Source organism: Giraffa tippelskirchi, chromosome X (assembly GCF_054371585.1).
Source record: "Giraffa tippelskirchi isolate mGirTip1 chromosome X, T2T-mGirTip1v1.2.pri, whole genome shotgun sequence".
Lineage (NCBI taxonomy): Eukaryota > Metazoa > Chordata > Mammalia > Artiodactyla > Giraffidae > Giraffa > Giraffa tippelskirchi.
The window spans coordinates 18,549,316-18,620,816 of NC_137289.1; the positions used below are offsets into that span (position 1 = coordinate 18,549,316).

Here is a 71,501-nt window from a genome sequence, read left to right on the forward strand (position 1 = left end):
TTATAGTGTTGTGTTAGTTTCAGGTATACAGCAAGGTGAATCAGTTATGCATATACATGTATACACTCTATTTTAGATTCTTTTCCCATACAAGCATTACAGAGTATTAAGTAGAGTTCTCTGTGCTATACATTAAGTCCTTATTAGTTATCTATTTTATATATAGTAGTGTGTATATGTCAACCCCAAACTTCCAACTTATCCCTTCCCTCTGCTGGGATAATTCTTAAGGCTAACAATTACACTCTCCCCTAAATTTTTGTCTGCCAGTTTTATTTAATAAGACTATAACTGAAAAGTGAAAAAACTGGCTTAAAACTCAACATTCAAAAAACTAAGATCATGGCATCTGGTCCCATTACTTCATGGTAAAGAGAAGGGGAAAAAGTGAAAGCACTGACAGGTTTTCTCTTCTTGGGCTCCAAAATCACTGTGGATGGTGACTACAGCCATGAAATTAGAAGATGGTTGCTTCTTGGACAGAAGGCTATGACAAACCTAGACAGTATAATAAAAAGCAAAGACATCACTTTCCCAACAAAGGTCCATCTAGTCAAAGCTATGGTCTTTCCAGTAGTCATGTACGGATGTGAGAGCTGGACCATAAAGAAGGCTGAGTGTCAAAGAATTGATGCTTTCTAACTGTGGTGATGGAGAAGACTCTTGAGAGTTCCTTGGACAGCAAGGAGATCAAACCAGTCGATCCTAAGAGAAATCAACCCTGAATACTCATTGGAAGGACTGATGCTGAAGCTGAAGCTGAAGCTCCAGTACTTTGGCCACCTGATGCAAAGAGATGACTCATTTGAAAAGACCCAGATGCTGGGAAGGATTGAAGGCAAAAGAAGTGAGCAGCAGAGGATGATGGTTGGATAGCATCACCAAATCAATGGACATGAACTTGAGCAATCTCCAGGAGATAGTGAGGGTCAGGGAGGCCTGGTGTGCAATATAACAAGACAATGTTTAAATGATCAGTAAGCAGCTCTGTCTAAACTGCACTATATTTACACCAGTTACATCCCTAAAGCAATAACTCTTCATGACCATTCTTCTTCTTCCAGGTTTGCATTAATACAAGTTTATTAAACCAGTGTGCTTGTGCTCAGTCACTTTAGCCATGTCCATCTCTTTGTGACCCCATGGACTGTAACCCACCGGCTTCTCTGTTCATGGGATTCTCCAGGCAAGAATACTGGAGTGGATTGCCATGCCCTCCTCCAGGGGATCTAGATGGTTGATCAAGTCTGTAAAGGGCCAGACAGTAAATATTTTGGGCTTTGTGATCCATACAATCTTTGCTGCAATTACTCAACTCTGCCACTGTAGTTGGAAAGTGGCCCAAAAATAATAAGTAAACAAAGGGGTGTGGCTATGTTACAGTAAAACTTTATTTGCAAAACCAGTTTGGCCCCCAGGCAATAGCTTGTCTTTCAAACAGAATTGAGGCACTAACAGTTTAAATGCAGGGTCAGACTAGAGGCAAAGAGGGAAGGCACTGGCAGAAATCCAAGAACTTAATCTCTAATTCTAATAAGGGCCTAATAAGGGCCAGAGAAGTAGAAGAAAAAAATACCTTTAAATAAAATCACTGACAGCAGTAGTGAAGTCAGCCCCCTCGAGGGGCTAAAGACAAAATCAAGAGGTTCAAAACTTTTGACATTGATATTTTTATTAATACAAGATGAATACAAAACTGCACAGGAACTTAAGAAATAGTGATGTTTGTATTTATTAAAGAGTTGACATTTACACAACAAATTCTGCAAATGCTGGTGCAAGGGAGACTGAGAGTCTTTACACATAGGAAACATCAAGCAAAATTGGAAAACTGCTTGAAAGAAGTGCAACAATATTTAGCGAGCTGTGAAACAGACAAGGCAATGAGTATGAGAGGCCAACTAAAAGAAAGTGCAGACAGTGAGCAGTGGACATACTCCACTGAAAAGAATCTGCAAGAAAATGAATGCAACTAAGGCTCAGTGTAATTCTGCTCTAAATTTTTCTTGTTGATTACATGCTAAGCTTGTCACTCCCTGGTGGCTCAGACGGTAAAGTGTCTGCCTGCAATGCAGGAGACGTGGGTTCAATCCCTGGGTTGGGAAGATCTCCTGGAGAAGGAAATGGCAACTCACTCCAGTATTCTTGCCTGGAAAATTCCACGGACAGAGAAGCCTGGTAGGCTACAGTCCATGGGGTTGCAAAGAGTTGGACACGACTGAGCGACTTCACTTTCTTTCTAAGCTTGTCACAATAGCACAAAATATGCCCTCAGATCACTTGGACAAGTTCCTTGACCTGAGGCATGTCATCCATCATTCCTATGGTACTTCTTTTTGATAGACAAGAGTCCCTGGACTTGGTCTATCTTTTGGGTTAATTCCTATTAGAGAAATATGCAACTGCCCCTCACCTTTCTGTACAAAAATTCATGTCCCGCATCAGGATCTTAAGCTACGGAATTCTACACTGTAACCATGCTCTAATATAATAAAAATTTCCAATCTCTTGCATAACAAAGCAAAGTATGAAGGGATAACTGTGATCACTCTCTTTGTTTCCAGGACTTTGAGGATTGGGAAAAGGGACCTAGTCAGCTGCCCCCCACCCCCCGCCCCAGCATTTAATATATTAAATAGGATCCACATGTTCTTGCAAATATATATCCTCCATCATCTACATATTTGTGACTTGTTTCTTCATTTTATAGAGCTTTTCAATAAAATGAACATTCTCAAGTATTTTCTTCTACTAGCAGAGTACACCCATAACAATTAATTCATTTATTCACACAACAGGATTTAGAGTAGAATCCTGAATTCATAGCATGTTCTTGCTCTCAGTACAACATGCAGAGCTGTCCCCACCCCTTATTTTTCTATCTGCCTATTTTAAAAGGTAATGTATTATTTTCAGGTCACTCTTAGTTTGCTTTTCATTTTGTTAGAATATATTCTCCCTTAACTCAAAAGACTAGAAAGCTGCATTTATTTAATTAATCAGCTTAGATATTGATTAGTAGTGGACAAAGCACTAGCTTAGGAGTCTGGAGCCACAGCTTCCTAGTACTGATCGATTACTGACTATGACATCTTGGAGACTGATGGGCCTGTTAGCCCATACATTAAACATGGAGGGTAGATCTGGTCTCTTTGAGTTCTCATCTAACAGTTGTGATTACAACTATCAAGTAGGATGATGCCAGCAAAAGGTGAGGTGCAAACTTAATAAAATGTATGCAGTGAATGCATTTTTCAGACAGTTTTACAATATTGAGAAAAGCTTATGAAATACTCTACATATCTATGTGCCATATGTATATCTGTGTTTTATGCATATGAGAAAAAAACTTTCACCCGCCAAGAACTGCTAAGTCGCTTCAGTCGTGTCCGACTCTGAGCGACCCCATAGACGGCAGCCCACCAGGCTCCCCCGTCCATGGGATTCTCCAGGCAAGAATACTGGAGTGGGTTGCCATTTCCTTCTCCAATGCAGGAAAGTGAAAAGTGAAAGTGAAGTCGCCCAGTCATGTCCGACTGTGCTGAGAACTAAGTAGGTCATTGCTGCTGCTGCTGCTGCTAAGTCGCTTCAGTCGTGTCCGACTCTGTGCGACCCCATAGACGGCAGCCCACCAGGCTCCCCCGTCCCTGGGATTCTCCAGGCAAGAATACTGGAGTGGGTTGCCATTTCCTTCTCCAATGCAGGAAAGTGAAAAGTGAAAGTGAAGTCGCCCAGTCATGTCCGACTGTGCTAAGAACTAAGTAGGTCATTGCTGCTGCTGCTGCTAAGTCGCTTCAGTCGTGTCCGACTCTGTGCGACCCCATAGACGGCAGCCCACCAGGCTCCGCCGTCCCTGGGATTCTCCAGGCAAGAATACTGGAGTGGGTTGCCATTTCCTTCTCCAGTGCATGAAAGGGAAAAGTGAAAGTGAAGTCGCTCAGTCGTGTCCGACTCTTAGCCACCCCATGGACTGTAGCCTACCAAGCTGCTCCGTCCATGGGATTCTCCAGGCAAGAGTACTGCAGTGGGGTGCCATTGCCTTCTCCGATATAGGTCATTGAGAATACAAAATTAGGAGATCAATTTTCTGTGATAGCTAAACTTTTTGTTCAAATAAAAACTAGGTGTAAAAAAGGCCCAAGCTTATTTACTTGACAACCATTCCCACTCTGAGTGTGCTAAGGTGAAGGTCAGAGGTGACAAAGCAGACGAGAGAATGACAAAAATTAGAGTCATTACAGATCTGGAGGCGAGGGTGGGGAGTACACAATGTCTTCGATGGTGTGGGTAAGACATGGGGTGAAGTCAGAGAAGGTCGTGCTCCACACCAAGTATTTGCTGCTTTCAGGTCCTGAATCTTGATGAACTGTCAGAAGAGAACGTCCAGTTTCATTTGCGCCCTTGCCCTCTAGTCAGCCTGTCCCCCTTACCCCGCCCCCAGGCTGAGAGTGGGATCTTCCGGTCACCAGGAGCAAGGGGGATACCTGCAGAACCTCGATGAGTCAAGGAGTGGGAATGCTATTGTTAGTCACTTTCTGGCAACTCTTGCCACCCTTCCCCGCCCCCGCAGGCCTCCTCCCGTATCTCAATCCTGCTCACCCAAGGCCACTGATCAAAGGGGCGCTGCTGGGTCGTCTCAAAGTGTTATCTTCTGTAGTGGTTGAACTCGGCAGCACCTCCAAGCGTACTTCCATTTTCTCCCGTGCTCTGTCCATGCCGAAGCTTAGTTTGGAGCTCGCCGGTTTTTCTGGCTCCAGTTCACAGAAGAACAAGTCAGCTAAGTGAGGAGATGACGTAGGGAGAGAGGAAAAAGAAGAGAGGAGTAAGTTCTTACACAAGTGAGTGCTCACTTTTGCAGCCCTACCATCCCTAACACCAGTGGGCACAAAGTGGCACAGGACTGGCTCCGACCCTCCTAACTCCAAGCTCCGGACACCTAACACTGAGATCTTCCGCCTCCAAGCCTGTAATGAACATGAGGAATTTACCTTAATCCGTGAATCCTACTTTATTTCCCTCAGCCAAGGAAACCCGGGTAAGCCTTTCCGGTCAAAACAAAACCCACAACCGACAGCCTCGCAGAATCATTTCGGCACTGCGCCCCTGCGCATGGGTCCTGGGTCCGGCCCGCTGACGCACATTACGTATACGTAAGCAATGAACATTATTACAGGCGCCTGTGTCCGCCGCGATGGGGGCGCATGCGCAGTGAAGAAGCCTTTTTTCGCAAGCCAGGTACACTCTTCTCTCTCCCTAGTGCAGATTCACCTTGGTTGTTCCTCCTTTCCTCCCGTGTTAAGCCTGTCATGGTTTCCTTAAGCATTATTTAGGAAAGAAAGGATGGAAATAAGGTGTATGGGAGCGCCATCCTTTCTGCCCTAAGTCTAATACTCAGTTTTGGTAAGCTCATTGTCTGTGACTGAGGCTGACAAGCTTGTTACCTCCCATGAAGAATTTTTCCATCCTGTTACAAAAGACATCCTACAACTTTGCAATGTAAAAAACACTAAAGCTTGGGGGTGGGGGCGAGGACCACCCACTCTCAGGGTCATGTTAAAGTCCTAACACAATTGAACCAATTGCGCTAATAAATCATCCCGTGTGTGTGTGTGTGTGTGTGTGTGTGTGTGTGTGTTTTACCATAATCATGCAGTGTATATTTTTTACATTGAATAAAATCTAGCTAAGAAAAAGTTAGGGTTAAAGCAAGGAGGTTTATTTCTTTAAAATCTCAGAATTTAGTATCCATCCAAATCAGTGTTGCCATTTAACAATGTTGTCATGGATTGAAACAGTCTAAGAACTGCTCTTTTAGAATTTTTTTTTACCACCAGCCACGTTTAGTACTGAAATCTTAACCCCATGCCAATAATTTTGAAAAACCACCCATCTTAGGAACCATATAGAGAAATGGCAGAGAAGGCAAGTGAAACGATTGAAATGGGAGTTATTAATTGAAAGAGTCATAACACGGTATAGCACTTTACAGTTTAAAAAAATGTTTTCACATATTTATCTCAATTGGTCCAATCATTAACCCTGCTTGGCTAATCGGTGGTGAATTTAAATGGGATTATCTTGAAACAGTTCATGACAAGTTTATGTCATAAACATGAAAGATCATAATCATTCTTCATTCTGAGAATAGAATAAGAAAAGTGTAATTACATTAGGCAGAATTAGGTTACTTAAATCCCTGACATGAGGACGATTTGGAGTCTCCATCCCTGATATAAGACAGGTTAACAATAGCTACCATTTGGGGGGCATTTATTATGTGCCAGGTACTGTCCTAAGCACTTGAAATATGAGATCACATTTAATGCTTACAGTAACTCTGTGAGGTAGGCACCATCACAATGCCCATTTTTCAAAGGAGGAAACTGAAGCTCAGAGGGATTACTCAAATTACAACTACTAAGTGGCAAAGCCAAGATTCCTCTGCCATTCTATTTAAGTGAAAAGACAGACCAGGTGCCTCTGGATATTTCTCTGGACACTATTTCTGAACAAGTAAGCACTCAATAAATAGTTATTAAATTATCTTATAAATAAATGCAGGTTTAAGTAACTTGCCCTAAACAGCTATCTTGTAAATTAGGTAGATATTTTCTATTTAACAGTTGATAAAATTCCAGAGAGATTAATGGCACATAACTACGTAGCAATAGAATCTGGGCTGGTACCAAAATTCCTGAAAGCCACTGTGGAATTTCCCAGGGTAAGCTAGAGAGTTTATGAAAGATGGCAGCTAAAACTGACAGAACAGAGGGTCAAAACGAAACCATCTGAATAAGATAAAAATATGGAGTACATCAGAGAACAAAGAGCTCTTACTTCCAATCTACTGCTTATTTTACTTTTCAAAGAGTTTGTTAATATTCTTGGCAGACAATAAGGTTTAATGGATATACTATGAATGAATAGACAAATCAAATCTCATCATGTCTAAACATTACTGATACCTAGTTTGTTTATTTTTTTTTTTTTGATACCTAGTTTTTTTTAAATGGTCGCAAAAGAGTTGGACACGACTTAATGACCAAACAACAACAAAGTACATAACACTAAGAAAACAGGCATAATAAAATAACAAGGAGAGAGCAACTAAGAGAGAGTTTTGAGAAAGGGGGTTAAGAATATGAAATGACTAAACACATGAGATAGCAGTAAGTTTCTAGCTACTACCAAAAAGGAGGGATTCTCTTTAACTTAAGTTCAGCTGTATGACAGGAACCTAAACCTGTAAAAATAGAAACAGGACCCACTCAAGTTGGAACAGAGAAGGCAATGGCACCCCACTCCAGTACTCTTGCCTGGAGAATCCCATGGACGGAGCAGCTTGGTAGGCTGCAGTCCATGGGGTCGCTAAGGGTCGGACACGACTGAGCGACTTCACTTTCACTTTTCACTTTCATGCATTGGAGAAGGAAACGCCAACCCACTCCATTGTTCTTGCCTGGAGAATCCCATGGACGGGGAAGCCTGGTGGGCTGCCGTCTATGGGGTCACACAGAGTCGGACACGACTGAAGCGACTTAGCAGCAGCAGCAGCAGCAAGTTGGAAAGTCAAAAGAAACAAGTACTACAAAAACAAAGAATTCTATATACTAGAGTGGCAAACACTATATTTAAAGAAATTATTGTTACTTCCCATTTTTACCCACACATTATTATACCAACCTGGCTGTGTTTCCTGATCAACATTTGCTGTTCCGTAGTCATATGCCATGATCTTGGGTTGTTGTTTTGCTTAGATGTATACCTTGACCCTTGTGGTACTCTTCTTTGTGTGTCCCAGTCTGCTTCCATCTGCCCCTTGCCTCTTTCCTATAAATGGTGTCCCACAAACACGTCATAATCAGCTCTTTATTTCGTCCGTTATCACGGCAACTTTAAAGCAACATGTTAGCCTTTAGTTATCACAAGAGCAAGACAAATACAAGTTGATCCCAAGCCCACAAACCACAAACACCCCAAACCTCCCAAAAGATTTACATAAAGAGTAAAAGAAACTAGATAGGCAAAAATCATATGAACAATGAATAAAACCTGAAAATGTTGGTCAAGATAGCATCTGTCTTCTCACATATCCTTGAATTTCTCCTAATTGTTCAGCCCCAGAAAGTTAAGGATTCTTTTGAATTGTTTGGCTCTTCAGAGTTAGGGACTGCGCAATTGGTCAACAAATGATTATTTGGTAGCTATTGTGAACAATAGAATGTACTATAATTTTTTTTGAGCAGATTGGTGGGGAGTGGGGGTGTGGCTGAAACCTTGAGATAAAAAGAGAACATAATTTGATAAAAAAAAAAAATAACAAGCCAGAGCTTGCGTTTCTAATCCAGCTGGCAGGAAAATATAGGCAATTTAAAGGAAACTATCTTGTGCTTGCTTCAGCAGCACAAATATTGCAAATTGGAATGATAAAGAGAATATTAGCATGGCCTGTGTGCAAGGATGACATGCAAAACTTTGTGAAGTGTCTGATATTTTTTCACCTCACACTGGTCAGAATAGCCATCATCAAAAAACAATCTACAAACAATAAATGCTTAAGAGGGTGTGGAGAAAAGGGAACCCTCCTACTCTGTTGGTGGGAATGTAAATTGATACAGCCACTATGGCGAACAGTGTGGAGCTCACTTAAAAAACTAAAAATAGAACTACCCTATGTTCCAACAATCCCACTACTGGGCATATACCCTGAGAAAACCATAATTCAAAAAGATACATGCATCCCAATGTTCACTGTAGCACTATTTACAATAGCCAGGACATTGAAGCTACCTAAATGTCCATCAACAGATGAATGGATAAAGATGTGGTGCATATGTACAATGGAATATTACTCAGCCATAAAAGGGAATGAAATTAGGTCATTTGTAGTGATGTGGATGGACCTAGAGTCTATCATACAGGTGAAGTCAGAAAGAGAAAAACAAATATCATATATTAATGCATATATATGGAATCTAGGGGGCCTCCCAGGTGGTGCTAGTGGTAAAGAAGCTACCTGCCAATGCAGGAGACATAAGAGACCCGGTTCTATACCTGGGATGGGAAAATCCCCTGGAGGAGGACATGACAACCCACTTTAGTATTCTTGCCTGGAAAATCCCATGGATGGAGGAAGCCTGGCAGGCTACAGTCCATAGGGTCACAAAGAGTTGGACATGACTGAAGTGACTTAACACACATGGAATCTAGAAAAATAATACAGATTAACCTATTTGCAGGGCAGTAATAGAGATGCAGATGTACCGGACATGTGGACATGGTGGGGTGGGGAAGGGGTGGGTGGGATGAATTGGAAGAGTAGCATTGACATATGTACACTGTTGTTGTTCAGTCGCCCAGTCCTGTCCAACTCTTTGCGACCCCACGGACTGCAGCACGCCAGGTCTCCCAGTCCCTCACCATCTCCTAAAGTTTGACCAAGTTCATGTCCATTGCATCGGTGATACATCCAGCCATTGCATCCTCTGACACCCTCTTCTCCTTCTGCCCTCAATCTTTCCCAGCATCTGGGACTTTTCCAGTGAGTTAGCTGTTTGCATCAGATGACCAAAATACTGGAGCTTCAGCTTCAGTATCAGTCCTTCTGACGTGTATTCAGGGTTGATTTCCCTTAAGATTGATTGGTTTGATCTCCTTGCTGTCCAAGGGACTTTCAGGAGTCTTCTCCAGCACCAAAGTTTGAAAGCATCAATTCTTTGGCATTCTGTCTTCTTTATTGTCCAGCTCTCACAACTGTACATGACCACTGGGAAGACCATTGTTGTTCAGTTACTCAGTAGTATCCAACTATTTGAGACCCCATGGACTGCAGCACACCAGGCCTCCCTGTCCTTCACAAACTCCTGGAGCTTGCTCAAACGCATGTCCATCGAGTTGGTGATGCCACTCAACCATCTCATCCTCTGTGGTCCCCTTCTCCTCCTACCTTCAATCTTTCCCAGCATCAGGGTCTTTTCCAATAAGTCAGGTTTTCACATCAGGTGGCCAAAGTTTTGGAGCTTCAGCTTGAGCATCAGTCCTTCCAATGAATATTCGCCTTGAGCTTTGTCAGCTGAGTAATGTCTCTGCTTTTAAACACACTGTCTAGGTTTGTCATAGCTTTCCTGCTATGAAGCAATCATCTTCTGATTTCATGGCTGCAGTCACTGTCTGCAGTGGTTTCAGAGCCCAAGAAGAGGAAATCCACCTTTCCCCCTTATATTTGCTGTGAAGTAATGGGGGTGGATGCCATGATCTTAGTTTTTTTAATATTTAGTTTTAAGCCAGTTCTTTCACTCTCCTCCTTCACCCTCATCAAGAGGCTCTTTAGTTCCTCTGTGCTTTCTGCCATTGGAGTGGTATCATCCACATACCTGCCTGCAATTTAGGAAACCAGGGTTCTATTCCTGGGTCGAGAAGATCCCCTGGAGAGGGAATGACAACCCAAACCAATATTCTTGCCTGGAGAATTCCATGGACAGAGGAGCCTGGCAGGCTACAGTCTATCAGGTTGCAAAGAATCGGACATGACTGAGTGACTAACACACGCACCCCCCCCCCCCCTATATCTGAGGTTGTCGATGTTTCTCCTGCCTATCTTGATTCCAGATTGTAACTCATCCAGCCCAGCATTTCTCATGATGTGCTCAGTGTACAGGTTAAACCAACAGGGTGACAGCAGACAGTCCTATCATCCTCCTTTTTCAATCTTGAGCCAATCAGTTGTTCCATACAGGGTTCTAACTGTTGCTTCTTGACCCACATACAGGTTTCTCAGGAGGCAGGTAAGATAGCCTGGTATTCCCATCTCTTTAAGAGATTTCCATAGTTTGTTATGAGCCACACAGTCAAAGGCTTTAGTGTAGTCAATGAAACAAAGGTATATGTTTTTCTGGAATTACATGGCTTTCTCTATGATCCAGCAAATGTTGGCAATCTGATCTCTGGTTCCTCTGCCTTTCCTAAACCCAGCTTGGACATCTGGAAGTTCTTGGTTCATATAATGCTGAAGTTCAGTATGCAAGGTTTAAGCGTGACCTTACTAGCATTGGAGATGAGTGCAATTGTTCAATGGTTAGCACATTCTTTAGTACTACCCTTCTTGGGAATTGGGATGAGGATTGACCTTTTCCAGTCCTGTGGCCACTGCTGGGTCTTCCAGATTTGCTGACATATTGAATGCAACACCTTGAAGGCATCATCCTTTAGGGTTTTGAATAGCTCTACAGGAATTCCATCGCATCCACTAGCTTTATTTCCTAAGGCCCACTTTACTCCAGAATGTCTGGCTCTGAGTGACTGCATTGTAGTAATCCAGTACATTAAAAGCTTTTTTGTACAGCTCTTCTGTGTATTCTTTCCATCTCTTCTTGATCTCTTCGGCATCTATTAGGTCTCTACCGTTTCTGCCCTTTATTGTGCCCATCTTTGGGTGAAATGTTCCCTTGATATTCCAAGTTTTCCTGAAGAGATCTCTAGTCTTTCCCCTTCTGTTGTTTTATTCTAGTTTTATGCATTGTTCATGGAAGAAAGCCTTCTCCGTGCTGTTCTTTGGAACTCTGCGTTTAGTTGGATGTACCTTTCCCTTTCGCCCTTGCTTTTCACTTCTCTTCTTTCTTCACCTATTTGTAAAGCCTCCTCAGATAACCACTTTGCCCTCTTGCTTTTCTTTTTCTTTGGGATGGTTTTGTTCGCTGTCTCCTGTACAATATTATGGACCTCCGTTCATAGTTCTTCAGACACACTGTTAACTAGATTTAATCCCTTGAATCATTAGCTCCACTGCATATTCATAGGGGATATGATTTAAGTCGTACCTGGCTGGCTTCATGGTTTTCCCTGCTTTAGTTTAAGCCTGAATTTTGCTATGAGAAGGTGATGATCTGAGCCATAGTCAGTTTTTGCTGACTGTATACAGCTTCTCCATTTTCGGCTACAAAGAATGTAATCAATTTGATTTTGGTATTGACCATTTGGTGATGTCTATGTGTAAAGTCGTCTCTTGTGTTGTTGAAAAAGGATATTTGCTATGACCAGTGCATTCTCTTGGCAGAATTCAGTTAGCCTTTGCCCTGATTCATTTTGTTCTTCAAGGCCAAACTTGCCCGTTACTACAGCTATCTCTTGACTTCCTACTTTTGCATTCCAATCCCCAATGATGAATAGAACATCTTTTTCTTTTTCTGGTGTTAGTTCTAGGCAGCCTTCTAGGTCTTCATAGAACTGATCAATTTCAGCTTCTGGTGGTTGGGGCATAGACTTGAACTACTGTGATGTTGAATGGCTTGCCTTGGAAACAAATTGAAATCATTCTGTCATTTTTGAGGTTGCACCCAAGTACTGCATTTTGGACTCTTTTGTTGATTATGAGGACTACTCCATTTCTTCTATGGGATTCTTGCCCACAGTACTAGATATAATGGTCATCTGAATTAAATTTGCCCATTCCCATCCATTTTCGCTCACTAATTCCTACTAAGAAGTTGATGTTTATTCTTACCATCTCCTGCTTGACCACATCCAATTTACCTTGATTCATGGACCTAACATTCCAGGTTCCTATGCAATGCTGTTCTTTGCAGCATTGGATTTTACTTTTATCACCAGACGCATCCACAACTGAGTGTTGTTGCCACTTTGGCTCAGCCGCTTCATTCTTTCTGGAGCTATTAGTAGTTCTCCTCCACTCTTCCGCAGTAGCATATTGGACACTACCATGTGTAAAACAGCTAGTGGGAAGCTGCTGTATAGCATAGGGAGCTCAGGTTGGTGCTCTATGATGACCTAGAGGGGCACTCAAGAGGAAGGAAATCTTTTTCTTATTACTTATTTATATTTATTAATTTATTTTTGGTTGTGCTGGGACTTTGTTGCTTCATGGGGGCTTTCTATGGTTGTGGTGAGCAGGGGCTGCTCTCTAGTTGTGCACGGAATTCTCATTGCAGTGGCTTCTCCTGTGGTGGAGCATGGGCTCAGTAGTTGTGGTGCATGGATTTACTTGCCCTGTGGCATGTGGGATCTTCCCGGACCAAGGATCAAACCCACGTCCCTTGCATTGGCAGGCATATTCCTATCCACTGTGCCACCAGGGAAGTCCTAAGAGGGAGGGAATATATGTATAACTATAGCTGATTCACTTTGTTGTACAGCAGAAACTAACACATTGTAAAGCAATTGTACTAATAATAAAGTTTTAGAAATAAAGGAAACTAACTAAAAGTGGTTTAAAAACTCCCATTTTATAAGCAGAATAACATTGAGGAATAAAATGACAATTGGCCTGGCAAGTTTAATATGGTACAACTAAGTTGAAGAAGTTGGTAAAATCATTTCTGCAAAAGATAATTTTTCTTTTTTTAAATTTCCTTTTTAAGTTTCCTGTACCTTCTAGGTATGTATGATTAACACGGTACGGTGGCCATCTCTCTCCCAGGGTCATTCAAGTGGTGAGGATTAAATGAGTTAATATTTCTAAAGCTCTTAGAATATTGCCTAGTACGCAGTAACTGCTATGTAGGTGTTTAATAAAATAAGTTTAATTCCAGGTCTCACATAAGCTGAATCATGACTGTTCAGTCTCTATAAAGCCTAGAAAGAAAAAAATTCTGGTTCTGTTACGGTTCTTCAGGAGTTTCCCTGATATCACTGAAACTAACGGTGCTTGCATAATGGAGGCGAGTGCTTCTCATTAACTATAGGAACTCTCATTGGAGTCTCTTTATTTTTACCCCATTGCTTTTGTCCATTCACTTCCTTTGGTCTAGTGCACCCAAATGGATGATCTAACAAATTTGCTCCAGACAAATAACAACAAGGTCGAGGGATTTAAGAAATGAGCGGGGATCACAGAAGTCAGGGCATACAAATTGGGAACGAAAAAACATGGAAATCACGTGTTTCTTTTTTCTCTTGACTGGCCCAAACTCCTGCAGAAAGATGATGCTCCAGTGTCTCCAAAGGATTGGTTCTTTTCAAAATCCGGCGCCGGGTTCCCGGGACCAATGCAGAGGAGAAAAGCGCCCCGCCCCCTGGAAACGCTCCTCCCCTTTGAAGGAAGTTTGCGGGGTGGGGCTCCCACGCATGCTCCGTGCCTGTGGGCCCATTGGCGCCGCTTGTGGGCGCGTGCGCAGGACCCAATGGGTTCCCGGACGCGGAAGACCTGGCTTTGCGGAGGTTCCCGCTTCGGAAGCGTGGGAGGAATGAAAGGCTGCAGGTTGTAGATATTGGTCTTGGCCCCAAGGGGTTCCCCCGGGCCATTAGAACCCAAGAAAGGAAAAGCAGGCACCGCGGCGGCGGCTGGCCAAACCCCCGACCTGTCTTCCAGGCAGGGAGGGGGGGCGAGGAGGGGGAGCAGCTCCGATAGCAGGGCTGAGGAGCCTCCGGAACCGGGTCACGGAGCATGAAGGGCTGGACCGGCTCCCCAGGCATGGGGAGCTGGAGCCGCCGAGGCCGCCCGGCCGGGCCCTGCCCGACTGTTAGCTCCTCGGTGCTAGTGCTGCCCGGGCAGCTCGGGTATCTGTAGCACGGCCCCGCTTGAGGTCGTTGGCCGAAAGAGCAGCATGAGTTCCGCCGCTGCCTAGTTTCCATACCCCTCCCTTGACTTCTCCCTCCGTCCTGTCTCCTCTTTCCCAAACCCCGTCCTTCTTTCCCTCGCTCCCGAGCTCCTCTTTTCCCTCCACCCTGCCCTCCTCCTTTCCCTCTATCTTCTTCCTCTCCCCTTTCTGTCCCCCTCCTTTACCCTCATTGTCTTCCTGCTTTTCCGTCTATCCTTTTCCCCTCCCTCTTGCTCTTTTCCCTCTTCCTCCCATTTCTCTTTCCTCCTCTCTCTTCCTTTACTCTGTTACCCACCACCACAACCTCTCCATCCCCCTCCCCTCCCTCACTCTCAGCCTCCCTTCATCATCCTCATCCTCTTTCCCTCCTCCTCCTTTCCGGCTTTTCTCCGCCCCCGCCCCCGCCCCCAAGCCTCCACCCCCAGCTGCCAGTCCCCAGCAGCTCAGTCCTGCAGTGAGAGTCTTGGGAGTCCACAGCTAAGCACCAGGAGCAGAGCACTGTCCGCGTGCTGCATGCAAGTCTCCGACATGGCTCAGGAGAAAATGGAGCTGGACTTTGAGCCTGACACATCTGATGGAGGCACCCTGAGGAGATCCAACAGCGCTCCCCTGATCCATGGGCTCAGGTGAGGAGGATTGGGGAGGATGGAGTGCAGAGTTCAGGAGCTCCTCGACCCGCTGCAAGCAGTCTTCCTTTCCTCCAGTGAGAGTTGGAGCTCATATGAGTTCTCCACGCTGAGGGGGTCGGGACTTGTCTGCTTGACAGTGACTTGGGTCCCAAGGTGGAGTGAAAGTTTGACCCTAAACTCTGGGCAGTGTGGGGAAAATGGGGCTCTCTCTACCTGGGGCTCTGTTGGCCCCTCTCAAAGGAACTACAACAGGCTTCTGGGTATTCTAACAGGTTGCTTGCCGTGCCTAATCTACACCACTGAATGTCGGACTGAAGCCCCTAGAACTAGGATTGCAACTTGATACCTGTCTCTAAGAGCTGCTATTTCTAAGCTTAGTTTAGGAACCCTGGTGTTAACAGAGGTTTACTTCTATAAATCACAGTTTATCTAATAACTTGTAATTAAATGCCACATTCATGTCCTATTAAGTGATTCAGATTTGTCATAATGTTTTCAGATCCTAAAGATGCCTGAAACACATTCCAGTCAATAAAAAAAGAAGGGTTGCCTGTAGCTTAGGTCAGTGAAAGTGCAGGTTTTCAAAAACAATAGAAAGAATTGACCCTTGAATTTTAGTGGTAGGGTCTTGTGTTTTCCTGCCAGTAAGTCTCCAGAGGGTCTATTTTAAGGCAGACTCTTGTGATAGTGAAGGTTAGGTTGGCAGACCTCTTGAGCCTATTACATTTCACTTTTGTAATTAGACAATTCATTTTAAAGCCAATTTGTGAGACCCTGTAGAAATGGAATGACTCCAAAAGAGGGGGATGGGAGTAGAATTAGCCAAAACACTAATCAAGCACAGTGAAGGCAAAGAGAAAGGTAATCCTTGTCTATCAAACTGATTATGATATCCTTATTTTCGGGAAAAAACAGACTTACTTTTTGTCTTTTATTATATTTCAACATTGAGGGAATGGTGAAGTGACTCTTTGCTTTCCCACTTGTGTCCTTGGCTCTACATTTATTTTTGATACTATAGAAATAAATTGGTATTTTTTTGGTTATGTTTTTGAATCTTGTAAGCCAGCAGTTGCTGGGGACTGGGGTGATCCTGTTGACCTGCATGTAGACTGTTGTAGAAATAACAGGCTGTTTTTTTGCTTCATGATTTAAGTAATTATTTGAAAGGTAGCATGATGTGACAGGAGAAAGAGTGAGGTGACCAGGCCTAGTCCCAATTTTCTCCCTAACTGGCTATAATCAGGAATGACTCACTTAGCCTTTCTGAGTCTCTGTTTTCTAATTTAAAATTTCAGAGAGCTGGATTAGATGATCTCCACCATCCCTGGAAGCCCAGTCCATTTCAGCCTTGAAAATCCTTCTTGGCTTCTTGTCCTGGGCATGGCACTCTGCTCAGGACTGCTCAGGGTGACCAAAACACCTCTCCCAAGGGGTTTAAAACACATGCACACTTGCCTTTAATAAAAGGTGAAGTTGGTGTCTCAAGAAGCATCTGGTTTCCCATTGTACTCTTTGGGTGCAAAGAGGGGAATGATAGCATTAGGTTTGTGGAATGAAGAGAGGCTTGTGGGGGGTCTGGCATCTGAAATGGCTATTGAAGCATAGGAAGGGTTTTGACAGAGACTGGTGGGAGGGAGGGCATTTGAGGCAGAAGGGGGCAACATGAGCAGATCTCCAGGTCTGTTGATGTAGTTGAACAACAGGGTTCCAGAGTAGCACAGGTGTTTAGGGCAACAGGGGGAGATGTGCTGATAGGGTTCCTACTGGGCATCAGGGCTCCCCACCCCTACTCACGTGACAGCGCACGTAGGCAGTAACGTTCACAGGTAGGTCCTCTGGGGTAAACAGATGAGGTTACTGGTGTCTGGTGGTAACTGGTTTGGGGGCGTGAATTCTGACCAGAAGGAACTGGAGGCAACCAGTTTAGAGCTCCGCCCCATACCTCTTCTAGCTGTCCCCCAGCCTGGAGGAGACCAGTATCTCAGCCAGCCTCTCTTCCACAGCACACTACTGGGGACGTTCTGCAGAGGACGGTGAGGAGTTGAGGGGCCATCGAAGATTTCAGTGTTAACCAGAGAACTGGCATTGATACAGCAGAAGGATATCTTATATGAGAAAACAAATCATTTTCTTTTTTACTTTTCAGTGACCTTTCACAGGTTTTTCAACCTTACACGTTTAGAGCTCGGAGGAATAGTACAACTGTCATGAGCCGTCACAACTTGGTAAGTATAGGAGTAAGTATCCTTAGTGGTTGGGATTGGAGGAGACACTTTCAAATGTTGTTCTTTCTTGAGATGACGTGCTAGGCACCACTGCTTATGAAAGAAACAAATGATTTTACCTGTCTTGTTTACTGCTTATGCTGTGGCCATTTTCAATTTTTGGTACAAAAAGGAAATCTGGTTAAAATTTTTTCTTGACTGTGGGACTTGGTATTTTTAAACACTGTTCATTGTTTTTTGTCACTACTTGCATCATGGTTGTGAGGTTAAGAAAGTGTTAGTCACTCAGTTGGGTCCAACTCTTAGTGACCCCATGGACTGTAGCCCACCAGGCTCCTCTGTCCATGGAATTTTCCAGGCAAGAATACTGGAGTGGGTTGCCATTTCTTTCTCTAGGCAATCTTCCCAACTCCGGGATCGAACCCTGGTCCCCTGCATTGCAGGCAGATTCTTTACCATCTGAGCCACCAGGGAAGCTCAGAGGTAAGTCAGGATTAATTTCTAATTATATCTGAGAACAGGTCTTTATTTGTCCTAGGATGCAAAAATCATGTATATGGTAGCAGAGTATTTATTTTTGTTGGACAGAGCTATCTATTTAAAGTAAAGTCTACTTGAAAATGCTTGTATTTGCATTTCCAGTAGAGATGCTGATGGTGACTGCCTATATAGCCAGAGCCATCATGGATCACCTTTTTAGTTGGTTGTGATGGGAGAAATTATGAAGAGGTTTTTATATAGTAGCCCTTCACATGTGGAGTCCACTTATCCAGTAATTGCAGTGCCCCAGAAGGTATGAGGTGTAAGCAGATAGGCCTCTAAATGGCTGAACCAGATTTCCATAGTCTGTGCACAAAGGTTCATCATTTTATTTATAGGAGAGGCTCTCTGACCTCTGAATCATCTAAAATTTATGCACAATTATAATAAGCTTTGAACTCAGTAGTGTGTGAGAACAGCAAATCAGAAGAAGTACATTTGGGTTAAAGGTGTATTAGCAGCTGCTAGCAAGGGAGGAGAGGGGAAGACTGAAAAGCAGATAGAGGTTTTTACAAAATTAGTCTGTGGCTTAGTATTAGAGCTGACAGCCTGTTAATAGACCCTGAGGGTGTCACTGGCATTGAATTGATGTTCCTACAATACCTGGGTCATTAACCTTTCCTTAAATTGTAGTAATACTTACACTTATATGGTATTTTACATGTTACAGAGTACTTTCACACATTTAATTCTCATAGCAACCCCTATGAAGTAGGCAGGGCAAAAGATGTTTCTCCCAGTTAAAGGAGGCAGCAGCTAAGACTCAGCCGACCAAAGTGACTTGTTACGAATCACACAGTTTAGTAAGTGGCAGAGCTGGGGTTAGACTAGACATCTTCCAGTGCTATTCTGTTTGGTAAAATCTGTTTAAGAAAGGGAAGGGGGGGATAGAACACTTTTAAGATTTCCAGCCAAAGTGGCTACAGATACTTCAAGGGGGAAATGATAGCTCTCTGGAGGTTTGGTTTCCTGCACCTTCTTCCCTGAGGATACTAGAAAATAGAACTACTCGTTATTGCTGTATATGTGAAAAATCTTTCTACATGTTCTACAGCTGTGTTCCTGATATCAATAGCATAGTAAAGAAGGGAAAATGATTTTGCCCCTCTGCACTTCACTTGGCTGTTTTCTAAGATGTGAAGATTCTTAGCATCTAAGATTCTTAGACGATTCGGGGCTCATCTCACTAATAGCCTTCCTTCTGGCTGCACTAAAATGCATGAGTTTGCTGAAGGGATGTGTGTATGCACTCTTCTTTACTGATCCCTATGTTCTCCTCACTCTTTCCCCTTCTCCTCTCTGGTTTTCTGGTTTAGGACACCTTCCCCAGCACCCTTTGGCTACTTTTTTCATATTGATTACACCATATGTATTATGTCACCACAAGCTCTACAGATCTTAATATACTTAATATACTATGTCCAATCTTAACCTGCACAAAGTAAGGTGTTGCAGACTGAAATGGAAAGAGGTGCAGTTGGGGGGCTAATGAAAGAGACATGCAGAAGTGGGATCTTCATGATTTGCTGATTAGATAGAAAGGAAGGTGTACTCAGAGTGACTGATAGTTTATTTCTTGGTGACCAGGGGAAAAGTGTTGCCTTTATTCCAGATAGGGAATTGAGAGGAACTAGACATTTGAAGGGCAAGCAGTACATTCTTTCCTGGAGTGTTGGGTTCAAGGAACCAGTGGCCCCATGTTGCTCTCCAAAGCAATATTGAAAATCTTCTCAAAAATGGCAGTCCTCCTGTCTCACCCCCTTGCCCTTTCAGCAGACGACCTGAGCCTTTTCACTTCTCAGGGATGGCAGACACCTCTCTTAGATAACCAGTGACTTTCTTCCCCTGGAAGTCTTTCCCTTCACACGGGGAACTTCTGCCAGTGGTTGGGAAGTTGCCGGACTCCCCTGGACCTTTGCTCAGTCTGTTGTTTCTGCTCTATCTTGTGTCTTCTGTCCCTTCCTTGCTGGCTCTTTCCCTCCTGCCTTCTCCAAACTCACACATCGCATATCTGGAAAACAAACCTCTTTCTTCATAGGTCTGTCTTTGCCTTTTTCCCTTCCTCTCTCCGAGTTTTTTCAAAGCTTAATCCACACTCAACTGCCTCTAATTCCTTGCCAACAATCCATCCAATTTATAATCTCATGACACCTACCACAACTCCATTCAAAAACCACCCTGTAAAACTCCCCAGCACCCACTTGACCACCAGTGTCAGGGGCCTCTTTTCTGGTCCCACTTGAGCTCTTTGCTCTATTTCACACCATTAACCGGCACTTCCTTGAGGTTCTTGGCTTTTTCCTCAGCCCATCCATTGCTCTCATTGCCGGTACCAGACACAGCTCTGCTAGTCTCTGTCCCTCTTGTGGGTCGACTTTCCAGTCATGTCTCAAATTGACTAGTTGCGGTGGATATAGACCTACCATCGAAACTGGTGACTGTCTCTGCAGTCAGCTTCTGGCGGTCCTTTGGCTTTTCCTGATTATTTTGCTGCCTTTGGGGTCTCTTTTGTTCCCCAGCGGACCCGTTCATGCTCTCTGCCCTGCTGTCCTGATGGAGTCTTGGCTGCCTTATTTACTGGCCCAGTAGCTTAGCATTTTTTTCAAATGACCTTATCAAGAGTTCACCAACAAACGTGTATTACTTTCATAATGGAAAAGAAATACTTTTGAAAAGAATTTTACTGGTAAGATTTTTCTCTTTTCAAAGCCTAGGAGAGGAAGAAGTGAAAGAAAGGGGTGGGAAATGAAGGGATCTCTTTTGAGGTAAAATCTCATTACGGTGGATAACTAAAAAATTTTACCTGAATTAGCTTCTGCCTAAAAAACTTCGTTTTTTAGTTTATCGCTACTTTATACTACTTGCCACAGGATTATTGTTTAAAGTTTGGATGGGATAGGGCCTCTTGTAGCAGGATAATTGGAGTATTTGGCTTTATATTATTACAGATTCATTTGCCTTTCATCATCCCCCTGCCGTAAGATGTTAATATGAATTTTACCTTACATTTCATGATCAGATCATGGTGATTTTTGAAGGAACATATTTTGGTACCCAAATCATTTCATCTTTGTGTTATTAAAAAATGATCTAAAGGAAAGCAACAATTATCTTTAAAAGGCACCTTGCCTCTACATTGATTTTTTTTTTTCTGAACTAGTAAGCTTTGTGGTGATAGCATTAATGATCAAATTTTAGAATTGACTTAGATCATGCAAGTAAAATCGCCTTATTGCAGTTTTTTAAAGTGTTACAATAAACATTAACTATAGATAAAATATTATTGTTGTTGTTCAGTTGTTGTGTCCAACTGTTTGCAACCCCATGGACAGTAGCACACCAGGCTCCTCTGTCCTCCACTATCTCTCAGAGTTTGTTCGAATTAGACAAAATATTTTATTGGGCTTATTTGCTCGTCTTCCTCCGTTGGTGCATTGGTAATAAAAATGAATAGAATCAGAGTTTTTGCTTTCCCCCATACAGAGTTCCTTATTTTAGTTAAGTGGGGTAATGGCTATTTCTAAGACCTGGAGTCTTTTTTTACATAAATGTACACAGCTCTGCATTCATTTGGGAAAAATGTTAAAGTCAGTGCCTGTCTAGCGACAGATGGTGCTTTGAGGTTGGACACCTGGTGTACTTTCTGAAGACTGAATGTACTGCCTCTCTAGTGCATTAATGTTCAGTGATTTAAAGAGCTCGATTTCTCAGAAGAATATGAAAAATTATCTAGGAAGAGGTTGTACACTGGCACTGACAGCAGACCACAGCTTTGTGATTCAAAAAATAGTAAATGTTGACTTTTTCTTTCCAGTTGCTGTCAACCTCACCTAATCGGATTCCTAGCAGCAGACTGTATCAAATCAAAAGGGTAAATTTTACTTGCTGGCTCAGATCTGTAATTTTCTGCATTTTGCATTTTGATTTTATTTTCATTTTGCAGAATTAAGTATTAAAAATGAGTCAGGCTGCCACTCTGGTTAGTTATAGACAGGTGAAAATTCTTCTGAGTGGGCAGGTAAAATACAGATGTGGCACAGGTGACAATCTTAGAATGTCAGTCCCGCTGTACTCTGACGATGTCAGATGAAGTAGAAAGGTCCTTTTCGTTTGTGTGGATAAATATTCTGTTTTCAGCACATGTTTGTCTTTGTAGGAGGAAGGCATGGACATAATGAACAGAGAAACTGCGCACGAAAGGTTAGTGCTTCACAAGAACGGGGTGTGGCCTAAGGTATGTCTTGTTTACAAGATCTGATGGCTGTTCATTTTTGTCTGTTTTAGAGAAGTGCAAACTGCAATGCAGATAAGCCAGTCATGGGATGAGAGCTTGAGCCTGGTAACGTTTTCACATATCTGCTTGTTTTTTTTTTATTTTCTAGAGCCCACTGTATTATTAATTGGCTTCATTCACTTTTGGCCCTCCTGTTTCCAAATTTGAATTCAGCATTTGATCTCTGCTTTCCCACCAGGATATGAAATTACAACTTTTAGGAGTGTATATCTGTAAAAGTGTAGGTGTCTTTGTGTAATAAAGAACAGTGATGTGTTGACTTGTGAATTATGAGGAAATAGCACTTTCTTTTTACAGAGTGATAGTGATTTTGACAAGCAGGAGAAATTATATTCTCCTAAAAGGATTGACTTCACTCCAGTTTCTCCGGCACCATCACCCACCAGAGGATTTGGAAAGGTAGGTTCATTGATAAGATGTTAACTCTCTTTCACACACGGAGCTGATTACTTTCTAAAATGCACAATACACAAACACAAATCACCTAATTTTTGATGAATTCAATGACTGGAAGGAAAATTAATTGAAGTCTATGGTAGTAATTTGAGAAAAAATCTGTTACTCTATCTATCCATCTGTTCTCTCATAAACATATATGAGAGACAGGTAAGTAGTTCTAAAATGTTGTTTTCGTCATTTTGAGAAGAATCTTTTGAAAGCTGGAATACTAGAACTATTTTAATGTATGTTTTTTCCTAGCAATGTTTTTCACCATCCTTGCAGATGTTTGTGAGCAGCAGCGGGCTACCACCAAGTCCCGTTCCTAGCCCAAGACGCTCTTCCACGTAAGTAAACCTGCTTTTTCAATGTGGATGAAAGGCTGTTCATTAAATTTGTCTCTCTGGTGAACTTTTCCCTCAGCATTTTATTATGGAAATTTCAAACAGCAAAGCTGAAAGAATTTCACAATGAGCATCTATATACCTACCACCTATATGTTCAGCTGTTAACATTTTACCATATTTAATTTTTGAGACATAGTGCCAGTTTATGTTCAGTTTACATTTCACGCATATGGAAATATCTTCTTTATAAAAGTAAGGGAAAAAATTTTAGATCAGTCAAAATCCCAAATAACTTGTTTATAAGATTTATCTTTAAAAGAAAAACAACTGTTGTGGATATTTTATCTTAGGAAATGAGTTTTAAAAAATGGCTTAAAATGCCATGTTATTCCAGATTGTCATATGCCAGGTCAGATCATGTATTGGCATTTCAGTTACTCAATGTACAACACAGATATTGTCCATTTCTCCCTATATGGCTATAAATTGTATTGATTTGCCAAAAGTACTTACTGTTATCCTGTTTATTCTTTAAAGCAGGAGAAGCCAGAGTCCAATCAAGTGCATTAGGCCCAGTGTTCTTGCTCCTCTTAAAAGAAAAGGTATGCGTCGCCCTTCTGCTGTTAAACATAGTCCAGCTTGAATTACAAATTAACAATTTCTGTCTGAAATTAGTTCAAAGCTTAACTCCTTTTTTCTAAAAAAATAGTACAGTATTCTTTTCCAATGTATGCTTTACTGATTTCTAAATTCTGGGAATTAGTTATTTGATACCGTCTATATTTTTTTTACACTTCATAACTGAGTCTTATTTGTGTATTCATATAATCAATATATGTTTGAGAAATTTTGCCTCTCAGCAATCTGAATATAAAAGAGATATAAGTTGATATGTTGCAGAAATATGTGTTAATGTCATAGCAAATAAGTCCATACACGTGCTGTATGCTCAAATATAAGCCACCACCAAATGATGGCTTGCCAAACAGAACAGCCTCCATTCGTCTCTGTAGGGTTTTTGATATAATAGAGTGCTCTGTGTGTGTGTGTGTGTGTGTGTGGTTTATAAGAAATACACTTTCTTTTTTTCTTCTTTTAATTTATGTTTTAATTGAAGTCTAGTTGATTTACAATGTGTTAATTTCTGCTGTACAGCAAAGTGATTCAGTTATACACATATATATATTCTTTTTTATATTCTTTTCCATTGTGGTTTATTCCAGGATATTGAATGTAGTTCTCTGTGCTATACAGTAGGACCTTGTTGTTTATCCATTCTATATGTAATAGTTTGCATCTACCAACCGCAAACTCCCAAGGGGTGCTCTTTTAATTACATTATTTTAAACCACAAAGCACTAAATGAAAATGATCTCACTCAGTGCTAGTTTTAGATGCTTATAGAGGGCACCCAATGGAGTCTATTTAAAGAAAGGCAAAGAAATTTAACACGGGTTTAGTCATTATTCCTGGGGATATAACCACACGATTGCAAGTGTTGGATGTCATTTTAAATGAGAGTTTTAATGATAATTCTAAAAAAGCAATTTAGTAAGTTTTTGTATGTGTGTGCAGATCACCTCCAGGGCTAGTAAACAAATCAAGTCTTCTAATGTTAGGTAAACTGATACTTGCAGCTTTGGTGAAAACTTTCCATTAGTAGTATCATACACAGATTCGAAAGTGCTATATTTCAGACAACTTAAAATTAAAGATGGTGTTCTCTGGGGAACAGATGCTGATACAGTGACAGGAATAGATTTTGCTTTATAAATCAATGGTCTTTTTTCTTAATGCTGCAAGGAATTATTTACAATCCTAAAAACCTTCTCAGGAGCTATGATGTGAAAGTAAAGCTTAGAAATTAAAGCTAGTATTGTTATTGATATTAATTTTAAATATATTGTAGGAAGTTGGTGGAACTTAATATGGTTGTTCCGTTTCAAAGCTATTCCAAAATATACCAGCAGATGGAGGGATTCTGTGCTCAAAAGGGCTGAAGTCTTTTGCTAATGAAGTGTTGAAAGCCCGGCAGCAGCTTTGAAAAGCTGCATATTAAAGCATGGAAAAAAGCAAATGAAAATATAACCTTTCTTGAATTTCAGTAATTTTCAGGATAGCTCCAGAGGAAAGATAATATGAATTAATTAATAATATGGGGGAAAAATGAATGTTGTGTTTGTTCTTCCTTGATCTTTTTCCATCATAAGACTCTTGTAGAGGTTTAAGTTCATGGTTGCTAATTTCCTAATGGAGTATAGATAAGCCCATGAATTAAATTGTCTTTAATGTTTGATTTTAAAGCTCAGATAAAGAGCTTTGAAACCAAGGTGTGTGCATGTTTTAAATCATAGCTTATTTGGAAAGGAGCTTTTTCTGTCTAATTTAGAGTTGTTAGTCTTTGGTCTCCCGCGGCAAAATGTTAAGTGTTATTTCTTCCAACGTAAAGTGTTTCTATCCCCAGTTCTGAGAAAATCTACAGGATTGAAGTAGCCAGTACAGCATTAATTTTGTGAACTAATCAATAATTGCCTTTAATTACAGATGTGCTTTTAAACTTGTATATTTTCTAATCTTCATTTGCACTAAGTAGCCTAAAGCAATCTTTGATTTGTATGTTCTTTATTAGCCTGCATACTTTAGAGTCCATTTGACTTCATCTCAGGAAATGTTTTGATATTAAAATATATAAAATCAAGAGTCTTTACTAATCATCTAGCATAAATTGTTATTCACCGGGCGCTTCAGCTATTAGGGGATACTTTTTTTCTGTTGTGGTTAGTCTGGATTCATTTTGCCTAATGAAATCAGTGTTCTACTCTTCTATTAAAGAAATTGACTGTGTGGACAGCATGCTGTGTACAATAAATGAGAAGGTATTTTTCGGGCTGCTGACTTTTTAGTTGAGGTTAAGTGGCAGTGTATTTATTCTACATTAAAGCACATAAAAAAATAGCTTTCAAGTGACAGCCTGAAGTATTCTGATCTTTGGTCACACAAAGATCACCCCATTTTAGCAGCAAGCCTGTATCTGTAAAATCACATTATGATAGCATCACCTCTTTCTGTTTTAGGTGAAATGGAGACTGAAAGCCAGCCCAAGAGGTTCTTCCAAGGCACCACCAATATGCTGTCTCCAGAGGCTGCACAATTGTCTGATCTCAGTTCATGGTAAAAAATGAAATAAAACCCCAAGGATATTAAGGGATGATGTATTTGAAAAGAACCACAGCAAAAGTATATTGGGGTGATATAAAATATATTCAACTTTTTATCCATGCTCCCTAGAGGTGAAATCTCCGTGGAGGTGTAGGCAGTGTAAGAAACTAGATTGTTTGAAAGTCAGTACTACCTTTGGAAGTGTGTGTACCTTTTTGACATCTTCACTTTCCTGCCTAGCTTCTGTTAGGTCAGCCTCTCAATAGTTGCTGTTGGTATGGGAGTGTGTCAATAGCTGGATGGCATGAGACTTTCTGGGCTGCCCTGGGTAGTGTGCCTTGATTATAACTTCTCTGCCTGCATTTTGTATTGGATTGGCCAAAAAGTTCATTTGGGTTTTCCCACAAATTGAAACAAACTTTTTGGCCAAGCCAATATTCTATCCTTTTAACTTAGCAGAGAACACCAGCATTTCTTAAGCAGGGCATTTTCTAAATAGCACTATCTGTTGCTATAAAATCTTTTTTTGAAAATTTTAAGGTATTCTGTCACAATCCTAAGGTTTCACTTAAATAGTAACATTTCCAGATTCCTATGGTCTGTTCACATAACTTCTTTTTTAGTTTGACTCATCTGAGTTTAGAAGTTTAGCTTAAGGCTCTTTAGTGTTTTTGTGCAAAGTTAACTTCTTTTCCTATACCCAAAGTTGAGTACTTGGATTCCAGCATGTATTGGGAGGAAAGGGAAGGGATTATAGCAGCAGCCAGGTGATATTTGGAAATCTTTCAGTACGTTTCCATCAACTTGTGTATATGTGTGTATGTGTGTTAGTTGCTCAGTCATGTCTGACTCTTTGTGACCCCACGGACTACTGTAGCCCACCAGGCTCCTCTGTCCATGGAATTCTCTAGGCAAGAATACTGGAGTGGGTTGCCATGCACTCCTCCAGGGGATCTTCCCAACCTAGGGATCGAACTCAGGTCTCCTGCATTGCAGGCAAGTTCTTTACTGTCTGAGCCACCAGGGAAGCTCCTTTCTGTCAACTTGCTGAGTACCTATGTTGTAGATGCAATTGTGTAGAGCCTTTTAGAACTTTTTTATCTGAGTTTTATGGCTAAGGATTTTTTAAAAAAGCCCCAGAGGGCATTCACTTTAAAAAGAATGATGTCCTCTAAATGGAAGATGTATGTAAGCTACTTATAAGTTATACAGACTGACAATTGTTGCTTTCCAATCACTTATTCATTGTTTTGTCCAAGATAACCCCTGCTTCTTGTTCACCAAGAAGTCACAGATTATTCTGGCTGATTCGACTCGTTGATCAGTACTGTTCTAACCTTGGAACACATGCCTTTTAGATTGTTCTAGCTATTTTCAGCCCCACATTCTCTCTTCTCTCTCATCCCTGTCTGTCCTTGGTAGCTTAGTGTGCTAATTTTGGTATAGAGTGCCTTTCCAGGTATGTAGATGTTTGCAAAGAGAAAACTTCTAAAGCTTGTTGAGAGGACTAGCAGGTGAAATTCTACACTGAGTGGAAACTGCATATCACTTTTATGGTAAAGTAGGTTTTAATATAGGCACATGACATTATAGATAGATTTGCTTGCCCAGTTACTAACCAAGTAACCAAGTTCATGTTAAAAGATAAGAAAGCATTCACCAAGTTAAAAACATACAGGGTGAGGTGTTGTTTTTTTTTTAATATTGTCATAGGGTGACTGTGCTCAATGCCATGAAAAAGGTTCACACAGGTAAGGAAAGAAAAGAGAATGTCTGTTATTTACCAAGGGTCCTCTCCTTTTGTTCAGATGTTTATTCCTCTGAGCAGCACAATCTAAGCTGTCTATGATGGTGACTGTCGTGAGGCTTCTGTGTTTGTTTGGCTGTACCACATGGCTTGTATGATCTTAGTTCCCTGACCCGGGGTTGAGCCCAGGTTGCAGCAGTGAAGGCCCAGTATTCTAACCACTAGGCTCCCATGGAACTCCTGTGAGGCTTCTGCTTCTATTGCTACCACCTCCATCCTTCGTGGACATGTGACTGGCTGTGGGAGTCTTGGGAACATCAGCACTCTTGCTCTGTAAACACAAAAAGTATTGCCTCTGGATGCCTCTTTTCCATTATTAACTAACTCTGTTAGAATGTCAAAGAATAATGCACAGGCAAAAGGGAGAACATGAAAAAGAGATAGCATAGCAGATCATTCACAACTAAAGAGCAAGGAGTGAAACAGCCAAGAATTGACTGTTCCTAGAATATCCATCTCCTATAGAACTAAGATTTTTAAAGAACAGTGCACAATGCTGTATTTTGTTAATGCCTAGCTTTATAACACAAACATAAATACGTGCTAATGATAGTAAAAAATTTAACTGCAAAGTAAATGGGCATATTTGGAACTAATAAGAATATTAATGAAAACAGAGCCAATACAATTTTGCTACAGGGAATAGTAGAAAATTTCTGGTTAATAAACGGTCATAAATTTGGAGTAATCAAATTATCTAAAACAGTAAAAAAAAAAAGTGTCACCTCACATTGGAGAGGTTTGCTTTATTCAAGGCTACTCATAGAGTGCTAATCAGTCAACATATAGCTCTCGTAATTTTTAAAAAGAAATTTAATACTCAAAATTCACAAAAGTCAGTGCCAAAGATATTTAGGTGATTAAACTTTTCAATGGTGTTTTTAGTAAGTTTGTAGCATCTGGACTTCTGAGGATATTAAAGCTGACAATTGCACTAAGACTTTTGGAACACCTTGTATACTGAGATTGCTGATATTTATGTCTATATAGTTAAGAGAATTTAAAAATCAGTTATTCATGATATGTAAAAATCAGTTATTCATGATATGTAAAAATCAGATTCTGCTTTTGCAGAAAATTTTTTATTCCTGTCTCTTAAAAGCAGTTTCATTGATCAGACATATTCTTAGAAATGAGGACAGAGACAGGAAGTAGCTGTGTTCTTGTTTCTGTTGCCAAGGATAACAATCTACTCAATAACTAAAGGAAACCATTCTTATACATTTTAGGGAGAGAAACGGTATCAGATCATTAGTAGGTATTATCTCAACATTTCAGTCATTATAGTTTGTTCCCTGCCCCATTCCACAAAGAAAAGATAGGTTTTAAAACTTTAAAGTTTATATACTAGTAATGATCTGTAAAATTTTACATTTTTGAAGTATAAATTAAATGGGAAGTTTGAGTATGGACCTATATGGAGTTGGTGTCCAGTGCTCCAACTGTTGTGCATAGGAATGGTAGATCTCCTTTTTATAAATGTACTTTTTACTAAAGATTCTGCAGTCTTTGCCGACCGAATCCGGGGAACTTTGCCCACCACAAGGCAAGGATTATGTCATTCTGCATTTAGTCCTTATGAACATCAGAGTTTGACCGTACGTCGGAAGTACACCTTTGCATGGTGCTTTGATTCTTTTTGCATGCTGGGGACTCTTGTTCTGCTCCTCACTCTTTTGAAAATAAAACGGTCTGTGGCATGCTGTGTAAAATAAAGGCGTTTTCAGAGCTGCTAACCATGTAGTGAAGATTAAGTGATACTCTGTTTCTCCTACCAAAAAGGAAAAAGTCTCCCATGAAATTTCTTGCCCAGTGCTTTAGTGTTAACATGACTACTGACTTACCTCTATGTTGTTTTTTTTTAATATTTTACGTTAGATTTATCTTAGTAATTTTTGACAGTATTTTTAATGTTCTATGTGTCATGGCAAGAAAATTTTATCGTGAAAATATGACATGTGCAAAGAATAAGTTTTAATTGTGATTTGATGATAGAAATGTTTACATTATACTTAAAGATTGATTATGTGAGCAGCTTAGACTTCTGTGCTGATACTTTTTGTTTGGGGTGTTTAAAGAGTATTTTTAATTAAAAATTTTTTCTTCCTGCTTCATTGAGTATTATTGATATGCAGCACTGTATACGTTTAAGGTGTACAGTATAATGATGTGGCTTACATACATCGTGAAATCATGACCACAGTACGTTTAGTGAACATCCATCATCTCCTATAGATGCAAAATTAAAGAAATAGAAAAAGAAATTTTTCCTTTTGATGAGAGCTCTTAGGATTTGACTCTCAACAACTCTTATTTGTAACGTACAGCAGTGTTAATCATCTTTATCATGTTATACATTACATCCCTATGTGCTGATACTTTTAAACTCCTGTCCCCAAAGTGACAGTGGAAATGATCATATTTAAATGATCTTAAAAACATAGAGGTTATATAGCAAGATAATGCTGGGTCTTCATAAGGTAAGCTGGTAGAGACCAGAGAACATACACTGTGGACCAGGTTAACCCCCACCAAGGGGTCAGGGGATGCCCTGTAGTCTTACCTTATGCTAAAATCTGTGCTGGGGTTGCTGGGCTATGGCTGATTTCTAACACATTTACCTATCTGCTATCGATCTCATAGAACCCGGTTTACTGACTGGTCAAGGTTCAGAGTGGTTCAGCCAGATGGATAGTAGCATGAGTCACACTGGACAACCCAGTTTTGTTGTTACTTTATCATTGAATGCTTTAATGATTCCCTTCGCTTTTTCCCTTCCTCCCTTAGCTTTTTTAGACAGAGAGCACTGCTTTAACAGTCATAAATATTTTTGGTGTTGTGGCTCAAATAGTGCCTCAATTTGTATAGTCAGTGGCTGGAATGAATTAGTTTACTTTTGTATCATGTATTCTTATGTCCAATTTGAATTATTTAGGTCCTTTGCTTCCCTGCTGTTGTTTGGCTTTGGGCCATTAGTCTAAGGCTCATTAGCACCTCCACCAGAGCTTAAACTGGGGAATAAAAAGAGAAACTTAAATTGGACCATACATTTTGCTTTTGAAGCCCTAGTAGAAGATTTAACAGCAGACACTGAAAAATCACTTTTGTACAGTGATCTCTCTATGGATTGCAAAATCACGTAAGCCTTGCTTGTGAATATATTAATAATGTGTAATCTGTGACCTGTAGTCACTGCTTGTAGGACCATGTATAATAGTGCCAGGTTAATTAGAAGAGAAACTAGATTTTAGTTTAGTGAAAATATCTGGTTAAAGGTTTACCAGGCTCTACATCTAAGTTGCACTGTAGACAAAATGCAAGTATGCTATTCTTTGTCAATGAATCAAAATTATATATGTTTATACTTAATAGCAGAGAAGAAATTCCTAAAAAAACATATGAAGTGAAATGTTCAGACTCTTTTTTTGTTTTTTTTTTTTTGGTAAACGTCCCCGTTCCCTTATTTCTTTAAGGTAGTCAACAGTGTCAGAAGACCAGATTTCACAGCATGAGTCATGTTCTGTGTTTTTGAATGAATACAGATTCACCTAAGCAAGCAAGTTTTATTGCAAATGGAATCTTTTAACCCAGGGCACACCATCAGTCTGGTTAGAATAAGAAAGTATTTATATTCAGATTATCTGCTTGGTGGCCAAATGTTAATCCAAGCCTGTTTCTTCCTGCCAACTAGCAGAGAGCGTGGCCTTCGGCTTCCCAGCCAATATGTGCTTTAGGAAAGTAAATTCATTTTAATATTAGTCTAGGCAAAATGCTGCAGGAGGAAAAATCACGTATGTTCCAAAGGCAAATATAAAGGTCTTTTGATTTCCCAATGTCTTAGATTATCTGTGCAACTTTTTTCAGTACTTTGAATAATTTCATATTTTAGACTCATTTTGCCATTTGGTTGAAAAAAGTACCAGAGCCAGCTAAATTTTCCAAACTTCTTACTTAAAAGTGGTATTATTAATGATGCATTTGACAGCAGTAAGCATAGAGTAGGAGGACTGTGGAATATACTGTTTCCATTTTTATTTTTACTTTTCCAAAGCCTATTTGTATTCTGTTTCCACCTGAAAACAATCCACAGGCAATAGGGAAAAAAATGACATTTTGAAGGAAAATAGAAGAGTAGAGAAGCTGGGTTGGGGGAAGTTATATTTTATTAAGGGTGGTACAGAGCCCAGAAACTTCCAAATGAACCATAGGTTATTTAACAATGGAAATATATTAACTTGGAAATTTATAAAAACGTCATGATACTTAGTCTCAGAGCAATTTAGATCATGCTGGGCTTTTGCAAAGGAGCTAGTGATCAAACTTAAACTAGAACCCATACTTGCTGATTCACAATTCCTTCTCCAATCCTTTGCTTTGTTTCCTTTTCAAAAATAAAAAGTATGGGAATTCCCTGGTGGTCAAGCAGTTAGGACTGTGCTCTCACTGCCAAGGGCCTGTGTTCAGTTCCTGGTCAGGGAACTAAGATCCCACAAGCCTCGTGGCGGGGGCAAAAGTTAAAAAAATAAAAAGTATGTCTGTGTAGATCCTAAAAATGCCTGACTCCCTCGCCAGCTTTCTCTCATCATGTTCTTGCTCTTTGTGCTGTAGCAACAGTATCCTGCTTTTGGCTCCTAGGCATACCCATGCTTCTTTCCCAACTTTACCCAGTTAATGCCTACTCATCTTCCAGATGACTGCTCAAATATCACTTTGAGGGAGCCTCATTTCTCCGTATTCCTCCAAATTAGATCTGGTCACCCATGTTACATACTCTTAAGAACCCCTTGCATCTTTTCCCGCTTTGATCACAAATTCTAATTATATATTTATTAGTATGGTTATTTAAGTGTGTCTCCTGTACTGTACTGTAAATTAGATGCAGGCAGGGATCAAGTGTGTCTTATATCCCTTTGTATTTCTGATATCTGGCATACATTCTGCACTTAGCAGTTACTCAGTAAATATTAGAAGAAGTGAAATGAATGAATGAGTGAATTCAGGCCAAATCTAGAGCATAGAGATTACATGTTGGATTGACAGGAATCACAGCTAGGAGGGCAGCCTGAGGTCAGATTGTGAGGGCTGTGAATTGTGGCTGCTAAAGTCTGAAGCCAGATTCGTGACGCAGGTGAGCTTGATTGTTGGGGAGACGTGGTCGCCTGGACTGGATGGTTCAGGTATCCCCAGACTGGGTTCTGGAGGCTCTTGATGCCCAGATCAGGAGTCTTAGTGGAAGGATAGGAGCAGAAGCCAGTTATCAGGATTAAAGAGGCAAATAGTCTGTGCAGGTATTGAGACCATGGATCTAGAGCATTCCATTTAAATGCTTGATTGGATGGTAACTGAAGGAATTAAAGAAAGGAGCCTTTTAGGAATAGGAGGGAGACGTTTGTGTTTTGAAAGCAAGAGGAAAGGAAATAGTGTAAGAAATTCATAAAATCAGAAGAACATAAAAGGCAAATGATGGAGGAAAGTAGAAAAAAATAATGTGTCTTTGAATCTAGGACCTCTTGGGAGTGGGGAAGCGATAATATCCAGAGCAGGTAAAAGATGGTTTGGGATGGAGGGACAGTGAAGCAGTATACTTGCTAGAATACTTCCAACAGTCCAGGGTACCTCCAAGAGTAACCATTCCTCTTACTCGAAGGCTGACAGGAAGGTAAGAATATTAATATAAAGATAAAAATAATTTTAAAAAGGGAGAAATATAAGGGTAGAAATCTCTTGAACTGAAGGTAGGGGAACTCCCTCACAAAAACCGTGATACATCCAGAGGAACACTTACTGGTACATTGGACCTTCCAGTGCCTCCAGGAGAGCACCCAAATAATAAAGAGCCTTGAGTGTCTGACTTGGGATTTCTGTGACATTGTCCTCTCTCAGGTATCTGAACATAGGCCATTCTGTAGTTTTGCTGTTGCTTTTATGCTTTTTATGATTTACCAATGCTGTACTGATCCATGAGTTCTTGAAACCATGTCGTTGCATGTTATGTTTGCCTTTATCCTGATAGATGCATCTGCTTATAATTCTTTTTGCTTTGTCCTCAGTTCAGATATTTTGGATGGCAGTAATAGCGGCAGTGGCTTGTCCTCAGAATCGCTGGCTAAAGGCAGCACAACCGCAGACGCTCCAGTAGCATGCTCCAATTCATGCTCTCCGTTCATCTTGATGGATGATCTCTCACCCAAGTGACTTACCCATTTCTGATTCAGTGTTCTAACTGCTGTTTCCTGCATAAAACATTCAGGGAGGAACGCAGAGAACTTTGATCCATAATGAGGATTAAAGTGTTACTGATCTAAACCATTTTGATGCCGTTATTTTTTGGCACCACTCTTCTCTAAAGTTTGATTTTACAAATGTAGTAACCTTACTTATGTCTCTTTACGCTGATCTCATTTTGAGCTAGTAACGAAATCTCAAATACTCATTTTTGATTGCTTAGAGTATATCCATATACATATATAATTTCTCAGTGCTTCAAAGAGTCCTTATTTTAGAGTCTATAGTTTAAGGAAAGCACTAATATGTATTTTCGATAATGATTCTTTTCCCCAGCAGTGACATGACAGCTGGAGTTGATCAGAAATTCTCTTGCTTGAGAGATTTTTTTTTTGTTCCCTTTGACTACGTAAGTCTCAAATCTCTTTACCTCACAATATTAGATTAATTGCTCTTGATGATATTAAATTTTTATTTTTCTGCATCAGCTTAAAGTACATTATTTTGTTTCCCTTTCCTGTTTGACCCGCTTCCTTGCCATTTCTCACAGAGGGGAAAAAACATGTCGTTGCTCTCATTACTGTCCATATTGCTTCTTTGCTATTGGAGTATAGGATGTGAGGATTGATTATAGTGCTGAGAATGTAAACAGACTTACAGGATGCTGGATTTAGTCACCACGGCTTCTTATGACTTAGCTACCCAGGTTGATATTGTTCTCCTCAAACCTGTTGTCCTAAGGAATATATAAAATATTGTTAATGTTTCTAGGTGGTGTTTTCAAGGAGAAGAAATTCCTGCCTTGACCAGATGTGTGGAGCACCTACAAATGAATGAATAATGTTATTTACACACAAACCACTATGTAGAAAAGCATACATGGAGCTTGACAGTTTGTCTCTGGTGGTGTAATGAGGCCTGAAGGGCCTTGGGGTTCAATGTTGTACTGTTATAAGCTCTTTATCATAAGGTAGGGTAGAAAAGGGGCTTTGTGTGTCTGATTGCTACATATTGTTTCTATTGCTGCTTCTTTCTGACTACTTTTTTGTCATTAGAGTCATTTGTTTTTGTCGTGTGGTGAGTGGTCCTGTTGACTGTATTTTGATTGTTGTGTTGCCACCAGAATCAGAATCCAGTTTAATAAAAGGTCAAGGAAGCTTTTAGGAGCTACCAAAGTCAGTGTCATTGTGCATTCTGCTTTTAAGAAGCTGTTTGAGCTGTCAACAGTGTACATGATAGTAAATGTGCAGTACCATAAGTTATTTAACAGTTAAAAGAGGAAAATCGCAATAGAGCTATTTTAAAAACCCTGAGTGTAATCTATTGCTGTGTTATTTATTATTTAAAACCGTGCAAAATGTCTGTTGTGATAGATTTCTTACAGTGTTCAGACATCGTGGTTGGGTTGTCTGTATTTGACATGCAAATTTGCCTGCTAGGACCATAATATTCCATTTTTAAATGAATGTAAGAAATGAAAACTACTGCATTTGTGTCTTTTGAAGGCAAAGGTCCTTGAATTTTAAAGGAAGATTATGTGCTTTGAGGGTGCTCACAGACTAGTAATACTGTAGGGCTCGAAGGGAACCCTGTTCTCTCTGAATTATAAGAAAGCATCACTTAGCTTGCAGTAAGTAATTATGTTACAGCATCAGCTGTGTTGTTTATTTTAAATTGTGATAACCACCATCATGGCCATTAATGGCTTTATCTCTCATATTGGCTTTCACCTGTGCAAAATCCATAGTCCTTCAAACTTTAACAGGAATGTATATATTTTGAAGATTGTTCTCTAGGATGCCATTTTAAAGAAAAATTACTTCAATGGTATGCAGTATGTTTATTCTGTTTATGAAATAACCATGTTAAGAGTTTCTGCCTATATAATACTGAGAGATGGTTTTCTCCTATAGGATATTTATCCACCTTCTCTCTACTGTCTTCTTTGCCTTAAGGGACACTTTTAGCCATCATTTTTTGGCTTTGATCTAGGACTCTTAAGACATAACCTTTAGAATGTAATGATATTTAAATTTGTTTCTGAAATTTTGTGGTGAGGTAGAATTGGGATAGGAAAATGAAACTGTTCCACTGGTTTGAGAACTAAGAGGCAAGATGATTCACTTTACTATTGAAGCCAAGGTTCGTTTTTATCATTTAAAGTGACTAGAAAGTTAAGTTTCTGCAGGGGTTGTTTTGGAATAAATAAAAGCTAGAGATGCTAGCCTTCAGATGAGATTTGGTGACAGTACTTTATTTTTATATAAAGTCTAATATTTGGAAAGTGATCATTCTTATAAAGTAAAATTCTCTCTTCCTATTCTAATACTATATCATGTTTCAAGCTTCTATTTGAAAACAAGTATATAAGAGATGACATGATAAGAAAATTTAATAGATCCTCTTTTTGCTTGATTGACTTATATAATCACTGTGTTTCATGATAACTGCTTTTGGAATAATAAGTTTTGTGAAATGCTGACTTTGTGTATATCTTAGAATGCAAAATTAATAAAGTGTGTACACATGCATAAAATTCTGTAAAATTTTTAGCCTCTTTCTTTTATTCTTACTATTCTCTGCTTCCATATCCCAATATTGCGTTCTCTGTGTGTGATTGCAGAGAAATTTTGAAAAAAAAGGATATCAAGAATACAAAAGAACTAATAGCTGTTTTGAAATTTGGGCTGTTTCCCAAAACAAAGAGAAACCTCTCCACATAATCTGTCAAATTTTCAAGAGCATTTTGTAGAATTCGACAATTTAGAAGGTTCTTGCCAAGGCCACACATATTTCTTACTTGTTTTGGATTTATTTTATCTTATGTTTTTTCTACATATTCGTAAGACTCTGCATTGTTTTTGGAACAAGATTGGGGGGTGGGAAGACAGGCAAAAAAATAAAAGCCTTTCGTGCATGACTCGGGTTTTAAACACTCAATTTTCTTTTCAGTATTTAAAAAATATTAATGTATAAAGTATTTTGTTTCACACTTGGAGAAAAGCTGCAAGAGTATCCCAAAGAACTCCCATATATTTTTCATCCAGATTCCTTGCTTGTTTATATTTAACCACATTAGTTTTTATTCCTCACACTTTATTTTATGTATGTGTGTGTGTGTCACACATTTTTTTCTCAACCATTTGAGAATGTCATAGACATGATACCCCATTACTCTTAAGTGCTTCAGTGTAAATTTCCTGAAGATGAGGACATTCTACGTAATCACATTGTACTTTCAAAATCATGACATTAACCGTGCTACAAAACTATCCCGCTTAGTGTATAGACCCTGTTCATATTTTGCCTTTGGGCCCAGTAAGGCTCTTTTAGCGAGGAAAAAAGTTTTCTTCTGGCCTAGGATTCGACCGAGGGTTATGTGTTACACTTAGTCATTATGTGTCTTTAGTCTCCCTCAATCTGTAAGTCCCCCAGTCTTTCCTTGTCTTTTGTGATCCTCATAGTTTTGAGAAGTACTGGCCAGTTATTTTGAAAAATGTCCTTCAATTTAGGTTTGATATTCCCTCATTATTAAATTCAGGTTTATGCGTTTTGGGCAGAAATAACCACAGAAGTGGTGATGTGTTCTCAATAGATCATTGCAGGAGGCCCATGGTGCCACTTTGTCCTGTTACTGGTGATCGTCAATCCTTTGGTGAAGGAGATATCTGCTGTATTTCTCCACTGTACAGTTAGCATTTTCCCTTTGAAATTTGTAAAATATTTTGTGTGGAGGTACTTTGAGACTATATACATATCCAGTTTTCTCATCAGACTTTCCCCCACTAGTTTCAGTATCCATTGATCTTTTTTGCATGCTAGTGTTATGATCACTACCTAATGGTGACTCTCTAATTCCATTATTCCTTCTACACTTAGTTGGCATTTCTAGTGTAAAGGAGAACTTTCCCTTCTCCACCATTTATTTGATCTTTGTGGACTTATCTTTTAGTCAGTGGGTTTTTATTCATAACCATGATTATTTTGGTATTCACATATCAGATTTGGACAGAGTCCCTCCAAGCTGGCTACTATGTCCTTTTGGCAAATCCCTATCATGTGAGGGGCAGTGTTTGACTTTGCAGCATAAGAAGTTCCAGATTTATACTTTCCTTGTCCCTGCCTTGAGATTAGCCATTTCTCTAAGGAGCCTTGATTCCTTTTAATAGAGGATGGTATCTGGTACAATTACCAAAGTATAGGCACTAGGTATAATCACTACTTCTTGGATGTTATGGTTTAAAGACCCCCTCTGGAGTTCCCTGTGGCTTAGTGGTTAGGATTCCATGCTTTCACTGCTATGGCCTGGGTTCAATTCCTGATGGGGGAACTGAAATCTGCAAGCTGTGCAACATGGGCAAAAAATAATATAAATAAATAAAGGTCCTCTTAATACAGAGGGAATCCCAGGTGGTGCTAGTGGCAAAGAATATTTCTGCCAATGCAGGAGATGCAGGAGACACAGGTTCAATCCCTGGGTCAGGAAGATCCCCTGGAGGAGAAAATAGCAACCCACTCCCGTATTTTTCCCTTGAGAATCCCATGGACAGAGGAGCCCAGCAGGCTAAAGTCCATGGGGTCTGAGAGCACTGAGCACTCACACATGCAATAAGAGAAAATAATACATGTGTATTTATATATACACACATAGGTATATTCGATCATCTATTAAAGGTCATGAGTTCAAACTGGCATCTCAGATGCCAGTTCAGCACTACCGGGTTCATTCCAGTGTCCGTCCTATCCATATTTGTAACTGTTCTCAAATAGTAACAAGCCTGTTTTCTGTTATCCTCAACTTAATTGCTCCTTTCTTTGTATGTAACCAATTTGTGGCCCTGCCACCCTAATGCCCCCTCAGCCCTGCCAGCCCTGGCTGCCTGTATGGGAGAAAGGGAAAGGGAAGAGAATTCTAAATACTCAAGTTTTAAGTATCCCTTTCTCACACCCACGCCAAGCATTGTTCCCAAGCTTCCCTTCCTCTGTGTTTACCTGTTTACAGCTCATGGATTTTTTTTATTCATCAATTTAATAAATACTTATTGAACCCTGTAGTGGGAACTGTAAATGCAGATGAAGTCAGTATTTAAAATGACCAGGCTAGTGGAATTAAACAGAAGTACACTAATGTACACAGTCTGGATGGGAGGGGGGTTTGGGGGAGAATGGATGGATATATCTATATGTATGGCTGAATCTGAATCCCTTCGCTGTTCACCTGAAACTATCACAACATTGTTAATTGGCTATACCTCAATACAAAATAAAAAATTTAAAGAAAAACAAGAAGAAAACCTAACAGCAACAAAAAAGTACACTGACCACTAAAAGCACTGATTCAAGTGTGTTGGGGAATACAAAGGAAGTACAAAGTGTGTTGGGAGCATAACCTGGTCTGGGCTTCTTGGTTGCTTCCCAGGAGAGGTAACACTGAAGCTGAATCGAAGGACAAACTTAGGGTGGAGGGAGAAGTGAGAGGGAAATAGGCAAGAAGAGACCAAGGCACACTCACAGTCATATGCGTCAATTGCTAACATGAGAAATGGGGGTGGAGAGAAAAACAGAGGCACCTCTTGTCTTTTAGGATTTGGGAGTTTTTAGCTTATGTAGGGGAAAGCTATGAAAGCAAAAGTGTTAGTCACACAGTCGTGTTTGACTCTTTGCAAACTATAGCCCACAAAGCTCCTCTGTCCATGGAATTCTCCAGGCAAGAGTACGGGACTGGGTAGCCATTCGTTTCTCCAGGGGATCTTCCCGACCCAAGGATCAAATCCGGGTCTCTGGCATTGCAGGCAGATTCTTTACCATCTGAGCCATCAGGAAAGCCCTAGTGTAGACATAAGAAGGGAGATTTATGGAGAAGAGGGTTGGTTAAGGACAAAATCCTGACAAGCATCAACATTTAAGGGGCAGGTTGAAGGAAAGCTGGGGTGGTAAGAGGCATAGGAGGAAACACTGGAGAAACTAGCTAATGCTCTCAGCAAAGCTAAGGAGGGAGTTGTCTCCAGGGTCACTGAAGATGAGGATGGAAAACTTCCCATTGGATATGATAATTAGGAGGTCCCCTAGAGACTTTTATGAGTGTACTTTTCATGACATGAATGGGACAAAACTCAGATTGCAGTGGCTTGAATACACGGGGGTTTAGAAAATGGAGATGAACAATACAGTCTGTGCCTAAATCTTCTAACTTTTTCTTTCTTTTCTTTCCCCATTCGTGCTCAATTGCAATACAAAATTATTCCCATTTTCTCCCTTGTATACTCAGGGCTGTATCTAAAACATAATAGTCACTCAATAAAATTTTGTTGCATGATAACCACCCCCCCACCTCTAACCCACAGAGGGAGCTGTAAGAAAATCACTTCAACCTGTAGAGGGAGATGAAAGAAAGTCACAGGAGTGGGGGTAAGGGGAAGGGTTAACCTATAGAAAGAGCCAGAAGAAACTCCTAGGGCAGTGTTAACCACACACTCTCACCTCTAGGAGGAGCATCAAGCTTCTTGTCTTCCAGGCATTCCCGAGGAAAACTTGTATGAGGAATCTTCATCAAGGAGTACTCCGCTTAGGTAATAATTATTCATATATACCTAATATAGACCTTCTGTTTGTGGCATGTGATACCAACTTTCCATTTATGGAAGCAATGTGAAGATTTCAGTTAACATAAACTTAAAGATAAATATAACAAAGAAAAAGTGAGTTCACTTAAAGAAACATCAAAGTAAAATATAAATCAGAACTTAGATCCGGGAATGGATTGGGTCACAGTGATGTGTGGATTGTTGGTATGAAGAGGTTAAACTCTATTGAATCTGTGGGAGATGCTCTTTGGGGTGCCTCTTTGGAGCCTCTTCTGGGATTCTGATTCTGCTCACTCTTCTATGAAGTGTAGTAAGAGAAGTCGGACACTTCTGTAGCTTCGGAGAAGATACCTCCCTCTCCCCCTGGTCTGTTCTTGCCTGTCTATTTCCCTCTCACTTCTTTCTCCACCCTAAGGGGAACTTAGTCGAGGTTCTGGGAGAAGAAGCCTAAAGAGTGCTTGAGGCCTGATTTCCTAGGTCCTGGTTTGCTTGGAACTGAGGGGTTTTTCTGGGGACTTTCAGTGCTAAGGCAAGGAAAATCCTGGGCAAACTGGGACCAATCGGTCACGCTAAATGGTTTCTTGCCTGGCCTAGATGTGGTTTTCCTTCAGTTTGTTTCCTTAATGATCTCTTCTGACTGAAGTAGAGGTGAGTGCTCCAAAGCTAAAATCAGAATGTTGCCCTCAGTGAAATAAGCTTCTAGACTGGGTCACTGAGGTCTACTTGCTTTGGGCAAAAGGAAGTTTTGGTGTAATCCTTTTGGTGACTACACTGAAGTTTGAGGTGAAACACGGAGCTAGTAAAGTGTTTCTTTGTCTGAATCTATTCTTCAGGCATTTATCTCCCTCTGGAACCTGTGGGGTTGGATTGAGAGGAGGGGGGAACTGTGGCTGTTGTAAGTAGTGGGTCAAGAATTGTATGATTTATAATCCTAATGTTGTATATTTCCTCCTCTAAGACAAAATTAACATTTCATGGTAGTGTTTTAAATTATTTTCTTTTTTTAAGAAGTGTTTTTCTTCATTCATTTAAAAATTATAAATTATGAGGGGAAAAGTTCATTATAAACAGTTTAAACCTTATAGAAGTATGCAAAGTAAATAAATGCCTCCCCCCTAGCCTTTTCACTTATAGTTTGATTTGTATGCCTAACTACCTCTTTCTATATATATGTGAATATGCTTATAACAGACATGTACATATTTTATAACTTTTTATTGAAGTATAACATACATAGAAAAACATGTTCAGCTTGATGAATTATTACAACTGGATGGTCTGTGGAATGTTCTGGCATGTTCTGTGTGACCTGGTTACATGGTTTTATGGTTACATGGTTACATGGCTTTATTTGTGATCATTCATAGAGGGCAAGTGGCTAGAAGTGGGCATTCAGGGCACCTCAAGTGTTATGGAATGTTCTGTGTGATCTAGGTGATGGTTATATGGGTTTATTCAGTTTGTAGTAACTTATAAGGGGGTGAATGGCTAGATACAGACATTAGAGAGTGCTTCAGAGTTTCTTGAATTTTCTATATTGACCAGGATGATGATTTATGGGTTCATGTTTAGCAATTGTGTAGTATTCCCATGTAAGAACATTCTATAATTTATTTAATTAACCTTTAATTGATGGTCATTTAAGTTCTTTATAATTTATTAGTATACACAAATAATATTATCTTTGTTTCTGTAAGTATTTCTGCAGGAGAGAGTCTTAGAAGTGATAAATTATTTAGTCAAAGGGTATGCGCATTTTATTTATTATGTTGAAAAGATAATACATTTATATGTTTAAAAATTCTACAGGTGCAAAAGGGTGGACAATGAAAAGTCTCTCTCCTGTTTTCATCCCCCAGCCACCATAGCTCCTCTTCCCCATAGCAACTGTGTTTTTATTTTCTTGTGTATCCTTATAGGGAAAGTTTGCATATATGCAAACAAATTTGTCAATATATTCCTTTTTCCAAAAATTTACACATATAGTAGCATATTTGTATGAGCTATTACTGTGTAATCTCCCCCTCCTTCCCCCTGAAACCTTAGTGACTTAAAATAGTTCATTTATTCTCATGAGTCTATGGGTAAGCTGGGTGGTTCTGCTGTTCAGGACCAGGCTCAGCTGATCAAAAAGAAATTATTGAGACAACTTGGGAAGTTTGAATATGGACTGTGAATTAAATAATATTATTTTATCAATTTTTTTCAGTCGAGGATTCAAAATTCAGGGTCAGAGTTCATGCAAATTCATTTAGTTGTCATGTTTCCTTAGTTTTCTTTAGAATAGAACAGCTCCCCCACTTTTTTTCATCTTTTATGAAATATTCATTTCAGAGTGTCTGGGCCAGTTGTCTTGTATAAGGTCCTGTAATTTGGATTTGTCAGATTGTCTCCTCATGATTAGATTCAGTAAAACATTAGATTAGTTAAACCTTTTTGGCAAGAATACCACATAGGTGATTCTCATTGTGTCACATCAGGAGGTGCATGATGTCAGTTGTCCCATTGGTGATGCCAAATTTGATCACTCAGTCAAGGTAGTGTTCTCCAGATTTGTCCACTGTAAAAGTACATTTCCCCCTTTGTAATTAACGCTAAATTAGTATTTAAAAAGTAGATGTGACCATGTACGTGTCCTGTTCCCCAACAACTTTCACCCAATAGTTTCAGCATTCATTAGTGATACCTACCTGGGTCAGTTTTTAAGATGGTGGCTGCAAAATATTTTACTAATTCTGTCATTCCTTCCATATTTATTAGCTAGCATTCTTCTGTAAAGAAACCTGCCCCCCCTTTTGCATATCAATGTGTTATAACCCATTACCTTTATTTTATTATACTGTTGCATGAACAGACAGATCATTGGAACGAAGCAAAAAGTCCAGAAATAGACCCAAGTATATATGAAATTTTAACATATAGTAAAGCCTTACATTGTACACTGGAATAAACCCCAAATGGATCTAAATGTAAGAAATGGAACCATGTAAGCACTGTAAGAAAACATGGATGAATTCCTTTATGAATTTTTCCTGGATATGGAGAAAGTCTTTCTAAGTATGACTCCAAACCCAGATACAGTGAAAAAGATGGATAATTTCAACTACAAAAAATAGAAACCTGTTGCATGGGGGGAAAAACCATGGTCAAAAGAAACACAACAGAACTGGGAGAAATACTTATCTAAAGGGCTAATATCCCCAAAATATATATAAAGAAGTGTTAAATTCCATAAGGATGGAAAGACTAAAAATCACAAGAGGAAAACGGGCAAAAATATGAAGACACAGTTCATAGAAGAAAATAAAAAAATGACCCTTAAATATATGAAAAGATACTCAACTTCATACACAGTAAAGTGAAAGTGAAAGTCACTCAGTCGGGACTCTTTGTGACCCCATGGCCTATACAGTCCATGGAATTCTCCAGGCCAGAATACTGGAGTGGGTAGCCTTTCCCTTCTCCAGGGCATCTTCCCAACCCAGGGATCAAAGGCTGATTGCAGGCTGATTCTTTACCAGCTGAGAGATGCAAATATGCTTTTTTAAGAAATATGTAGTCTACTTGACTATGTGGGTCATTTGGGGAGGAGGGTGAATGAATGAATGAACTACTGGGTCCTTATATTTACCAATGGGGCCTGCCACTTAATAGTCAAATGAATAAATGAATGAATAAAGTGGAGGCAACCTCTATGTTTTCTTTAGTTCCCTCTCCCCTCTTTTGTTTCCATATTAAAATTCCTTTCCAAATTTTTCTCCTTAATTTTGCTCTTGTGTCTGTTTGTTAACTAAAGTAAAACTTTAAGTATGGCCAATAGCATAAAATAAAAAATTTTTAATGTTGAAAGTTTTAAAGGAAACTTAAATGTTAACATCTAAAGTGCTAGAAAAAGTCTGGCTTTCTTATCTTACTATAAGTATTCTCTCATGTACCACAATAAGGAAATTGAAAAATAATTTATCAATGAAATCATTCCAACATTTTTGTGATCTTACTACTAAGACTACTTTTAACAATTTCATTGCAAAACTACAGTGTTTTAACTTTACTCTTGTGAATTGATTTGGGACTATAACCATCATAACTTTGATTCCTCAAGAAAAGGCATTCCAGGCACCAAAAAATGAATATATCAATAAATGTTTGAAATATAACACACTTGAAAGTTGAAGGTCTGCATGTTTCTGAGTGCCTATTGATTAAATTTGTTAACAAGCCCTTAAGCAGTTGTCTTTTTTTTTCTACCACTAGAAATTCTGGATATATTTTTCTATTCCAGTTAATTTTCAACTTGTAGAATCAGACGTTCTTCAAATGTTGGTTTTTTATCTCAGAACTTTAATGAGTCACTTGATTTTACGAGCCCATAAAAACAGCCCCCCCCAGACAGTCTTGGAAATAGATCTTGTTTTCTCTAATACAGTAATTATAAATTGATGCAATAAATATTACTTTGAATTTCGCTCAGTTGAAAGACACTTTAGAAAAATCTACAGATGTGCTTTCCCCTTATGTTCGTGCATCTTTAGGAGTTTTGATAGCCTATGTAAATAAAAATGCTGATTAGCAGCAGTTTAGAACAGAAAAACGTTTTGTAGGGCTTTTTTTTTTTAAGGCTTTGATGAATGTGAATACAAATTGAACTGGGACAACTAGGGGTTTGAGGTTAAAAGTGAGGTAGCAGCCTTTCAATAGGTTATTGTAAAAGGACTATAGACTCACTGGAGAATACCTGAAAAGTAATGGGAAACAGAAGACAAAATTTCAAGTGAAAATGAAAATCACCATAATTACACCAGGTGGAAATAACTATATGTTTGTGGGTTTTTTCTAGATAATTGAGTTAATACTCTCTATATAATATATTTTAGTCTATGAAAGCACTTAAACATTGAGAGTATTTTTTAAAGAGATAATCTTCCAGGGTATTTAGGCTTTATGGGTTCTCACACTGCTGTGGAGAATGGGTTAACAATCTGCATCTTGAAATCAATTCATAGAAGTCCTGTTTTGATTACCTGCAGATGTCAGTGTGGATCTGAGTGTGGTTCAACAGTTTGTTCCAGGATGTGGGGAGACAGTTGAAGTCCAGTTGTGAACCAGTTGCTTATTAAACAAACACTAATTTAGTTTGGATGAGAGATGTGAGCTGCAAGGGCCTTAACTTGCCAAAATTTCTTTTGACACAATTTTAATAAGCATGGATATATTCTCTAGTTACAGAGGTTCACAGAAGATTACACCCTCTTGTTCATGCTTTTGACTGCTTGACCAGTCTTTCTGAAATTTGTCATAGTGCTAGAGAAGTGGAGTTGGTGTTCTTGGGCTTATTCAATTTGACTTCAACCCAGATGGCAAGTCTAGGGGATATATTACAAGCTGTGTTGGTTTACTTTCTACTGTTATCACATATTTATACACAAAGTTTAAAACCCATAATTTCTACTCTCAAAGAGCATCGTCTCTGCCTTTCCTTCTGATTGTTCCTTTCTTTTTTTACATTATCCCACTCTCATACAACTTCATAACATACAAAGTCAGAGTGTTTATTAGGCTGGGAGATTGTCAGAGACTAGCAGGGGTTCATCATGGCAAAACCCTGTTCTTTCTTGAGTCACAACAAATTACCATCTGTTTCATAAGCTAGCAAGCTTCCTCTCAGCTATAATTTGCTATATATATTGGTACATAAATTGTTGGTAGCTTCTGTTTACCTAGCAACAGAATCTGTTTGGCAGAAGGCTGTGGGAAAGGAGGCTTTTCTTTTTTTTTTTTTAAGACAGTTTCTTCATCTTCAAATTTTCTTCAAGTGCAAGAAAGGCAGATGTACTGGCCCAAACAATCTGCCTTTTATATCATTTTAACCCAACTTGCCTAGTAAATGCTGACTTTGGAGATTATTTTTGCTACTTTGATTACCTCAAATATAACTGAATGCCCTCTTAAAAATTCTTTTTTTCTGTTATATGTAAATTTTGTACAATCGGTTTGAAAAACTGCCTTGACCTTGTAGCTGTCAAAGACCAGAGTTTTGGGACTACCCAGTGTAAATTTCTCCTGCTTTCGAGTGTTTTAACTTCACTTGTGGGTTTTGCATGCTGAATTTACATGTCAAGAGCATTGGTCAGGAGACAGAGAAAGAGAAATACTGTATGGCATCACTTATGTGTGGGATCTAAAAAAAAAGGAGTCAAACTGATAGAAACAGAGAGTAGAATGGTGTTTGTGAGAGGTTGGGGGAAATGGGGAGGTGTTGGTCAAAGGGTACATATTTCCAGTTAAAAGATGAGTAAGTTCTGAGGATCTAATGTACAGCCTGGTGACTATAGTTAATAATACTGTGTTGTGTACTTAAAATTTGCCAAAGAGGAGATTGTAAGCATTCTCGCCAGAAAAAAAAGGAATTATGTGAGGTGATGGATGTGTTTATTGTTCATTAACTTTATTGTGTAATCATCTCACTGTGCCTACATGTACCAAATCATCATGCTGTACACTTTAAATACATTGCAATTTTATTTGTCACTTGTACCTCAGTAAAGCTGCGGAAGGGCAGGAAGAGCTTTGGTCAGGACCTGGTGGTCTTTAAATTAAGTGTAACCAAATCAAGCACTATGCACTATGATGTCTGCATTAGTTTAATTTTCCTTTGATTGAATAAGTTATACATTCCTATCTATTCACTTTCTTAGCTTTCTAATCAGTAGAGCAATGTGTCTGCTGAAAGGAAAAAAAGCCAGAGGGAGAAAAAACATTCTGACATTCTCTTCATGTTAGTTATAGACATCAGATGCTGTTAAAGGCTAGAGAGTTTTTATGCATTCATTTTGAGCAGGGAAGGAAGTGTTGTCCTGTCAACTTCCTTCACAAAACACCAGGCTATAATTTGCTGTGGGCTTACTGCAGGCTCATGCCTTGTTGCAAATGACTGGTTTTCCATTTTGATCTGCAACTGTTGTGGAGTTTGCTATGAAAAGGCAAGGTGGAGGTTACTAACCTACTCTTCGCTCCAAAAGAAAAAAAAGAAAAGAAAGATGAAGGAATCAAAAGGAAAAAGAACTTCTATATCATCCTGAGGTTTTGACACTGGTTATAAGAAAAGAATATGGCAGAATTGTTATATAGACAGAGTTCTTTTGACCAGAGGGTTTCCATGTCTTCATTTTGCAGTCTTTATTTCTGCTCTCTTTAGTCCCTGATTCTGCACTTGCCCAGTGTTGCGAGGGACATGGGAATTAACTGGGATGAGGAGATAGTTTTTCTGCCTCCATTGTTAGTACGAACACTTATTCTTGCCTCTCTCCCAGTAATGCCAGTCAGGTAAGTGAGGAATTATCCATCTTAAGCCATGAGATTGAGACCCATTTTCACAGAGAAGATGTGCTTAGTCGCTCATCTCTTTGTGTCTGACGCTTTGCTTCCCCATGGACTGTAGCCCACCAGTCTCCTCTGTCCATGGGATTCTCCAGGCAAGAATACTGGAATGGGTTACCATGCCTTCCTCCAGGGGATCTTTGCAACCCAGTGATCAAACCCAGGTCTCCCGCATGACAGGCAGATTCTTTACTGTCTGAGCTACCAGGGAACCCCATAGAGAAGATAGTGAAAGGCAAATAAGGGAAGATGAGTTCACCAGAGAGGAGCTGGCAGAAGAAAAGCAGAGGACTGGGCTTTCAGGACATGAAGGAGACATAAGAAGGATCTAGTAGTGAATGATCAAGGAGGGAAGCTCATTGTCTCATCTAAGCAACACTTCTTAGGCAGTGGGATGTACCAGGGACAAGAGGTGGGAATAACAGTCCTCTTTAGAGAGGAGAAATTTTAGATGTTAATGACTGCAGGGAAAATGGTGGAGGATGCCCCAAATGTCTTTGATGGCTTCTTAGCTATAAAGAAGATACAGAAGCCAGATTGCCAAGGACCAAGAAAGCAATGCAGGCACGGAAGGAAGTTTTTATTCTAAAAGTTTGCCAGCATTTAGATACTGGTAGCAACAAGGAGAGGAGGGTCACTTGTAGGGTAGTTGTTACTGTTGTTGATGATGAGATTGAAGAGCCCATGGGACAAGTGAGAAATCAGAGGATCCTATTGAGTACTGCAAAAAGAAAGATATTCCCATTTGAATGCAGAGTTCCAAAGAATAGCAAGGAGAAATAAGAAAGCCTTCCTCAGTGATCAATGCAAAGAAATAGAGGAAAACAACAGAATGGGAAAGAATGGAGATCTCTTCAAGAAAATTAGAGATACCAAGGGAACATTTCACGCAAAGATGGGCACAATAAAGGACAGAAATGGTATGGATCTGACAGAAGCAGAAGATATTAAGAAGAGGTGGCAAGAATACACAGAAGAACTGTACAAAAAAGGTCTTCATGACCCAGATAATCACGATGTTGTGATCACTCACCTAGAGCCAGACATCCTGGAATGTGAAGTCAAGTGGGCCTTAGAAAGCATCAGTACGAACAAAGCTAGTGGAGGTGATGGAAGTCCAGTTGAGCTATTTCAAATCCTGAAAGATGATGCTGTGAAAGTGCTGCACTCAATATGCCAACAAATTTGGAAAATTCAGCAGTGGCCACAGGACTGGAAAAGGTCAGTTTTCATCCCAACCCCAAAGAAAGGCAATGCCAAAGAATGCTCAAACTACCGTACAATTGCACTCATCTCACACGCTAGTAAAGTGATGCTCAAAATCCTCCAAGCCAGGCTTTAGCAATACGTGAACCGTGAACTTCTAGATGTTCAAGTTGGTTTTAGAAAAGGCAGAGGAACCAGAGATCAAATTGCCAACATCCGCTGGATCATCGAAAAAGCAAGAGAGTTCCAGAAAAACATCTATTTCTGCTTTATTGACTATGCCAAAGCCTTTGACTGTGTGGTTCACAATAAGCTGTGGAAAATTCTTCAAGAGATGGGAATACCAGATCACCTGACCTGCCTCTTGAGAAATCTGTATGCAGGTCAGGAAGCAACAGTTAGAACTGGACATGGAACAACACACTGGTTCCAAATAGGAAAAGGAGTACGTCAAGGCTGTATATTGTCACCCTGCTTATTTATTTACTTATTTATTATTAATTTATTTATTTTAGTTGGAGGCTAATTACAATATTGTAGTGGTTTTTGCCATACATTGATATGAATCAGCCATGGGTTTACATGTGTTCCCTATCCTGAACCCCCCTCCCACCTCCCTCCCCATCCCATCCCTCTGCGTAATCCCATTGCACCAGCCCTGAGCACTTGTCTCATGCATTGAACCTGGACTGGTGTTCTGTTTCAAATATGATAATATACATGTTTCAATGTTATTCTCTCAGATCATCCCACCCTCACCTTCTCTCACATATACACAATGGAATATTACTCAGCCATTAAAAAGAATACATTTAAATCAGTTCTAATGAGGTGGATGAAACTGCTTATTTAACTTATATGCAGAGTACATCATGAGAAACACTGGGCTGGAAGAAGCACAAGCTGGAATCAAGATTGCTGGGAGAAATATCAATAACCTCAGATACGCAGATGACACCACTCTTATGGCAGAAAGTGAAGAGGAACTAAAAAGCCTCTTGATGAAAATGAGAGAGGAGAGTGAAAAAGTTGGCTTAAAGCTCAACATTCAGAAAACTAAGATCATGGCATCTGGTCCCATCACTTCATGGGAAATAGAAGGGGAAACAGTGGAAACAGTGGCTGACTTTATTTTTTTGGGCTCCAAAATCACTGCAGATGGTGATTGCAGCCATGAAATTAAAAGACACTTACTCCTTGGAAGGAAGGCTATGACCAACCTAGATAGCATATTTAAGAGCAGAGACATTACTTTGCCAACAAATGTCTGTCTAGTCAAGGCTATGGTTTTTCCAGTAGTCATGTATGGATGTGAGAGTTGGACTATAAAGAAAGCTGAGCGCCGAAGAATTGATGCTTTTGAACTGTGGTGTTGGAGAAGACTTGAGAGTCCCTTGGACTGCAAGGAGATCCAGCCAGTCCATCCTAAAGGAGATCAGTCCTGGGTGTTCATTGGAAGGACTGATGTTGAAGCTGAAACTCCAATACTTTGGCCACCTGATGCAAAGAACTGACTCATTGGAAAAGACCCTGATGCTGGGAAGGATTGAGGGCAGAAGGAGAAGGGGACGACAGAGGATGAGATGGCTGGATGGCATCACCAACTCGATGGACATGAGTTTGAGTAAACTCTGGGAGTTGGTGATGGATAGGGAGGCCTGGCGGAGAAGGCAATGGCACCCCACTCCAGTACTCTTGCCTGGAAAATCCCATTGATGGAGGAGCCTGGTAGGCTGCAGTCCATGGGGTCACTAACAGTCCGACACGACTGAGCGACTTCACTTTCACTTTTCCCTTTCATGCACTGGAGAAGGAAATGGCAACCCACTCCGGTATTCTTGCCTGGAGAATCCCAGGGACGGGGGGAGCCTGGTGGGCTGCGGTCTATGGGGTCGCACAGAGTCGGACACGACTGAAGCGACTTAGCAGCAGCAGCAGCAGCAGCAGGGAGGCCTGGAGTGCTGCGATTCATGGGATCACAAAGAGTCGGACATGACTGAGCGACTGAACTGACTGACTGATCCAGTAGAACTTTCTGCAGTGATGGAAGTGTTCTGCATCTGCATTGTCCCGTCAGGTAATCTCGCATGGCTATTGAGCACTTGAAATGTGGCTAGTGCGATTGTGGAACTGAATTTTTAGTTTCATTTGATTTTAATTCATTTACATTCAAATAGCCACACGTGGCTAGCGGCTACCATACAAGACTGTGCAAGTTTGGAGGGAGAGGATAAATGTGGGAGTAGAAAGGTGGGAAAGGGTGAATTCTACAGCAGAGAGGGAGAGAATAACTTACAGAGTACTAAGAAAAAGAATCATCTCACATCTCCAGTAGCTAAGGGAGTTACACCCATAGCTCCAATTTTTTCAGCAAACTTTCTCAAGCTCATCTACTAAGAATGAGGGTGTTGGGATAAAGGGGACTTGGGGACCTGAAGAGAAAGACTGGAATATTCACAGTATAAGGTATATAAGGAACAACTGGGCAGTGATGAGAGCCAAGCTGTAGTTGACAGTATGAATTAGTGGTGGGCCAAGTCTAAGGGGCTCAATATGGTGAAATTTGTACTGGGCCAAGTGTGTGCAATTCCATATAAGGTTCTTTTTGGAATAAGAAATGAGCTAAAAGGATCTGGAAAAGATTATCATGCAGTTTAAGCTTTGGAAGTTATGTTTAAGTGTATCTCAGCAGCTCTATTACTCTACCATAAACGTTTCCTGGTAAATTTCATTGTTTTTTTTTTTTCCTTGTGAGTTTAAGCCTTGATAGTATAAAATATATTTGAAAGAATTTCACTAGACAGGTTGGGCTCCTTCTGCCTGGGTGGTGTTTGGTTACCGGGTGACCGGCCGGATTCCATTGCTTCTTCTCCTCATGAAAGAGTTTGTGGGTAGTTCACCCATCGCTAGTATAGGGGTAAAGGTGGTGGGAGGCTTCCTCATAGCTATAAAAATTATAGCACTGTGCAAATCAATGGCTAGTTGATTAACACCTTTTCCAGATGTCCTAGGGGCAGAGGAGATGCTTATTGCAATATAGATCTTATTTGTGGGAAGGCTAAAAATTAAAGGCATGAGCAGATAGGAATAGAAACTGATCAGCTAGAGTTTTTCTGTATGTCAACAGCATCAAAAGAATTATGAACCAAAGAGGTTTTTTTAAAAGTCAAAGTACAGACAAATGTAGACAGCAGTTTAAAAACTTGGTTTTAAAATGGAAATCACCAAGCATAAAATTTTAACTTCAGAAAAAAGTGTGCACTTTGGCTAACTAGCCAACCCTGTGGATGTTTCCAAGTGAGTCTTTAATTCTTGTTTTTATTGCAGCCTAACACTCTTGGGAAAGGCTAGTTTATGTCAAAAGCCCATGACTAATAACACTCATCAGAACTCCTCCTCTAACACTAAAAAAATGAGCACAATGTGTCTCATTTAATACATTCCAATGGCCAGAAATGGACAACATGACCTTTCCATTCTATAGAGTTCCAGCCAAGGCTTTAAAGAGAAATAAAACACATATTGAATCCTCAACTTGCTAATATCACACCTAGGCCATTGACTTGCCAGTTGTTTTATCCATCGAGACAGAGAATCTGCTATATCAAACATTCCCTCATATAAACCCTGATACCAGAGTATTTCAGCCTGCCTAAGCAACCTCAGTAGCTCCAACCAAATGAAATTTCTAAAGATGAGAACAAAATCATGGAAAGTAAAACCTGGTGTGCCTGTAAGGTATAAGGAATAACTCAGAAATTCTAGAATTTTAATCTGTTCATTCAGGCATTTGTTAGTTATCTTCCAAGAACCCCTAACATTGGGGTAAGGTGGGAAGAGGATGGAGATTCAAAGACAGTATGAGATCTGGCCTGCAAAGATCTTGGACTCCAGTTGAGATAACAAACTTGAAGCTGCTAAAGCAATTTGATAACAGTTAGGTACTTAGTAAAGGCCAGAAGGGTGACTAGAACCTGTCCTCTTAAATATAAAAGAGATATGTGATAGCGTGGAAAGAATCCTGGACTAGTGTGTCTAAAGCCAGTTTTGTCATGAATTGAATGAATCATCTTGGCCTGAAACTAAGTCCTTTGTTGTTGTTGTTCAGTCGCTCATTCGTGTCTAACTCTTTGTGACCCCATGGACTGCAGCATGCCAGGCTTCCCTGTCCTTCACCATCTCCTGGAGCTTGCTCAAACCCATGTCCATTGAGTCAGTGATACCATCCAACCATCTCATCTTCTGTTGTTCCCTTCTCTTGCCTTCAATCTTTCCCAGCATCAAGGTCTTTTCCAATGAGTCGACTCATCACATCAGGTGACCAAAGTATTGGAACTTCAGCTTCAGCATCAGTCCTTCTAATGAATATTCAGAACTGATTTCCTTTAGGATTGACTGGTTTGATCTCCTTGCAGTCCAAGGGACTCTCAAGAGTCTTCTCTAACACCACAAGTCCTTAGCTGGTCTTCTATAAAATGAAGATGGTGCTACTTGGTAAGCTGGCTTCTGCAGAGGGCTTCTTGGAACATCAAATGAGAGAGATCATGGTGGTGAGAGTCTTGCCTGGGTGGGAGGCCATGCTGGGTAATTCCTAAAGTCCTTTCCCACTCATAAGATTCTAGGATTTTGTGGTAACAGATGTAAAAGTGCTTTAAAAAATGTTAAGAGGTCTAAAATGTGACATTTGTGTCATTCTCATCATTATAAATGCTCCTTATGGACTCCTGGCGGCTGATGCTCTCCCTCTCTCTGCTGATGGGCCCACCCCAAGGTGCACTTTCTGACTTCCAGGCCAGGGTTTTCTTTCTGACCCCTTAACGTCTCTTAAAAATTAATAAGCTGACTGACCAGCAGAGAATTTCCCAAGGAAGTCCCTACTATTTTCCCACTCCCACAGACATTTATTTTCTCTTCCCTGACAGAGAGTAAACTTCACTACAGGCCACTGAACAAAATAATATCTTCTTTTAAAATCATTAAGCTGAGTGACCAGGCAACTTGAAATATAGGAAGGCGTTTCCCGGGACGGTCAGGTCACCACCATCCCCACGGCCTTAAGCATTTATTTTCCCTTCCCCATCAGAATGCAAGCAGTGTTATGTGGCAGCCTGGGTGGGAGGGGAGTTTGGGGGAGAATGGATACATGTATATGTATGGCTGAGTCCCTTCACTGTTCACCTAAAACTATCATACCATTGTTAATCAGCTATACTCCAATACAAACTAAAAAGTTTGATTAAAAATAATAAAGTCTGTTTTTGACCACAAAAAGAAAAAAAAAAAGAATGCAAACTGTCATATTACCCACTGGACAGACACTCTTTGGGCCTCCCAGATAGGCCACATTTCGCCACAGGAAGCAAGAAAATAAACAGGGAGTTCTTGGTGCAGGTTAGCCATGGGTTAATGAGAGGTTTCGTTTAAATCTAGGTGGTCAGCAGTGTTCCACCCCACCTCTCCCAGAGTATGTTATTGTCCTAAGTGAAAAGGCCCAAGGGTAATGCTTAGAAATGAGTTTAAGCTGTTATACATCAACTAAGGACAAAGTCCCCCATGCTTCTGTGCTTACAGCCTTGCTCTATACCATTCCTTGTGACATAGCATATATTACCTTGGATTGTTTATAATTTTTCCAAAGCATATAGCACATATTCCTTACTAGAACCCTTGTAGTCCCTTGAACATTGAGCACAATGTTCTGTACACAATATTCACTAGATTTGAAAAACAAATTCCAAGTAATGTAGAAAATACGATCTTTCAAAGTATTTACAGTCCAAAAGAAATCATACTGATACTAATCCAAGAAACTTGGAAGTCTGTTCGCTTCCACACTTTCACCTCAAATAATGCAGATTGGTTTAACAGCCCACCATGTCTCACTAATATGCATGTCTAGTTACCTCTGGCAGTCAGTGCTGGGATCTGGGAGTGGAGTTTGGGCATTAGTTAGCTTTGCCAATGACTGTGATATATCATCTATAATATATGATACGTGATATAGCCAGCACAGCCAAACAAGTCACTCTGAGAGTGAGTTATTGGCTTTCTGGACAGAAAAGGTATTGGGTCAAGTCCAAAAACAGCACTGAATTTTCCTACTCTGTGAGCAGCAAGAAAAATGAGGGCCAAGGTGACCACAATCCTATCTAGCCCCTACATCTGCATTTACTGAGATGTTTTTAAAGTCCTTTATGTTAACTCCAGAGAGGCAGTAAAAACGGACCCAAACTGGAGAGGTGTAAAGGGTGCCTTCCAGTCTCTTGGGACAATCAGGCAGCCTGCCGGCCTTGCCAGCAGAAGCACAAGGCAACCTGCCTGGGGAGACCAGACAGAGGTTAGGCAAGGAACCGAAACCGTTCTGCAAGAGGGATGGGAGTTTTGAAGAATTAAAAACAGGGCAAGAAGGAAGCCGGTGATGGGAACTGGACCCTGAGGCACAGGCCTATGGTCATATGCCATCCAGAACTGGATATCACCCTGAGCCCGGCAAGTTCAGCCTGGCCCGTCAATGGATGGCGTCCTCAATCTCAGCTTGGATGAATCTTAATTTCTCCAGTTGATTCATGTTATATTCAACACAAACTGTCGAGGGGTAAGGAGGAGAACAGATTTTCAGGCCTCCTTACCTCCCTCCAAAGCTGCAGCTAGTGTTTTTTTTTCACCCAACACCTTCAAACAAAAGAGAGCCACATTAGCTTCCTTCTGGGAAAGGAAGGAACCAGACTCTCTGGGGTTTGGGTCATGCTTGCTACTGAGGCATTAATCAGGGTCCTGACATCGCTGGAAAGGGCTGGTTTCCTCTTCACATATAGAATCATAAAGGGGGCACAACATTCAAACAAAAGGCCAAGGAAACCTCTCCCAAAGATCCTATCAACTGCAGTTATGGACCAAGGAGTCTGGCCAGAAGGGAAAGCCCATTTTAGAAAAGGACCCTGTTTTTCCAGGCAGTGACATTCCTGTTACTCCGGATATGACTATAGTTCCAAAGAGGTCACTGGGGTAGAACTTAATTTCAGCTGGTGTTTCAGGAGTGGCCAATTACTTGGCGTAGGGGTATTTTTCATTATCTCCTGCTTAAGGAGCATGGATATCCTATGCTTAAGGTGGTGGCCATTACAATTTGATATCCTACCATCACGTTGTTTAGCACAAGTATAGTTTTGAGAACTGCTTCCAGTTTCAGTGGGTGAAGCCTAATCAGTCTTAGCAATCTTGGTAATGCTGGATATTTCAGATATATGTGGCTGCAAGGATTTCTGTAGAAATGGGTGAGCGACTCAGTTCACATTAATGAGATGAAGGAACGTTTGCTGTGAGGAAGGGTTCCTCATTGCTAAGAAACCAGTCTCTCTCCCTCTAATATGTTGTCCTGTGTGGATATGAGGTCTGAAACTGCCACAAACCTCTCACTCAAGCTTGAGGATCAAGTCATCTTGGAGAGAATATCAGGACACAGAGAAGAGCAGGAAAAACAAACTGGGGTTACAGTTATTATATCAGCCCTGAAACTACCTGCCTCAGGACTTCCAGTTTTGTAAACCGAAACCTTTCTTGTTGGGGGTGTAGATGATGACAAAGAGAAGCTGGCTGGTCACTGAGACCGGAAACTCCCAGATCATGTAGTGCGGACTCTGGGGGACTGGAGTCCGCTTAACTAGACTCAGAGGAGATTATAATTCAGAGGCCAGTTTATTCATTAACGATGGAATGTATGCCTTTCCAATGCCTGGAAGCCTTATGTCCTCTAACTTCCTTTCCCAGTATCGAGGTACCTGGGAGACCAAGTTGGTAGTAACAGTAGCCACAACAACAAATAATAATAATAACAAACAGCCTAATTGGCCTGAAGTTACATAGCCAGTAAATAGAGCACAGGATTTAGACTCTGTTCTATGTGAATCCAAAGCCCAGATCCTTTTTATAAAGTTTTTATTGGAGTATAGTTGATTTATAATGCTGTATTAGTTTCAAGTGGACAGCAAAATGAATCAGCTATACATGGACATATATCCACTCTTGTTAAGATTCTTTCCCCATATACAAAGCCCAAACTCTTAACTATTTATTTATCTAGCCTCGAGTGGCAATCAGGAGGTTTTTATGACTCAGTTCAGTCACTCAGTCGTGTCTGACTCTTTGTGATCCCACGGGCTGCAGCATGCCAGGCTTTCCTGTCCTTTACCATCTCCTGGAGCTTGCTCAAACTCATGTCCATTGAGTCAGTGATGCTATCCAGCCATCTCATCTCTGTCATACTCTTCTCCTCCCGCCTTCAATCTTTCCCAGCATCAGGGTCTTTTCGAATGAGTCAGTTCTTTGCAGCAGGTGGCCAAAGTATTGGAGCTTCAGCTTCAGCATCAGTCCTTCCAATGAATATTCAGGACTGGTTTCCTTTAGGATGGACTGGTTGGATCTCCTTGCAGTCCAAGGGACTCTCAAGAGTCTTCTCCATCACCACAATTCAAAAGCATCAATTCTTCAGTGCTCAGCTTTCTTTATAGTCCAACTCTCACATCCATACATGACTACTGGAAAAACCATAGCTTTGACTAGATGGACCTTTGTTGGTAAAGTAATGTCTCTGCTTTTTAATATGCTGTCTAGGTTGGTCATAGCTTTTCTTCCAAGGAGCAAGAGTCTTTTAATTTCATGGCTGCAGTCACAATCTGCAGTGATTTTGGAGCCCACGAAAATAAAGTCTGTCCCTGTTTCCATTGTTTCCCCATCAATTTGCCATGAAGTGATGGGACCAGATGCCATAATCTTAGTTTTATGAATGTTGAGTTTTAAGCCAACTTTTTCACTCTCCTCTTTCACTTTCATCAATAGGCTCTTTAGTTCTTCTTTGCTTTCTGCCATAAGGGTGGTGTCATTTGCATATCTGAGGTTATTGATATTTCTCCCAGCAATCTTGATTCCAGCTTGTGCTTCATCCAGCCCAGCATTTCTCATGATGTATTCTGCATATAAGTTAAATAAGCAGGGTGATAATATACAGCCTTGATGTACTCCTTTCCCTATTTGGAACCAGTCTGTTGTTCCATGTTCATTTCTAACTGCTGCTTCTTGACCTGCATACAGATTTCTCAGGAGGCAGGTCAGGTGGTCTGATAGTCCCATCTCTTGAAGAGTTTTCCAGAGTTTGTTGTGATCCACACAGTCAAAGGCTTTGGTATAGTCAATAAAACATAAATAGATGTTTTTCTGGAACTCTCTTGCTTTTTCGATGATCCAACGGATGTTGGCAATTTGATCTCTGGTCCCTCTGCCTTTTCTAAATTTTATGACTAACAAAAACAATAGAAACTTTTACTGAGCTCCTGTCTTATGGCAGGCCCTGTGCTAAGCACACCATATGTATTACCAAATACTCCTCATCATAATCCAGTGAGGGTAAATATTATTAGTATTCCCATTTCATGAAACTGAGGCTTGGAGAGATGGATAATAAGTAGTGGGGTCACCTGGCATGTCTTTAAAGGAACCACTATTTTTTTAGGGAATCATAACCAAGGGAGGGAAAGAAGGGGAGGACTTGGGTTGTCTCCTCTGTTCTGATCCAAAATATATCTCTCTGATGGCACACAGAACTTAGGTCCACTTCCATAAACAGTACTGAAGACTAATGGACAACTTCTTATTATCCAAGTCTCCTTATTCAATACAGATAGACCTCATTTTATTGTGCTTTGCAGATTTTTCATTTTTTACAAATTGAAGGTCCGAACAGATGTATTGGCACCATTTTCCACTAGCATTTGCTCGCTTTGTATCTATGTATGACATTTTGGCAATCCTCACAATATTTCAAACTTTTTCATTATTATTATATTTGTTATGGGATCAGTGATCTTTGATGTTACCATTGCAAGAAAAAATTACCAATCTATGAAATTTCAGATGATGGTTAGCGTTTTTTAGCAAAAAAATATTTTTAATTAAGGGATGCATATTGCTTTTTTTAGATATAAGTGTGCTATTGTACACTTAATAGACAACAGTATAGTATAAACACAGCTTTTGTATGCACTGGGAAACCAAGAAAAAGTTTGCATGACTTGCCTTATTGTATGCAGTATTTGCTTTGTTGTGGTGGTCTTGAACCAAGCCAGCAATGTCTCTGAGGTATACCTAGATTTACACTCCAAAAACTTCTGTGACAAAAGTTAACTGACTGATGCCTTATAGTTGAGATTTTAGAAGCTGTTCTCACAGTCCCTTGTTGATTTTGGGACACTACCGTCATCTTTTAGCACCAATGGTTAGAGTTTTTCTTGTTAATGTCAGTTTCAGAATGTGATGTGGGCTGGCCTTCTTCCTAGAGCCCAGAAGTCTACCTTATTGATATCCTGTAGCCCTTTCTGTACTATCTTCAGCTTCTTTGTGGTGTTGAATTGCCCATTCTTGCCTCAACCACACATCTTTGCACTAAACTGTTTCTTCTGGCTCTTTACTATGTCTTTATTTTCTAATTTAATTGTATTAATTGCTCTATGTTTAGAAATCCTCTCTTTCCTGCAAAATGGCCAACTTCTTGTAGGCACTGACTGTGTTTTCTGCTTCCTCCACATTCCCCACAGCACCAAACAGAATGTTGAGCACGTAGTAAGCATTCAGTGAATGCTGATGGAATTGAATTATGAACTATTGTCTCATGTTCAGTCTTTCCTCAAGGGCTTTTGGTTAGAACATTTGGCCGGAATGCCATACAGACAAAACTGAATTAGGAAAAAAAACATGCAATATATGTTACAGTCAAGGCTCAGAATTTCACATTACCTAATGTTGTGACTTCTTTTTAAATCAGTTAGTTATTATCTGGTCTCACAAACATCGCCTTTCTTTTCACATCTCCTAGGTAGGATTTTTCTTCTCTTTGCCCCCTAATTTCACATTTTTCCCTCTTAAACAAATCCTTGAGTGAGGTTTTTCTTCTTGCTGAAAAAGTCACTGTTGTGGCCATCCCAGAGTGGCCTAATTCAGAACCTGTGTCATCTCACTTCTGCCTTTACTTTTCTTTTTTCTTTTCCTTTCTTTTTTTTTTACATTGACAGCTACATGTAGACGACAACAGCTCAAAGGTGACAACAGAAATGGAGGGCCCAGCCCCTGCTGTCCTTGACAGAGCATCCACACAAAACAAAGCACACAGTTTGAGAATTCCAATGCAGGAGGAAACATAGAGGAGTCAGCACTTTTAACCTAATTTGGCCCCTTAAGGAAGTCAGCACCCAAATCATTGCCAAAACTTTGCTTATTCCTACTGAAGAGTTCAAACCCCCTCTCAGAGTTGCAAGACCACTGTAGTCTCCTATACTTTGTTCTCCATGCTCCAGACAAGGTGGCCACAGTCTTGTATTCTTGGTGCCTGGGCAGGGCTATTGGGGGACAGTCTTTCCATCATGGCCTGTCTGCCACCTTCATTGATGGGGTCTCCTTGAATTGACAAGTTCAGTAACTGGATTTAGGCAGCAGTGACCCCTTTTAAGTAAATATGCATGAGAACTGATGCATATGAAGGTGGAAAAAGGCCCTTCCCCGGCACCCCATCCATTGCCCTGCGCCTTTCTGCACCTGTGACTGTTTGCAATCCCCACCCTGCCAGCTTTGTTCCTCAGTAATCCCTGCTGAGGGAATTTGGGCCTGCTCTCCACAGTCACTTCCATCTGCACTTGGCTTTCGTCTAGAGTCCACAGTTCTGGCAAGTCCTGACTTCTTCAAAGCCAGTGTGAGGAGAGTGCACGTTCAAAATCATCTGCCTTGGGTTGGAGGGAGTGGAAAATGGAAAACATGCTCATTTTGGAGTCGTCTCATTCTTGTGGAAAAAATCTGAAACCTCTACTGGCTCATTGTTTGTAGGCTGCCAAATGTGTCCTTTTTTTCCCCAAGGCAGAAGAAATCATCTTTGAATCTCATTATTAGTAACACATAAATTATATGTAAAGCTTCTCCCACCCACTGCAAAATTGCCACATAAGGTGGGGTTAGGGTTTGGCTTCTTCTTGTTGATCACAAACAGTTCCCAACTGATCCACTTTGAGCAAAAGCAAAGTGTTGATCACTGTTTTGTTACCTCCAACTTTTAGACAGTTTCTGTCCTAGAGATTTGTTAGCTCTTACCCACCCTGCTGCCTACTTCAACAACAAAAATATATATGAAAAACCTCATAAAACCAGCCTCTATTTCCTCAAAATGGTGGGTGATTGGAAACTAGAATATAGAATCATAGATTTTTTTTTAAATCTAATATAAAGCTATTTTATTGTCTAGTACCATTCAGGATAAAGAATCTAGTGTTTTATTTCTTTATTTTTGGCTGTGCTGGGTCTTTGCTACCACACAAGCTTTTCTCTAGCTGTGGTGAGCAGGCTTCTCATTGTGATGGCTTTTCTCATTGTGGAGCATGGGCTCTAGAGCACAGGCTCAGTAGTTGTGCAACATGGGCTTGGTTGTTCCATGTCATGTGGGATCTTCCCAGATCAGGAATTGAACCCATGTCTCCTGCACTGGCAGGCGGATTCTTTTTACCGCGGAGCCACCAGGGAAGCCCAGAATCATGGATTTTTAAAATAAGTTTTTATGAAAGTCTAACATACATGTGATCATCAACCTAGAGCCAGACATCCTGGAATGCAAAGTGAAGTGGGCCTTAGAAGCATTGCTATGAAAAAAGCTAGTGGAGGCGATGGAATTCCAGTTGAGCTATTTCAAATCCTAAAAGATGATGCTGTGAAAGTGCTGCACTCAATATGCCAACAAATTTGGAAAACTCAGCAGTGGCCACAGGACTGGAAAAGGTCAGTTTTCATTCCAATCCCAAAGAAAGGCAATGCCAAACAATGCTCAAACTACTGTACAATTGCACTCATCTCACATGCTAGCAAAATAATGCTCAAAATTCTCCAAGGCAGGCTTCAACAGTACATGAACGGTGAACTTCCAGATGTTGAAGCTGGATTTAGAAAAAGCAGAGGAACCAGCGATCAAATTGCCAACATCCATTGGATCATCAAAAAAGCAAGAGAGTTCCAGAGAAACACCAACTTCTGCTTTATTGACTACACCAAAGCCTTTGTGTGGATCACAACAAACTGTGGAAAATTCCTGAGAAATCTGTATGCAGGTCAGGAAGCAACAGTTAGAACTGGACATGGGACAACAGACTGGTTCCAAATCAAGAAAGGAGTATGTCACCCTGCTTATTTAACCTATATCAGAGTACATCATGAGAAACACCGGGCTGGATGAAGCACAAGCTGGAATCAAGATTGCCAGGAGAAATATCAATAACCTCAGATATGCAGATGACACCACCCTTATGGCAGAAAGTGAAGAACTAAAGAGCCACTTGATGAAAGTGAAAGAGGAGAGCGAAAAAGTTGGCTTAAAACTCAACATTCATAAAACCAAGATTATGGCATCTGGTCCCATCACTTCATGGCAAATTGATGGGGAAACAGTGGAAACAGTGACAGACTTTATTTTTTCGGGCTCCAAAATCACTGCAGATTGTGACTGCAGCCATGAAATTAAAAGATGCTTGCTCCTTGGAAGAAAAGTTATGACCAACCTAGACAGCATATTAAAAAGCAGAGACATTACTTTACCAACAAAGGTCCATCTAGTCAAAGCTATGGTTTTTCCAGTAGTCATGTATGGATGTGAGAGTTGGACTATAAAGAAAGCTGAGCACTGAAGAATTGATGCTTTTGAATTGTGGTGATGGAGAAGACTCTTGAGAGTCCCTTGGACTGCAAGGAGATCCAACCAGTCCATCCTAAAGGAAACCAGTCCTGAATATTCATTGGAAGGACTGATGCTGAAGCTGAAGCTCCAATACTTTGGCCACCTAATGTGAAGAACTGACTCATTGGAAAAGACCTTGATGCTGGGAAGGATTGAAGGCAGGAGGAGAAGGGGATGACAGAGAATGAGATGGCTGGATGGCATCACCGACTCAATTGACATGAGTTTGAGTAAACTCCGGGAGTTGGTGATAGACAGGGAGGCCTGGCGTGCTGCAGTCCATGGTATCACAAAGAGTCAGACACGACTGAGCAGCTGAACTGAACTGAACATACATGTAAAAATATACAAACTATTAGGATAGAAATTGATGAGCTTTTATAAAATGATCATACCCATGTAAGCAGTCCCCAGATCAAGAAACAGAGCACATTTCCTACATTAGTTTCCCAGGGTTGCTGTAACAAATTACCACAAAGTCGGTGGCTTACAACAATAGAAACGTATTCTTTCTCAGTTCTGGAGGCCAGAAGTCTGAAATCAAGGTGCCAGGAGGAACATGCTCGCTCCAGGAACTCTGGGGGAGAATCCTTCCAGGCCTCTTCCAACTCTGGTGGCTCCAGGTGTTCTTGGCTTGTGGCTACATCACTCATAATCTCTACCCCTTCTTGACAAAGCCCTTCTCCATCTTCATTCTCTTCTGTCTGTTCCTCTCCCATCTCTTATATAAGGACACTTGTCATTGGATTTAGGACCAATCCAAATAATCCGGATGATCTCATTTTGAAATCCTGGATTTAATTACATCTGCAAAAACCCTTTTTCCAAGTAGGGTTATGTTCACAGGTTTTGGAACATATATAAATCTTTTGTGGGGCCACCATTCAACATATCACACCCCTCATTTCCTCTTCCAGCCATAGCAAACCACTGTCCAGACCTCTCACAGCATAGATTAGCTTTGCCTGCATTTGAACATTATATAAATGGAGTCATATAAGATGCACTTCTTTGAGTCTGGCTTCTTTTGCTCAATATCACACTTGTGAGATTTATGTACATGTTAACTTTTAGCCATAGACCAGCCTTTCTCATTGCTGGATAGCATTCCATTGAATGGCTTTTTCACAATTTCCTCATTCTACTCTTGATGGACCTTTGAATTACTCTCAGTGTTGGCTATTATAAATAATTCTGTTCTTAGTATTTCTGTACATGTGTCTTAGAACACATGGGCATGCATTTCTGTCAAGTGCCCTTAGGAATAGAATTACTGAGTCCTATGTTACTTGCATGTTCAGCTTTGGTAGATAATGTCAAAGAATGACAAGAGTATGAGAGGTAGAAAGAGTTTTTGAGATCAAGACCAGCTGCCTCACTTAAAATAAAACTCAAGTAACCCCAAATCCACTTAATTAAAAGTCTGCTTTCTCCTGCCATGACCTTTGGAATTGGGCAGATTTTACTGTGCATTTTCATTCTGGCTCAGTACCCCATTAAGGTACTGGGCCAAAATCACACTATCTTGCTTTTGCCAGATCACACAAATGAAAGGGAGCTTGGTGGTACTGGCCATGAGGGAGAAGAGAAGCAAAACACGTGACCAAGTGTGTTAGCTTGAGTTAATTTGCTTCTTCCTTGTATTTAGGCCTCCCATTTGCTTCAGGACTCAGCCAGCTCAGGAAGAAGTGTCTCAGGCAGTCTCATTCATCCTGACTTGTGTAGGTAGAGGAGTGCTGTGTGCTAAGAAAGAACATCATTCATGAAACTTTCATTGCAAGAAGTGTATGTTTCAGAAAAGAGTCCCATATTTGGACCCTGAGCTGTGGAAAGCCAAAGGCAGCTCAAAGTCAAACAATCTAACAAGATAGCTACTACTCCCACCCCCCACTCCCACCCTGCTTTGTTATTTTTTTTTTAAAGCATTTAGTGTAATTAAGCCATTGCCTCATAAAGTTGTTTCACCAGGAACTTCAGTTTCCCCAGGAAGAGATGAAAACAAAATGAATGCTTCATGTCACTGTTCCCACGAGTCTTAAAAAATCATGTTTGTCTTTAACAGCCTGACATGAAACATATCTTGTCGATAAAGTTGTTCAACCTCAGGAGAACAAGGCAACAAAATTTACAGTGGCAATTTTTATGCACATTTTAAACATGAATTCTTCTTATAGATTACCAGGCATGTTTGACTCCAACTGTATTTTCCCACATAATTATTTCTTTTAAATCTCCTAATTATTCCATTCTGTTGAATACCATCTGTCCTGCTGAGGGACAATTGTGTCTAAACAAATCAACAGGTTTTACATCACTGTCTAAATATGAAGGAGAAACGGCCCCCAAACTATACTCTGGCACTTTGGTGGAAATGAAGAGTTCTAAATCCCACACTGGGAATGCCTCATCTCTTGCTCTCCTGGAAGCTAACTTTCAGGACTTGTGGAGCCCCAAACAAAGCCAAATGAATTTTGGAAAGGTCAGTGGGAAAGGGATTGGGGTGGGACTTTCCCAGAGAATGTCTGAGCCTTTGCTCTGTGAGCTGTCCAGTCATCCAGACAGTTTGTCCTTTTCAGAAAGGGTGGAGGAGAGGACAGAAGCCATCTTGTCTTGGTACCTGGGGCCAGGGGGCCTGGACATGGGGCATTTGCGCAATTTGCTTGGAGGCAGCCATCTCACCCTGGGAACCCCAGGAACAGTGTAATTATGTCAGGAACCTTGGAGAACAAGCCCAGCATCTGTGGGAAGAAAACTGCCAAGGATTGTCTGTCTTGTGTCTTGTTATCTACAGAACTGTGTTTCAAATAATCAAATACTCTGCACTGGGATAGTGCTTCTCCCTGCAGCCTATTCCAGGCACCCCAGAGCCCCAGTGCTTCTGCTCCAGGCCTGCAGACGTTGCTCTTAGCACTCTACCTTCCAACAATAAATGACCTTTCTCCTTTTAGATTTTTTTCTCATCCTCTCTGTATTGCTCTCACTACTCACCCCTACCCCCAACTTCGTTTGACCTTTATATGTTGATTTCCTTCCTCAAAGATGTGGCCAAGAAGCCCGGATGGCTCTCAGGATTAGAAAGGAGGACACATCCACTGGTGTGTGCCTAGCCAGTGGCTCTGAGTGATCAGTCAGTCCCAGGAGATTCTTTTCCTGTCTCTGTGATCATATCAGCCTCCCTCTCCCCTATTGGCCTAGATTATCATATTATTTTCTTCTAAATGCTCACTTCTAAACCAGTTCATCTAAAGACAGTCAGCATCTGCCTTCAGCTAGTGAACTCTGATTTGGCATGAAGCCCAATCCAAAGGGATAAAAATGAAGCACCTCCGCTTCATTTCCCGTAGACCCGATTGCTTCCTTCAGAGAGGCTTTCGTGCAATTAGAGATTCTGTCTCCTCTCCCCGGGGCCCCATGCACTATCCGGGGGAAGGCTAGAGGAGCTCACCATTACAGTGCTGGGACTCGGCAGTGCCCTCAGTCAGGTGGTGTCAGAACACACGCACTTCCCGGACTCTCCCCTGGCCCCAGCCCAGAACCCCAGCAAGCTAATCGCCAGGAAAATGTCTGTGCATGAACATCAGAAGTGAATGGGCAGGTGGCTTGCCTCTGAATTAGCCTGCAGCACCTCTTTTTCTAGCTGCCATTCAGCATTGGACATGGTAACCACACCAGTTAACACCCCAGATTGGCTTGGGATTATGAATGGAGGGAAGGGAGATCCCCATGCGAGCAAGCAGCTGTCCCTTTGGTTAATTATTGGGATCCACAAGCCCATCCCTACTGCCAGGGCTCCAGTGTCGAGATGATGAAATAGGTGATTAAAGGACTTGGAGGCAAGTCCACACTGCAGCTTTGTCTGGAGTGTTCCAACGACAAGTGTTATTAGTCCACTAATCATAACATTGCCTGCAGTGGAATTTCCTTGGGAAGGAATGGGGCAGCGCCTCCATGCCAGAGGGCTGCGCTACATGAAAATACTAACACATCACAATTGGCTGTTCTTTGGGAAGGCGACTCCAACAGCCAATTCAGGAAATAGGTCACCAGGCTTCTAGATGCACAGTTATTTTGATTTACTTCCTTAGACTCTTGCAGTTTTTATACAATTCTCTCTGGGTAGAATCAAACTCCTCCAAGTTATTTGGCTTCTGGAATGCCACACAGGGAAAGAAGTGAGCTGCTTCTGAAAAGAGACAGGGGTTTTCTGTGGTCAGGCCGGCAGGGTCTGCTTACTTCTAAGAATTAGGCACAATATCCTTCAGGTTGACACTCCTCACCTTGACCCCTTTCACTGCGGTCTCCCAGAGGTCTGAGGCCATGGCTTTGAGGAGCCTGCAGCTGTGCCTGCCAGACAACAAATGTTTAGAGGATGAAGAGATACAAACAGGTTGGAGGGTGCCAGAGCCCTCTCAGTAACGAGCATAGCGAAGCTTCCATTTCCAAGGACCTTGGGAGGACGAGCTGTACTTAGTACCAGCTGTTGGAGTCTGGGACCACCCTGTTGGTGGGGTTAGGGGCCCAGCCAACTCTTTCTTTTATTCTATATCTCTGTTCACTTGGGCCTTAATAAACAAGAGTCAGGGGGACTCTGGGTCTCTGTCACCAAGCAGCTGCCTCCTCTTTCCTGGATCAGTCTAGAGTTGCCCCGATTTTTCCTAAACCCAAGCAGTTGTCTACTGCCTTGCAGTGTCAGCAGAGGGTATTTGCGGGTCCACTGGTATTTACAGATTTCACATCAGGCAAAAGCTTATATTTCTTTTTTTTTTTTTTAAGGTAGACAGATGGTCTGACACTGGGGCCTCTGAACTTACCCCCTGCTCCCTTTTTGTTTTTAACCCTTCATCTGTTGGATATTTCTAGATTCACAATATCTTTCTTGGTGCTCAGAGACATACTGTATTTTATTGGTACATAAATTCTGGGCTCTAGCTCACCTGCCCAGAGATGCCATCGCAGTACCGTCTTTTAGGAGATGAAGACATGTGCCAATAATTCACTGGGGTATTGAAATGCTATGGGAGGGTTTGAAGAGGTCTCTCAGACTGAGACTTTGCTCGGAACTTCCTCACCCCCTTTCTTCTTTTCTGTAGCCCTGTTAGTCATGGCCTATCTTAGCAAATAGGAAAGGGTAATCTTTATCAAAAACTCCCCTTTGTTGTTCAGTCACTCTGTCGTGCCAACTCTTTGCGACCCCATGGACTGCAGCACGCCAGGCCTCCCTGTCCTTCACCATCTCCCAGAGCTTGCTCAAACTCATGTCCATCGAGTCGGTGATGCCATCCAACCATCTCATCCTCTGTCGTCCCCTTCTCCTCCTGCCTTCAATCTTTCCCAGCATCAGGGTCTTTTCCAATGTTGTTTAGTCTCTAAGTCGTGTCCAATTCTTTTTCAACCCCATGGACTATAGCCTGCCAGGCTTCTCTGTCCATGGGATTCCCAGGTAAGAATACTAGAGTGGGTTGCCATTTTCTTTGCCAGGGGATCTTCTCAACCCAGGGATCGAACCTGCATCTCCTGCATTGGCAGGCAAATTCTTTACCATTGAGTCACCAGGGAAGCCCAGAAACTCCCCTAGCATTCACCTATTTCTTTGGGCTCTAAACTTGAGAAGAGTTTCACTGCCTTTTAAAATTCTCAGTAATCTGCTGAACATTACCTCTGTACTTCAGTTTTGTTTGTTGGTTGTATAAATCATTAGAGCCGAAGTTGCCCACTTAAGTAGCTGGGATTGAATGCACAGTCACCCCAGAAGCACCACGTGGTTTCTGCATGTGCTGTAGAGACACAGAAAAGAATCATAAGCACAGGTGCAATGCAGTGACACAGCCTCAGCGATGCACCTTGGAGCTCAGAGCAGAATAGTCATGGAGGCTGGCCCGCTCTGATTCCCAGTTGGGCTCCTTCCTAGTTGTGGAAGTTCCTGAGCCCCTGCTTCCTACGCTCCAGGTGAAAGGAGAGTTCTTAGCATGAAATGGTTGGGAAGGTGAAATGAGAAAATGTAGGTGATGTGCTTTGTTAGGTCAGTCCTGGAAATTAGCAAAATGGCCACTCTATGTGACTCTTCTCATTATGAAAATCACCTCCTTCGCTGTGGAGTCCTGGTTCCTGTTTAATAGCAACTGCAGGAGTCACAGGAGCTACCACCCCCCCACCTCCCAATCTGAGTCTGGCTATTTTCGAGGCTCCCTTTGGAATGGACCGGCCCCTGCAGTTCAGGGGGTGGGAGGTGGAGAGGGAGCAGGCATTATTCTCTGGGTTGCAGCTGTGGCAGCCAATACAGTATCCCCCACATGCCAGATGAATCAAGCCGAGGGCCAGATCTGGGCTGTGGGCCAGAGGCTCCCCACCCTGATTTATAGTGTGGACAGAGATGTGGGTGTTTTGTGAATATATTTTGATGATGATAAAAAAAAAGAGGGGGGAGAGAGGAAAAAAAATACCCTTCCTAAAAAATGTGCTGAGGGAGGGAGGTTCGGGCCTATCTGTGAGATTAGAGCAGCCTGACTGTGAGCAGCAGCAACTCGTTAGCAGGAGGCCCAGGAAGAGCAGCCTGTGATAGGCAATGTCCCTGGGAACACAGTGAATTGTGAATGAGGCCCCTGTATGCCAACCACTGGGGCAGAGCCGGCCTGCAGCCCCTCTGCAGGTGTGCAGTAGGGGACTAAGCCTGCATTTTAACTCCTGCGGGGCCCCTCGAGCAGAGGGGCAGAGCACTGGACCTGCTGGGCTCTGAGGAGGCTTGCCTGGTGCTAATACTTCTCCAGAAACCAGCCAGGCGTTGCGTTTGGGGTCAGGCCTAGGTCGTGGTCAATGGGCTAGGGACAATAGGCTAAGTGTGGGAAGGCTGCCCTGGATGGAGTTCCAAAAGAAACAATATCCAGGATTTATTCTCAACCTTCAACCCAGCACATTTGAGAGGGCTCCCAACTCTGGGGCAGAGTGGGAACTGGAGTCGGGGCTGGAGGTGGGGTCTCCCGAGGGAATGTTTTCCCTCCCAGACAAGGCAGAGCCAGGCACAGCCCTCCTTGTTTTACTCATGAAATGTCAGGCCCAGCTGTCCTGGCTTACTGTATTTCATCAGAGAAAGACCCTCAACCAGGTTTCCTGGGACCCATACAGATCTTTGAAGACAGCAGATTTATTCCCCAAAGGTGAGGCCACTAGGCAGATAGGGCTGGAGTGCGCAGCACGTAATTTCACATCGGTCTACAAACATTTTTTCCCTGAGGGAAGGGCAGTGAACACTCTTATGCCAATAACCTGTAGTATCTGACAAGTACAATCTGGTGTTTTGTTTTGTTTTGTTTTTTTCATTTCCTTACCTCTCAATGCTCTCGGCCTGGGGCCCTCTCTGCAAGCCAGGCCTCATTCCTAGCCTCCAGCACCCCTGCCACCCTACCACTCTCATTTTTGCTTTTAAGTTTTTGCCTCATCTGAAGTCCTCTTTCCCTTTGATGATTCAAAGCCTCCTTATCCTTCCACATCGCCAGTTCTCTGAGAAAACAGCCCCAGGCACCCCTATTCCCCCCATTATTGCCTAGCCCAGGGCTTTGGGGCACATGCTGCCTGCGTGTACAAGCTCATGAACTCCCTGTTTGTCCACCAATCCAGAGGACAAAGATGTCTGAAGGAGAAAAGTGAGCCTCTCTCTGTTTGGCTGCCCCTTCAGACTCAGCCACCAGGGCTTACCTGGTGGCTCAGACAGTAAAGAGCCTGCCTGCAGTGCAGGAGACCCAGGTTCAATCCCTGGGTCAGGAAGACCCCCTAGAGAAGAAAATGACAACCCACTCCAGTATTCTTGCCTGGAAAGAAAGACTGGAGCCTGGCAGGCTACAGTCCATGGGGTCGCAAAGAGTCGGACACAACTGAGTAACTTCACTTTCTTTCACATTCTTTCTTTCAGACCCAGTTCAAGTGGGTTTCTGGAGCTTTTCCTGTGATTTTTTTTTTTTTTGCATACATTCACCTCTTTTACATGTTCACTCTACTGAAACACAAATCCACCACACCCATGAGGCCAACCCCAGATTACAAAATTTCAGCGCCTGTGGAGATTTCTTCCATCAGGCGAAGCCTCTCCTGCCCTGAGCCCTGGGAGTTTTCGCTTTCTATTGAGGATGAGAAATAACACTCCATGAGAGGGGCTCTGGTCTGTGTCACTTGGGGATGGCTCCTTTGCAGAATGGTGAGAAGCCCCCTGAAAATGAAATGGAATGGCTTCTCAGGCGCTTGTATTTGAATTTCCCATTTCCTGCCTTGGAGCTCAACAAAGGACTTGTGTATGGAGTGTGTGTGAGTGTGTACCATGGCAAGAGAATGCACACAGGATCCTTGTTGTCCATTCACTTTTCTTGGGAGGAAA

The 71,501-nt window shown here is 41.1% G+C and overlaps 1 protein-coding gene, 1 long non-coding RNA gene and 3 other non-coding genes across 72 annotated transcripts; 4 read left to right on the forward strand and 1 right to left on the reverse strand.

Moving 5' to 3' along the window:
- Positions 1 to 1,654: 1,654 nt before the first annotated feature.
- On the reverse strand, positions 1,655 to 7,810 carry LOC145536734 (uncharacterized). 20 transcript variants are annotated; one of them, XR_014075998.1, is made up of 5 exons: positions 7,684 to 7,810; positions 4,600 to 4,777; positions 4,040 to 4,366; positions 3,703 to 3,896; positions 1,655 to 2,111 (listed from the first exon to the last, which is right to left on the reverse strand). It is a non-coding gene; the product is annotated as an uncharacterized LOC145536734 (long non-coding RNA). The 20 variants fall into 20 exon arrangements; XR_014075994.1 differs by having other exon boundaries at positions 3,494 to 3,896; XR_014075995.1 differs by having other exon boundaries at positions 1,655 to 2,130; positions 3,494 to 3,896.
- A 577-nt stretch (positions 7,811 to 8,387) lies between these two features.
- Positions 8,388 to 8,497, forward strand: LOC145537263 (U6 spliceosomal RNA). The gene has a single exon (XR_014076292.1). It is a non-coding gene; the product is annotated as a U6 spliceosomal RNA (small nuclear RNA).
- Positions 8,498 to 14,127: 5,630 nt separating this feature from the next.
- Positions 14,128 to 36,755, forward strand: PABIR2 (PABIR family member 2). 49 transcript variants are annotated; one of them, XM_081566468.1, is made up of 12 exons: positions 14,128 to 15,178; positions 17,331 to 17,409; positions 17,806 to 17,892; positions 21,764 to 21,820; positions 22,106 to 22,149; positions 22,234 to 22,288; positions 22,541 to 22,642; positions 22,967 to 23,028; positions 23,566 to 23,630; positions 26,103 to 26,199; positions 27,901 to 27,938; positions 34,991 to 36,755. In XM_081566468.1, the coding sequence occupies exons 1-12, from the start codon at positions 15,066 to 15,068 to the stop codon at positions 35,023 to 35,025; spliced, it is 834 nt and encodes a 277-aa protein (XP_081422594.1). In that variant the 5' UTR covers positions 14,128 to 15,065; the 3' UTR covers positions 35,026 to 36,755. The 49 variants fall into 49 exon arrangements, with proteins under 49 accessions (XP_081422594.1, XP_081422597.1, XP_081422621.1 ...); XM_081566471.1 differs by having other exon boundaries at positions 23,569 to 23,630; XM_081566495.1 differs by lacking the exon at positions 17,806 to 17,892 and having other exon boundaries at positions 14,128 to 14,212; positions 14,965 to 15,178; positions 23,569 to 23,630.
- Positions 25,873 to 25,966, forward strand: LOC145537320 (small nucleolar RNA U109). The gene has a single exon (XR_014076341.1). It is a non-coding gene; the product is annotated as a small nucleolar RNA U109 (small nucleolar RNA).
- Positions 29,634 to 29,773, forward strand: LOC145537319 (small nucleolar RNA U109). The gene has a single exon (XR_014076340.1). It is a non-coding gene; the product is annotated as a small nucleolar RNA U109 (small nucleolar RNA).
- Positions 36,756 to 71,501: the final 34,746 nt, after the last annotated feature.

What these genes read in the sequence shown, in the direction of transcription:
- PABIR2 (XM_081566452.1), top strand. Translation starts at nt 15,066, where the DNA reads ATGCAAGTCTCCGACATGGCTCAGGAGAAAATGGAGCTGGACTTTGAG. An exon ending in CCCCTGATCCATGGGCTCAG is followed by an intron (nt 15,179 to 17,330) that starts GTGAGGAGGATT and finishes TTTACTTTTCAG; the next exon opens with TGACCTTTCACAGGTTTTTC. An exon ending in AGAGAAACTGCGCACGAAAG is followed by an intron (nt 22,150 to 22,233) that starts GTTAGTGCTTCA and finishes TGTCTGTTTTAG; the next exon opens with AGAAGTGCAAACTGCAATGC.